This window comes from Sturnus vulgaris, chromosome 10 (genome assembly GCF_052056855.1).
Source record: "Sturnus vulgaris isolate bStuVul1 chromosome 10, bStuVul1.hap1, whole genome shotgun sequence".
Taxonomy (NCBI): domain Eukaryota; kingdom Metazoa; phylum Chordata; class Aves; order Passeriformes; family Sturnidae; genus Sturnus; species Sturnus vulgaris.
In genome coordinates, this window is record NC_142252.1 from 7,302,971 (window position 1) to 7,375,059 (window position 72,089).

At 39.3% G+C, this 72,089-nt stretch overlaps 1 long non-coding RNA gene across 1 annotated transcript; it reads left to right on the top strand.

Moving 5' to 3' along the window:
* Nucleotides 1–33,647: 33,647 nt before the first annotated feature.
* LOC148222624 (uncharacterized) lies at nt 33,648–58,128 on the top strand. Its single transcript, XR_015805608.1, has 3 exons — nt 33,648–33,796; nt 41,267–41,322; nt 55,957–58,128. It is a non-coding gene; the product is annotated as an uncharacterized LOC148222624 (long non-coding RNA).
* The last annotated feature ends 13,961 nt before the right edge of the window (nt 58,129–72,089 follow it).

Here is a 72,089-nt window from a genome sequence, read left to right on the forward strand (position 1 = left end):
GCACAGAGACTGATCTGGGAAAGGAGCCTGACCCAGGACAGAGGGAGAAGAGAAGGGGGTGGGAAGTGAATGAGTGACCCAAAGAGATTCCTTAATCCCCTCTGTTCCTGGCTTTCATAGCATTTCCTAGCATTCCATTTCATGTGATGAATGCAAGCACAAGGCCAAATGGTCTGAGTAACATGATCAGATTCTTAACAGGGAATTTCTTTGTGTCTGATGGTTTTCCAGGACTCACAGTGTAGATAGTGGGAGATCCAGGCACTGAGCAGAGGAGACCTAAATGCAGCACTACTAGGATTATTTATGAAGAGAAAAAGGAGGAATAGAAATAATTAAGCTTCTTTGAACCGTTTTTCCTCAAATGGCAACTTCTGCAGTCGACCCTATACTTCTGTTCATGCTGAAATGTCAGTTATTCAGTTTCATTTGATCCCAAAGGATCTTTCTGATTGATTATCTCGTATCCTAGAATGACACTTAATAATGCATTGCACTGTAATGTGATGTGTGTCAAATTTCTTAAAATATAAAATAGCATCAAATGATGTGTCATAAGTTTTGATGTGACTTTTCTTGGCCTGGTGTGACAAGAATATCCATTAAGCACTTAAATAAACAGCTTCTGGAAAAAGCTGTGTCCTTATGAGCAATTTGCTGAAGGTAATGAGCAGGTATATAAACTCTGCCAGCAATATGAATTGTTTTCTTCCCTGTTGATTTGCTGTGATCTTACCCACCGTGTTGTTCACACAAATAAATGCAATGTGACACTGGGAAATGTGATGGGCTTGTAAATGAAAGTCAAAAATCTGTAAATATCTGAAAATCACATGGAGATTCTTTTCCCCAGTTTTTTAGAGTCTTCTCTCAAACAGTTGCATTTCCTTCTGTTTGAGAATGGGCTGGCTGAGTAAATCTAGAAAAGGAGATGAGATTCTTCCTTCCCAGCAGACTGTAATTTTACTGGTCTGCTAATCAGAAAAATTTGTTTGTCAGTCTTAATTGGTAATTGATATTAGAGAGTGCTTAATGTCTACCATGGATGATGGATTGTGCCACATGCATTATTTTAATTGTGTGAGTGCCAATAAGCAGCTCTCTGCTGTCAGCTCTACCCCAGATATTGCAGAGGAATCTCTTCCAAAGCACTGAACAGTGTTTTGCCTCCACCACTGAATATCTTGACAAAGAAGGTACTGGAGATGGTGACCAGGGTTGTATGGGTTAGTTCTTAATAGCTGGAGTCTCTGGAAACCTGCCCAGCTTCAAGAGGTTGACAAAACCAGGGTTTCATACAGGTTGTGGTTGGTTTCAACCTGTTCCACCTCAGAAATGGAAGTGGAGGGTCAACTGGCTGAAATTTGCTGGCTAAAGTGTGTAACAGCTTGGCTATTCACAGATTTCAAGCTCTTGTCTTTCCTGTGATGGAGAAAACATCTAAACCAAGCTGGTTTGTGTAAGATGTGTTCTAAGAGATGCATTAGAAACCATGTCTTGCTCCTCCTACATCTGAGAAGTCTGAAGCTAAGAAATTATTTTGTGATACTGTAGCTTCCTTGCCATCTTTTAAGGAAATCCTGGTGTATATGGGCCTATTAGTGAAGAAACTCAGTTTAAATTGTCCATGTTTTAACTTCACCATCAAGTGGGTGGATGGCAGCCTGCCTTTACCTCGGGTACCATCCCACTGCAAGCAAAGGTGCAGCTCTTGCTGTGCAGCTCTTCATGCTGGTTGATAAGCACTCAGAGCCAGGCTCCCTCATCAGTCGTGTAAAAATCTCCAGCTGGCTCTTATAAAAGCTGTTTCCATCTCAAAGTCAAGATTCTTCATTCATACCTGGGTATCTAAACAATCTTGCTTTCAAGAGGATCTGAACATGTACTGCCCTCATTAAAACCAGTGGGAGCTCAGCACGTCTGAAAGTCACACAGCTTTATTATTTATGTACCTGGCTTGAGATTTAAATACCTAACTTGAGGGTTTGAAAATTGTAATAACTTTTCCTGAAACAGTGAGGTGTGCTGCAGAAAATTGTTCTCTTTTTCAGGAGTCCTGTTGCCTGCAGGTGAGAATTGGGATATTTGAACTAAAAACCTTTAGCTTCTCTAGTGATTGACATCTTAAAAAAATCTATCTTGTCTTCAGTGGAAGTTATGCAGAGGCTTAGCTTTAAGCCTGTGCTGAGGTGTTTTGTCAAACTGGAATGTAATACTGAATCCACGTCTTATATATAGGCAGATAGACCCCTAAAGCTTCATTTCTCTGGCCTGCTGAACATATTTTGGTACTTCCAGATGCAATTTCCTTGCCAGTGCATCTGATTTAGGGCTTATATTTTCTTCCCAAGAAGAAAAGGGCTTATATTTTGTTCCCAAGCCAACATATCCAGAAGCAGTATGATTTTGCTGGGGTTGTTGTGACTTCCTCTGTGTGTGAAGTTACCTTGAAAACCATTTAAGTTAAGATCCCTTCAATATTGCACATGCTTTGGGTAAAGACATTGAGAGACACAGCACCTTTCAGGTCCGTTTGGCTGGCAGGCAAATATGGGTTTTCTTGAATGTTTTTAGAAAGGTGTGTGGGTTGCAGTGCTCTTCGAGACTGAGAGATGCTTTGGAGTGAAAAAAACTCAGACTTCCAGTGAGGATGGTCTCCCAGCAGAGCTTGTTTTCTGTCAGCTTATTTTAAATCTCACTGTTCTCTTACAAATATATTTCAATGACTTTCGTGGGGGAAATTTTGAACCAGTAGGCAATTTGAATAACTTGCTTCAGCTGCCCTTTGCATGGTGCATTTTTTACAGTGTTTGGTCACTCTGCACCTTAGGTCTGCTCTCAGCTTTGTAAAAGTCAGGGAAACACTTCCCAGTTATCCATCATTAAGAGTTTACACTGAACAGTGAATGTATGTGAAAACCATAGGTTGAATGATTGTTGTTTAAGGAATTGAATTCTCAAATCCCTAATGTTAAAATATAGCAATTCTGTCAGAACAGGTTACCTGGACAGATACATGAAATATTCAAATCCCAGTGAACCAAGGAACTTAGGGAAAGACAAGATTTAAAATTTGTTTTATATGAGCTCAATTTGTACAAAGTCTCAGATCCTGCATACAAGAGGAGGGTGTGGCTGCTGCAGTGTGAGATTCAGTACAGATGCAATTCTGTGGAGCCTCCTGTGGAATTGCCTCCATTTGTTGTGTCCTTTGAGGGCACAGAAAAGCTTTCCTCCTGCTTCACATGGGGTATTGACTCTGACAAAGAATCAGAGTTTGTTTCAGGATATGTTTATCTCATATCTCTCTTTAGTCAGCCTCACCTAAGTATGGAAACAGTTTGGCATGATAATGTAAATATTGGATAAAGTAAATTATTCCACGGATCTTTGGACGTTTTTATCTGAAACACTCTGACTTGAACAGCTTTGTAGAGGCTCATAGCCTATTTCTACGAAAAGAAATGTGGTATTTGGAACCTTTTATGCTGAAAGGTGGGATGATACAGACCAGCCCAGTAGGTAGGGGGCTGCTGCAGGGCAGCGTGGCAGTGAAAGCCTTTGGAGACAAGGGGACTGCAGAAATTTTCTCAGGGCAGTCACTTTGAAGTGGCTCCTGAGCTCTCTGCAGTCTCATGTTTCTGTGGCACCGGTGCAGTGCAAGTGTTCACCAGGGCCTGGTGCACACAGGGGTGTCAGGCACAGCCAGGAAAATGAATGTCCTGCTGCAAAGTGGAGTGATTGAACCAGAGATAATGTGTCAAGCAGTACTGGGGCAAGCCTGGTGAGAAAACTGGGAGCCCAAGGCATCCATCAGAGCTGATCTTTGCTAATGATCAAAGGCAGACTTCCTTCCACTCCTGCTGCTTCATGCTTTGAGGGCTCAGGGCAGAAAGCCCTCAGAAACAATGTCTGGTCTCCCAAAACAAAAAGATTTTGTAGAAGAACAGAAACTGACAATTTAATTTGCATGAACTACACTCAGCAACACTCTAGAAGGGAGAGGTTCTTTTCTTAATTCTGTTTGGGTGTCATGAAAGAGACCCCAGGATATTCCTTGGGAAGCACTATCATAAAAATCTTGGAAAACGAGCATTAGGTTTTCCAGAAGCAAATAAAAGTGTACAAAGTAAACCTAAAAAACAAAACAAAACAAAAAAAACAAAAACAAAAACAAAAAAGGTGTAACAATTCTTTAATGTGTAGAAATAATTTAATGATAAATATATCTGCATATATGCAGCCCTGATGCACCCCTTAGTTTTTGCAGGTAGGTTCTGTGGCATACAGGACAATGAGATATGAATACTTTCCAAAGGTGCAAAATGTTCCTGTAAAGGTATCCTGTGCTAATGGTGTGAAGTGCCTCCCCTTCCTTCTCCAGGGCCTGCCTCTGAACCACAGAGCACTTCCTTTGGGAAATTTGTTTCAAATTCATGGGCTGAAAAAACGGTATTGGTGGGTTGTTACAGAAGTCTGAGGTTTAGCTTCAAACTAAAATTAGGTTTTAATACCTGGAAATGAACTTACCTAAGTGAGGAGAAATCTTATTAGAAAGAAAGAGCTGTCAGTACACTGATTAATTTGGCTCTTTTAAACTACAGTGTCCTGAGCCTCTCACAAGATAAATGATCCAGAAACACCCTCTTCTACTGAGAAAATAAATGTATGAATCAGCTGTTCTCGGGGTCTGACTGGGGCTCTCTGTGTCTTGTCCCATGATGTACCTTTCTAATTAAGCCTCAATTTCTCATCCTGCTTAAATGATGAATCAAGGCAAATGCAATCTGAGTTTATAATTGTTGTATATAACATATATGTTTCCTTGTTATAGCACACTGTGTACTAATTTTCCTGTAATGTTAGAAGCTAATATATAAATGCAGAATGTGGGTTTGGAGAGGGATCTTCATGTTCCTCTCTGTCAGACTGTTAATACCCACTGCCTACTCTAATTTAAAATATGAAATTTCTGATGTTTGAAAGATAAAGGCAATTAGGAAACTTTTCCACTTTATAAGGTGATGAGCAATAAGGATGTTTTTATTTCTGTTCTGTAGATACTGAGTATGATGTGGTACTTCATTATACTGAAGTGATCCTTTAACACATAAAGCAAACAAATAAGAACTGATGTAAAGACATGAAGGGGAGCCTAATATTTGTTAACTTGGAGGCTGCAGTTCTAAGAAATTACCCACTTAGATCCCAAATAATATACTTTGCTTAGATTTTTTTTAAAACAATATATATTAGTGTATTTTATATGTTGTTGCATATTCTAAAGTATTCTATAGCAACATTATTATTATGGGTGGTATGTTAAAGCATTGTTAAAGCATTCTTTTTTTGCATTATCAAAATGGTCAGTACAAAGCAGCCTAGACTGCACACATTTGAATTTCCAAAATAACCTTGATCTGGCCCCCAAAAATGACTCCACAGCCCTCTTTTAATGTGGGAGTTGCCTTCAAGATTGTGACTCATTAGATTTCAAAGACTTTCTGCTTTTATTGATATTAATGAAACAGCTTTTTTGGGTGTTTTTTTCCTTTTCCTTCCAGTCTCAATCATCTAACATTGTGCTTGCAGCTCTTCATTGGTAGAACAATCTTATTCTTTTCCAAATTTCAGTTGTGCGCTTTGCAAATTGCACAGGATATCATATTTTTCCTTTCAAAGCTATAAACTGTGGAATGAGGAGGCAAGCTGTTTTTCTAACTGCTTTTATCATCATTAAGATACATAGTCCCTCCCAGACAAAGCCATAAATATATTCAGTGCATATCAACACTCAGCCTAGGTTCACAGCACAATCACTGGTGCTCAGTTATCCAAGAGATGTGGGCTTAGAATAATCTCCATTTAAATTTTGTAATTTTGTTGCCAAAAGGATATGCATGATGAGGTAAGATTAATCTCAGAATATTTTTTATGATTGACTTCTAGTCCAGTTGTTAGAGAAGTGATAGTTGCTATTGTGAGAGACTTAGAACGGAGAGATTTTAAGAAAAAAAAATTAAAAATCTCTCTTGGTGCAAATTCACTCTGATGAAGAGATCAAAAGGTTTCTGCTTCTCTTTTGATTAGTGTGAAGGCTAAGGATTTAGGGTAGAAAGCTGATTTTTCACTCTGACACACTTCTTGACCTTTGGCATGTTTCTGAGCTGGAAGTCCCATCTAAAATGTGGAAACAGTAATATTTCTGCATGAAAAGTGTATGTCCTGGACATGTACTCAAGAGGCAGCTGAGGAAGGTAGAGGACTCCAAAAGCACCTTTCTTACATGATTGAGACACTGTTTACATAATGAAGAGGTCTGAAAACATCTCAGTATTAGAAGGTTAGGATGATACTATAAATGGCTGATTTAGCACCCTGGGTTATATATTCAATCTGATTCAAGAAAGTGACCAAATCCAGTTATCATTAATCTAATCATTAATCAATAATTTTTAATTTATCTAAGGTTAAAATGTTTTATCCCACCCAGCTTAGAATAATGCACCTATGTTAGCTTTTATGTCAGGTTCCTGCTTTGGGCAGATTTTTATGGACAGGTTACAGACCCAGTACTCCAAGGTTCACCATGGAAATGCTGACACACACTAAAGTGTTGCAGCAGTGGTGTAATAACCATGAATTCATATGAAGCACATATTTCCCTTAGATGCATCATAAAATCAAAAATCAAAAATACCACTCTGAAAGCTGGTATTTTAAATAGTTTTTAAAATAGCAAAAACTGCTGATTCGATTTTTGTCATCATCATAGCTGCTCTATTGATAGCCCTGCTTCATCTTTATTTTAGCAGCTGAAAGATTTGTCACCATATATTTAAGCAGTTCTCTCTGCAGATGCTTTACATACAGGATGCTTTTCCTTGTGAGTGGAAAAAAAAACCTAAGATCAAGACACAGTTCTTGGCCTGCACTTCTATGGGCTCTTGATGTACATTGGACTTGACCTTCCAACATGCAGCACAGGCAGCTTCATAAAATATTCAGTGAATATGTTCTGGGTTTCTTCATTAAATTAAGCAGAGCTTAAACTGGGTCTGGCATGATGAAAGTGCATTGAGTCTTCTTGAAAATCTTATTTTTAGTAAAGCTGGATAGTTGTATGAGGCCACGTGTAATGTCCCTCCCAAAACAGAGTATAGACACAAAATATTATAAAAAAAAAAGGCAAGGAGGAAAGGAAACTGGATTTTATTTTCTGCTTAGGTGTATGTATCAGATATTCTTAGTGGTTCACTTAAAACTCTCAGAAAAGAGAGTCATGATAAGGAGATAATTATTATATTGTCCCACTTTCTCAATATCATCAGTGATACTGTGGCTATTGTCTTCTTTCCTGCTTTCCCATGTGAGCTATAACCCTTTTCACATCCAAATAATTCTCTTACAGCACCATTTTATCCAGAATAGCTTGTCATGTAGATCAGGAGAACTATTTGCAGTTGTTTAATATGGTAGATTTCTCCCCAGGGCCACATATGCACAGAGACCTTGTGAAAAAACACTGAAACTTTTACAGATGGTACATCCTGGGGGAAAAGAGCTGAAAAAGCAAGTGAGCAAATGATCATGGTCAAATGATGCTGGACACACAGGCAGTGCTTGCTATGAGTAGGCTGAGGTGGCATATTAAGGTAAATGTAGAATTCTGAGATAGACATGAGATTTTTTCCACAGGAGCAGCTTTGCTATGAAGATTTAGTTAGCATCTGCTTTGTGAACAACTTGGGCCTATTTTTGCAAGCAACCAGCTGAGACTTTGTGTGTAGCAGTAACCAACCTTCCCTGGTTTTCCTAGCTCTTATTTGAGCAGAGTATCAGTTCAGGGATTATGGCTCTTCTGTGGACTCCAGCCCAAAGAATAACTGGATTTTCTTGGCATGTAATATTGCAACTGGCTGCATGTGTGCCTTTCTGATAGGAGGAAATTTGGGATATCAGGACAGTTGAATTTATGCTGCTGTAATAGAGAGATCTGTTACATTTAGGGACAATCTGCTGAGTTATCTAGGAAAATAGATGAAGCCCTTGGAGTCTAATTCTGGCTGGTTTTATGTGTTTACAAATTTCAAGAAAGTCAATGGAAACAAACTTAAGTGTGTGATCTATGTAAAATACCAGACTTTGAAAAGATAGGGTAAATGACTAGATAATATAGAAAAATACAAAAACTTTTGTGTTCCTGTGTAAGGGAGCACACATCATCTTCAATAGCCCTGTCCCTGAGACAACCAATTAATTCCTCTGTATGGGTAGGCAATGTGTTCAGACAGATTTAGATTAAGAATCCAAGCTATACCAAAATAAAGTGGTTAAAATGAAAATACCTGCAAGTGAAATCTTATAGATTTAATTTTAATCCATCCCCATCATATAATTCAGGAGTGCCAAGTTTTCTTTTGCAAGGTTTCTATGCCATTATTTGTGTCCTGAAATGTGTAACCTCGTGTGTGTAGATTCACAAATCCTTTTTTTACTTGCAAGACCTGACCTCATAAACTTGAATCAGATTCAGAATCTCCTGGCTCTTCCATCATGCAAATTCAAAGTAGTGTCTTTGACTCCTTTCAGGATGCATCATAAGTAGCCCCAAATCGTGTATTGCAGATCCACTTCTGCTTATATACAAAGCCTGTGAGATGGCCAAGTCCCTATCTAGGGGACTTGATTTTTGGTTTAGTGCAGTAAAAGTCGTGATCAGTAAGGCCTGGCCATGATTCAGGCTGTGGTGTGCTGGCTAGGATGGAGCTGCAGCTCTTGGCCCATTCTCACTTTTAGCCTCCATTAGGCAGTCATGCAGATTTTTCATTCATTTCCTTCCTTGAGAAACATCATCATGTAGGCTTTCAGTTCCTGGCAATACAGTGAGGAACTGAAGTGGGACGCTGTTAGAAAAATATCATATTAAATCATGTGGGCGTGTTCCACCTGTCTGTTTTCACAGCAGGGTCAGCTGTGCCTGCGTTGCTCACAGTCTCTGAGATGCCTGTGTGATCTGTTCCCGTGTTTTTGTCCAGCCTGAGGCTCCTCCACAGCTTTTTCTGCTGTAGACATTGCAAACTCGTGAAGATCTGTACATGATAATTGGAATCCTGTTCTCTGCATAGATCTCTTGCAGGCCAATCTTTCCCTGTGAATCATCTAGACATGATGGAATATAAATGTTGTCACATTTTTAATCCTGTGCTGCCTCTGTTCTGCAACCTGCTCAGTATAAGAACAAAATCTGGGCACAGTACTTCAGTTGTAGCCTCGCTAGGGCTGGAGATGAGAAAAGACTAGTTGACATACTATTTTCAGAATATATTCCTGTTTACACATCCCAGTATGACTGTGTCCATAATAAAGGTGATTAATATTTCACTTTCTTCTAAACTTTGCCCTTTACTGTATTTGTACTTTAGGTCTTCATCCTTCCCTTGTTCAAATGACTAGTCCTGCATAAGTGTGACAGCTTTACATCCATTCTCATTATAGAATTTTCTTAATTCCCAGGGTACCTGCACAGGATAAGGACACAATTTAGCCTTAATGAGCACTTGTAAATATTTTCTTATACATTTCCCTTAAGTGCAAAACAGTAAATCTTCAAAGTCCAACAGGCTGGCACATCATGACCAGGAATTCCCTGGGAGCTAATGCAACTGGTGTTGTGCCTGCTGTTCAGCCCTAGCAATTTATGCAAGAAAAGATTGGCAGCAAAAAATTAAGGGGTACATTCCTACACATTCTCTTCATATTTAAAAAGGCTGAAGTCATGGAGTGAAAGCTCCCCACTTAGACATAGCTGTAGTCCTTTGCAAATGTCATTTTAATAGCCCAATGCCAGTGAAGAACTGATGTACTGAAATGTGGGGCAAACCTGGAATGGTGGAATTAAGAGCTTTGAAAGACCCACATACCCAGAACAGATCTAAAGAGGAAAAGACTTTATGAAGTAATAAAAGGAACAACTTTTGGCAGGTTGTCCTCTATTGATGGCACTATTTTTTTAACTAAAAGGCACAGGATGGTTCACAGAAGCTATACAAACATAGAATTTTTGTATTCTTTATACTTTGCAATTTTAACATAAGAGTAGGTATGAAAAGTAATTTATTTCCACAGGTGACAACTGTACCTTTTCAACTCAGTCTACATCACTGTATCTTGTCTTCAGGACAATAGTTCAAAGATTATACAATTCCAGCTTCGTATGATAATTCATTTGGCTTTGGGCTACTTATTTTGTGTTCTTCCATCTTTGTGGTTTGAATATGGACCTAATTGAAAGTTAGTTTTACTTTATCTAGATGGCAAGTACATTTGTAAGCAATGGAAATGACATAGTAACTCACATTAACAGGACTACATAATTTCCTGATAACTCCAATTATCTTCTGTCATCCCTGTAATGTAATTAAAATGTTTAATTGTTTTCTCTAGATAAGAAAAGGTTATAAAAGCTATAACAATTTGTGTGGACTTAATGACCAGCTGGCATTAATAGCCTAAAGCCCCCAGTTATCAAGCCTTTATAGCAATCATTGATTTCACAGAATTGCCCTGTGTCTGGAGCATTCACATATTCTCCTGGACTTTAGTCATATTAGACCCTGCAATCAATTGATCCCACAGATAACACTGATGCAATTTATTTTAGTCTGGCCTTAGGCTACCAGTGTAGATCTGCAATGTGAATCAGGTTATTATGTCATGTCAGTGAGTGTGATAATCTCATATGATGGGATGGGAGTGGGAATTGCATGGCTGTGGTGTGTTAATGTTGACAGAGGTATATTTAATGGGAAACAGTCCAAAGATCAACCAAAGGAAGATAATTGGGAAGCTGGTGATTTTTCTGTCTAGGAGTTATTCCATTGGCAGGAGGCAATATGTTGCTGCATCTCTGACACTTGGAAAGAGAGGGGGGAAAAAGTGAAGAAAACCCAGTTTGTTTATATTAAGAATATGGAAAAGTCATAAGAGAGAATTAATATACTACTCCTGTTTATGAAAGTTCACTTCTGTTTAAGGGCTTTTGCTCCTTGTCTTTTTAGACTCTTAAAACATGTTCTAATCTGAGGGTGGGGGTCAGCACTGCCTGCAAAGGTGTTTGCCTCTGGTTTCCATCACAAGGGACACAGACAGTTACTGAAAAACTAATGTTAACTTTTATTTGTGTTGACTTGAAATTTTAATGCTCAATTCCTTCCTCAGACTGAATTTTCATATCCATCTCCTTAGGATACAAATGTAAATTCTGAGCCAAGATCTGAAGTGGACTAGTTACTGAAAACCAGTTTATATTGTTGTGTAAATTACAAATTTGTGTTTCACGTAGCGTCATGGATGTCTATTGCCTTTTCAATGCTCAGTTTGTATTGGGCATCACAGAAGAGAATTAAAATTTGGGCTATGAATGGTCACATACTAAAGTACAAAATTGGCAAATATTTTGTCTTACCCTCTTTGTTCAGGTGGTTTTCTGGTTACATTCCTGTTTAGCCTTGGTGCTTATTTGCCTGCATTACCATTGGTAGTGCTTCCCACTTTTAGCTGTCTTTTATGGTTTGTGGTTGTCTATGGATAAAAATCCACTGATCATCCCATCCTAAAAGCATCCAGTCCCAACAGACCAGACAGATAATAACTGTAGTAAAAGCCAGGCTGTTTTATGGAGCAGGTTAGCAGCATTTTATGCCATGATTAAAAAATAAAAGTGCGTGTGAGCAATTAAATGCTATTTAGTAGGAATCTCTGGGTTACACGTATAGGCAAAAGTAATTTACTGCAAAGTTTTTTCTCTGCTTTGGCTTTCTTTAGTAAGGTTGGCTAATATGTGGGAAGAATACAATTACTTAGAAAAAATGGTGGGATTTTTACTGTAATTTCTTTAGGAGTCTATTTTAAATCCTGTGAGACTCTTACAATGCAAGCATTAAGTTCCCATGATTTAATGTGCTGTTCAGGCATTTTGATGTATCTCTCTTCTGGTAGATATATTGTCATTGTATAAATGTGGTCTTCCATCCTGTAATTAGATTCATGCTGGTGAACCCTTCTGCCTGCTTGGAGCTGGGGTTAATTCCTGGAGCAGTTTCCAGGCCTGGCAGATCTCGGGTTCTGCTCGAGCCATGGCATCAATGAGGTGCTTGGTAGAGGTGCTGACTTGTGATGACATTGATTGAAGTAAGCCATGAAAAATAACATTTGTTCTGGGGCCTCATGCTGATGTTTCTCTACCAGCTTCTCATTGCCTCACAGTAATTCATAATTTTAAGGATGTCACCTACAATATTGAGTTCTATTTGTATGTGTCACGCTTACAGAAGGCCTACAGATGGAGAATCTGTGAAATCTTCTCTCTCTTATTTTTGAGTTCTCTACAATTGCACCAGCGTGTCTGTTTAATTGAGATCCAGAGAGTGGCAGCTTATTAAAGTGGATGAAATTCCTGAACAGACAGGTGCTGGCAGAGATCCAGGTCAGTGCACTCCAGGTCTATTGTATTAAGCTGTCCCTACAAAGAATTAACTCTCTTTTCAAAATTGGGAAGTGTTAGACATGTGCATATTCCTCTAACCTGGATATGTTTTGCTCTGTCCATGAAGAAACAGAGATTTTTCTTTGAGCATTGTAAATGTATTACCTCAGCTTCTATATGACAGTCTAGGTGCCAGATGATTTCATGATTAATTATCAATACATGGAAACATAAGCAATTTGAACTACATCATTTAAAAAAATGTTCTGGCTGGAAGTAACAAACTGTAGAACTATGAGAAGTGTTGTATTTTAAGACAAACACAGGCTATATATTTCTCTCAACATGTCTAGTTGATGGCTTTGAGCTACAGATGAAAAGAAAGAAAGGATGGGAGCAAATTCCCTCCCCTAGGCTGCCTTGCCTGCCTGTGGCAATCCTAGCAGCCTGTCAGAGGAGAGCAGCTTGCAGATTTTCAGCTCCAAAGGGTCTCTGTCTGGTGTCACTGGTGCCTTCTGATGGCTGGTGTCCCCAGCCTGGAAGAGAAGGTTTATCCTCTCCTCCATTGCCTGCCAGAAAGAAGTAAGGATGGCTGATTTCCAAAACAGGAACTCCTATGGAGGTTAGAGCTCCAAAACTGTCATCTACAGTAGGAAAGATTAGGAGTATTCTGAAATGAAGGAAAGAGTTCTTTTTTTGACAATTTCTTAACCACTGAGTGATGAATCTATCAGAATCAGAAGCTGCTTCCAGAGGAAATTTTGACCTTTCTGGTTCTGTGTAGTCTCATGAAGGAAAAGCAGGACCCAGCAGTGGTTCAGCCTTACCTGCAGACCCAGATGCTCTCTTGCTCCTCAGTGCCAGTTTGATGGGCCAGTGGCAGTGCTGGTCCCACCAGCCCATCTGATCTGCTGCATCCCTTCCTTCCCTGCATGACAGTGAGAAGCTCTCCTGATAGCCCTGGTGACATTCCAGCTATCAGCATCTGCCCCATGCCTGTGGTGCTTGAGAGAGCAACTCTGCAGTGACAGCACTGAAATCTTTCAGAACCTTCCAGAAAAATCCCTTCAGGAACACACAGTAATAGGGTGCAGAACAGCTCTGGGGAAGAGAAAGAGAAGAAACCATTTCTAAAGCAGACATAGGAATGAAACACGGCAAAACCAGCACATTACAGGGATCCTACAGACATTACATGGCTTGGATAAAATAGTGCTGAAAATGGAGTAGACAACCAGTGGTTTAGGAGCTTGTGATTCACAGACAAGCAATGAAGTGGAATCTGTGAGTATCAGCAGTGGGAAATGTCGCCTCTGTTGATAATATTTAGAAAATATATAAAGTAGTTCCATCCTCATCCTGCCCTCAGGAAAACCACATATATAAATTTAATTTAATGTCAGACTTTCAAAGATTAGGAATGAAGACTTGTGGGGTTTTTGTGCAAATCAAAACCATGCAGAGCTCTCAGGTATCTCCTGATCTCTGTGTGTGTACAAGACTAGATTCTTGACTATGAACTTTACTTTGTTGAGTACACTTTTTAATCTTATTAGCTAATGGAATTTCTGTTTCTTTCATCATCAGTTCATATTTAAAAGGTTAAGTTTCATTAATTTGCTTACAACACAAACCAATTGCCTTTGTGAAACTTCCAAACAAACACATTTCTAACCCATGCTTGCCTTGCTGAGATAATGAAAGTAAATTAACCTGTGGAATGATCACTCATAATACCTGCAAGGTATGCAAGTATCCACTGCTATCCTGTGCTCCTCACCTGGCTCCATGCACATCACTCAAATGGATTTTAACAGCAGCAATAATGGCAGTGTGGCCCTATGCAAAGACCTTGTTAAGGACTGAGCCCTGTGGTGCTGTTGAGAGATGCTCCATAAACACATACAAGAAATCAGTCTGTATCCCAAAGCTTTTGGAGCTGAACAGCTAATTGGGCAAAAATGGGCGTAAGGTGTGCAAGAAGCAAATCAAACCATGTGCTTGATTTGTGTTTGGATACTGAAAATATTACATATTTTATCCATTTACTAAACTAAGCTCTTTGGCAGTCACTCAGAATATTTCTTGTTTTCCTGGTGTATTTTAGAAGTACAGAAAAAAAAAATATACATTATATTGGCTCTGTTTGTGGAAGTATTTATGTAATAGTGTTACGTTGTTCTGTCATTTATCTATTATCAGATTAATATTACTTGTTGAATTGTACTCACCCATAAATATTTTCCTTCCCTTTCAAGGACAGTATATACTATATATAGTGTGTATATATATATATATATACTATATATATATAGTATATACTTGATTGTGTCTAGAGTTAGGTATTGTGGAATATGTGAGGAGACAGGAATAGTGGACATTACAATTTTTATGTGTGCCATCTTATCTTTGCTGCTTTCAGTAGGGAGGGCAGTTATCACGAGAACATGAACATGAGTTGTTTAGTGAGGAGTTGTCAAAAAAAGAGGGCAGGAAACATTTTTAAACAACTGGAAACAAGACTTGGGAATTGCTTCAAAAGTCAGTTTGTGGATCTTCAAAGTCCATTCAAGGCTGAAGCGGAGAACAATTTCTTTAGGCTGGGGAAGATGAGGTAAACAGCAGCAGTGTCTGCTGTCCTTCAGCACTGTGCCAGGCTGGTACAGAGCTTTCCCTTTTGGCTGGGGTCCTTATTCTGAAGGCCCATGCTATCCCCAGTCAGTCTTTTCTCAGAAGATGGAGAAAGCTATTGCTATCTTTCCTGATTCTAGTTCTAGTTTTCTTTTGGGAGGTAAAGGCTTGCTTGGAAGGTTGTGTGACTGACTTTTTTGCCAAACTTTTGTACATATGTAATGTGCAAGGTTGACCGTGGTATTTGCAGTGGTAGTGTTCAAAAAGTCTCTTCATTCATACTGAAATTACATTTTTTAGTGATGATATGCTCTTGAGTTTCAAATGAGATTGTGGATAAATGCTTCTTAACCACAAAGAAAAATCATTCTTTACTGGCTCCAGGTGAATTATTGCTTTTGTAAACATTGGCTTTCTCTTATCAGATCCCTTTGGAGTCAAGAGGTGTGGGGAAGGAGAGAGCACTAGAAGGTGATGTCCTGAGGACATGAAGGATTGCTGTCAGGCACTGTTTGGATCTGGAGGGTAGATTTCCAGGGAGGAGAGCAGCAGGAGCAAGATAGGGAAGTGGATTGTTGATATTATGGAGCATGGTGATGGAAGAGAGTGCACGGCTTGAATCATAAAATAAAACATTTCCTGGGATGCCAGGTTTCTAAAGTGTGTTTTCTTTCCACAGTGCACTAATATTCACCTATAAATCATTTAAAAATATGCCTATCTGTCTAAATAAACCTGTGATCTGATAAAAAGGTCTTGACTTTGCTTCAATAACAATGCCAACATCATCCTCATTTTCCACAGAACTCTCTTCTTTATGCAATTTTCTCATATGAGTGGGAAAAGCTCCCAGTTCTTGTCAATAATGACACTGCTCTGCCCTTAAAGTCTCTCTTGACAATAGACATTTTCTAGAGCATATGTGAAATGAAGCAGTGTGACACTGTCTGGGCAGGTGAGCTGCTGTGATTACCACTCCTGCTCTTTCTTCCACCTAACTTGTCTGTATCATCCCCCTTCATCTGTGGTAACTTCCCCGTGGTTTATCTTTTGGGAAAAGTATATCTATATTCAGCTGTCAGCCCAAGATCACTCTAAATGTCACTTGTTTGCTTTTATGTCCTTGGCCTTGATGGATGTGTCTGAATTCCTCTGAAGGCACGCTGTGAGGTGTTTATCTCATTTTGTGGTAGCATTATCTGCTTTAGGTGCAGCACAAGTGGGTGTCCTGGGGCAAGAGGGAGGGAGCCAGGGCATGAGGGGGACAGGGGGAGGAAAGAAGTGCTCTTCTGTGTGTTTGTCTGAGAGTGAGGCTGTGGAGCCATTGCAGTCTGTCACAGAGACCTCCATCACAACCTGGCTGCTGCAGCTCTCTGCTTGCTTCTGGTGCTCAGTCCTAATCACAGACAGCAGAACCGAGCCTCAAGACCGAGCCTTTGGGAAGTTGACCCATCCCTAGTTTTTCCAATGTTCATTATAATGTCTTTTCTTTTTTTTTTTTTTTTTTCATCTTACCTGACTATTTGCTTCAAAAATAATTCTGCTGCTCCTGGCTTCATTAATATGCATCCAGTGCAATGTAAATGGCTCTCGAGGCCTCCCCTTGGTAGATGATTTAATGTGGCAGTTATGAAAGCTGCTCAGCCTGTGCTCCATTAGCATAATAATGAAGCTTCTGCAGCAGAGTTATCATCCTCAGAGGAAATAGCCTGAGTGGTCACAGCTCCTTTAACAAGTACCACTTTAGGATAAAAAGCAAAGGGCTCTGTTTGAAAGGCTAGATTGGAATATGCAAAATGGGAGGGAGTTGTTGGTTGTCTTTGCCATGCAGGGAGATGGGAGAAAGCAGCTCATGCCCAGCTGTGCCAGGCAGGGCTCCCCTCCTGGCAAGGGTTACCTGGCAGAACAGGACACGTCCTCTGTGGTTCAAAAGTCAGGAGAATACATGAACCAGTCTCTCTTTTAAATCTTTGCCTCCTGTGCTTTGCCTCTGAGACTGGAACAAGGACTGGCTTCTTTCCCCATACTGGGAATTAAAAAAATCCAGAGTGCTGTGGTTCAAGGCTGCATGTTTGGATTTTCTTTTTGTGGTTTGCTAATAGGTTAGGGATGTATTACAAGATGGAATACAAAGCTTTGAGTAGCTGAAAGAAGCCTTTCTCTGTGACTGAAGGGAAAAGATGACTTTCAGGTAAAACTAATAAAAAATCCTAAGTAGCACTCCTCCAATATTAAGAAACTATATTCTGAATAGGAAACAGCTGAAAATGCAGAGTTGAAGTTTTAGGGGGTTGCCAGACTTAGAAAGAATGAGGGCAGTTTTCTCTGCCCTTTTTATGGAGTGAAGTGGATAGAGGGAAATGGCATTCCTTGTGAAGGGAGTGTCCCCATGTTTCCTGGGTGCCAAGGATTCAGTGAAGAGTGCTGAAGCACTGCTTGGCTGGATTTCCCTGAGGCTGCTACCCCTATGGCAAGAATTGTTTAACAACTGCAGCTTACAACTGAGTTTATTGAGCTGTTAATTTAATTTATTTTTAATATGGCAAACCAAGCCAACAGCCTTCAGAGGTGATTTTACATCCTCTGCAGCCATCCTACTGTACAGCTCATAAGTTCCAGGGATCAGACAGTGACTCAGGATTCCCAGCTTGATCCATCTTTGCCCTGTCAGGGCCCGGCATGTGATGGATCCAAATTTAATGGATATATTCCTGAATTCACGAGCAGGTGGGAACTGGGGCTCAGCCCTGAGCTCAGTGGGGCTCCTGAACCAACATGCAGAGGGTGTGCAGATGGAGTCAGTCCCACAGCAGAAGTTCAAGGAAGCCAGATCAAAATGCTCTCATCCTTCTTTCCTGTTGGATGCAAAAAGTTTCCTATTCCCAGCTTTTGGAAAATATAAAGTTGTCTGAAATAGTCCTTTCTCAGTGGTCCTTAATCTTTAATAGTTCTTTGAAGGCATCTGATAAGTCGTTTTCCTCTTGCATGAAGATTTTTGATTTGCTATGCAAGGAAGGATGAGGCAGAATGGCACCAGAGATAGGGTTGTTCCACATACCAGCCTTAGAATTTGTCTTTGCAATTGACATCTGCAGAGGTTAAATTTTTCTGAATAATTCCTTTCTGGTAATTTTCAAGGATTCTTTTCAGTGAAGGGAAACATGTTTTGCAGTATAATGTAATTAATGGATATAATAGAGGTTAATAAAATATTACAGTAACTCTAGTTTACAAAGTAAATGCTTTGAAAACATTGAAAACCCCCAGAATATACTAGAGTATTCCTCATATAGCTCAGTGGCAGGTAGGTAGAAACTGGTAAGAAAGGAAAATAACTCAGTCAACAATCCTGCTTGATTCCAAATGTTTTCAATTGTAAACATTACTTCACATGATATATCTGTGTGCTCCTGTATGCTGGTAAAAATTTTGCCTTATTTCCAAGCCTGAAATTGCTCTTCAAATCAAAGCTTTGTATTGCTGACTGCCTGAAGGATTGAGAGAATCCAGCCCTGCTCCTATTGAAGTGGGAATTTAGTCCCTGTCCTTCAAGAGTTCCCTGGAATAATAATTTCTGTGGATGTGTTCTGTTGTCACTGGAAGTGTGCAGGAAAGGTGATGGCAGAGGGAGGGACTTTGAAAGTCCTTAGGATTTATCTCTGCATTCCATAAATATCTGTTAAATGCTTACTTTGATTACTAATGACAAACCCAGCTGAAGGGTGTGTCCATACATTGTTTGCACACATTCTCCTGTTACCTGCTTCATCCCAAAGCCTCACATCTCTTACCTTGTGGCTCTTCATGGTATTGCCCTGAGCGCATTTTCTGGGGGTTATGGATTCTATTTTTAATTTGCTGACACCACTCTTACAGTGATTATGTTAATTACATGCACTTTGGTGACCTCTTTTGCCTTTCTTCTTTTACTTGCAAAGGTCCATTGGGAACACTTAGGCACATCATTTCTTTCTTTTTCCCCCTTGTTCTTTGCTACTTTTTGTTGCTGTTTTTGTTTGTTTTGTTTTTTTGGGTTTTTTTTCTGTTGAAACAGGAGTAAAGTAAATTTTGACAGCTTAGGGTGTGATCTGTCCTATTTTTGTTTTCCAGGGAATTAGGTTTCCTGGTTTGATGGTACTGGCTGGCAATTCTGACCTTGGGATGCAGATGGTTCAATCCTTGTACAATTCCACAGGAGTTAGTTTTAGTATGCATAAGTATGCATCAGCTGAGAATCAGACGTGGCCTTTTCCTGGGCTTTAAGGTTGACTGCCTTTTGTTATTATGCACCTTCACAGGAAGAGAGAAGGAGAAGATGCAGCGAGCCTGACCTAATCCATTCTTCCACATGGGGAGCAAGGACAGGGAGAAAAATGTTCTTAAATTCTTCCCTTTTGCCCACCAAGGATTCAGGCAGTTGTCAGCAGTGACCTTTTGCCAATCCTGTTGTCCATTCACTTTATTAATTACAGCACATTCAAAAACAATTAGGCAAATTAATGGAATAAAAAACCTTTGAGGCTATCAAAGACAGTTGGCACTTAACCAAGAAATTGCCTAGCTGTAACTTCAGGAGCTTGTGGAGTGTCCTGGGAAAACACTGTCCAATTCTCCTGCCCTTCCCTGCTTCCACGCCTGAGACTTTTGCAGATGGACAGTCACAGGGACATGTGTGGCCATGGCTGCCCGTGGCATGAGTGCAAATGAATGAAGAATCCTGCTTCTTGGAGTGGCTGTTTCTCTTGAGAGTGGCTCAGGATGCACTGCAAGAGGCTCTCTGAATCCCTGCAGTGCCAGACTTTTCCAGGAGGTACACAGCATGCCCCAGCAAATGGGGTTTTGCTGGTATGGCTCACACCAGTTCATGAGAAAGGGTAAAGAACCCAACCTCAGTGAGTGGGCATCACTCCCTACTCAGTGTGGCTATAGTAGAAAAGTTCAAAATGAGCCATTCCCTGTGCTCTCACCATCTGCTTGCTGCTGTTACCAGTTTGTACAATGTTTACTTTGGAGCTGCTTCTGTCTTTACTTAGGATTTGTGAATCACTCCTGTAAGATGGGTGGCTATCTACAAACAGCAGGATAGAAAACCTCCAGTAATAATGGTGCCAATGTTATATTTGCCAGGGAGAAATGTGCAATGAAACATCTTTTTGTTAACTGTCTGAGCTGGGCTCTGTTCTGTGGAATGTCTTTGTCATGAGTGCTGTGAGCTGGTGTCACTACCTTCTGCTGGCTTTTTAACTTTGGAAAATGCTTTCTTATCCTCTTATTCTACACTCCTCTTATCTGCACACAGTCCAGACATTTATGGCTTACTGTTGTTCTTAGCAATATTAGTGAAAAACTTTTTGCAGCATCTTGAAATGAAAAGCTCTTATGCATTAGGTGAAATGGGCACACAGTGCTCCTTGCAAAGTGAACCTCTCAAGTGATAAGGCCTGTCATTTCAGATTGAAGAGAAAATAGCAGGAATCATGAAAGGAATTTGATGGTTTCTATTCCTCCTCCTAAATTAGAGAGTAGGATGGCCTTCTATAAAGAGTGCTTGAAGTTCTTATTGTCTTAGAGCTGAAGAAACTGGAGTAAATAATCCTGTCATAGGGACTTTTGTTGTTTTTGGTGAAGGATGGAATGTCCTGAGAGCCTATTCAGCAGCCATATATCTTTAACAATTAGCATGTTCAAGAAGGTGATATCTTTCCTCTGATCTCATTGATTTACTCTAAGTGAAGGCTAAGACAACGTGTCTCATGTGTCACCATGTACACAAACTGTGCCATCACTAAGCTGTTACCTTCCAAGCCATGGGATTCTGGCACAACTTGCAGTGAAGTCACCTGCAGAAAAGGCTTCCCTGGCTTGAAGTGCATTTCCAGGAAAAAAGACAGGTGGCATTGATGTCAGTATCTGGAGCAGTCATTCGTGCAGGAGGGACAGACATATCACTGACTGTGGGCTTGCTTGTCTAAGTTTATTACTGATCTTTAATCTTATTCCAGGTTCAAGGGGAAAAAAAGAAAGATCTAAATTCATGTTACCCACCCGAGGGACTTTAACTTAGCTATGTCTATTGTTTTTCAGGCATGTTCCACCTTCTAATAAATAGTTTTGCAACTTTGTTTCTTCAGGCCCAGCCAGGAGCAGAGAAGTATTTTACATATTTTTTTTTTCTTTTAATACTAGACTCAAGCTGAAAAGACCTTGCAATGCTGCCTACTTTTAGTAATGCTTCATTTTTATTGAAAGGAAGTACTGTGTGGACAGATGGGTGTTTGTTTACATTGTTTAACATTGCTATGCAACTGGTTTATGTGCTCACAGGTTATCAAACATGAATTTCTCTTCTTGTTCCTTGCAATAACAAAAGTGATTTTGGACACTCCAGAAATCAAGTGCTACCAGCCTCACTGTATTCTGCTGTGCTTTTCAAGGCTGAATACCTTGCTTCTAATGCAAAGATAAAGAGGACTGTGAATATTAAAAAGTAGCATTACTAGCTAGAGTTAAACATTCAGGATGAGACATTAAGTTAAACCACATGTGAAATGCAGCTGTTTTTACTGAGGCTTTCATCAGTCTGCTGGGAAGATTGGTGGGTTTTAATATGTGGTCTCAAGCAGAGCCAATAGAAATGTGTGGAAAATGTGTGTGAAATCAGTGTGTGCCCATGGGGGGTCTGTGGTGTTGCGTGTAGCATTTTATTTGTGTTAATATAAATAATGGTGGTAATACCTATCTGATCACAAATGCTTTTATTTCCCAGGCATACATAGAAAGAACTGATCAGATAAATAGATCTGGTAAATCACAGTAACCTGCATCTACATAATAAATCATGTCCTTGTTTTTTCCCAGTTTATCAGAACAAGTAGGAAGAGGAAACCATGAACTAAAAATCCTCTGCAGAAAAGTATCAGACACCTGAGACATGCTGGTCACAAAACCACTGAATACTGATACTTTTGACTCAAACTCTTAATGCCACTTAACATTTAGGTGCTAAGGATGACTGTGGATCAAAGAGGTGCTGAATTCGCAGCTGCTAAAAGAGAAATTGCTGTGCCTGTGAGCAGGGATGAGCAGAGAGATGAAAGCTGATCTATTAACAGGGTATGTTGTATGAATTCATCCACAGGAAAGGTTAAGGGATGGAAAAATCTGCCTTTAGCCACAAGGAGAGCCAGACTTTGCTTGGCATGGGAGCTAAAGGTACTGGTGATGTTTAGTGGATTTTGCTCAGGTGTTTCTGTCAGGACAGTGGCTGGACATGGTACAGATGTCGTGGCCCTAATTAACTCCATGTGCAGCCAGGATTCTGGGGCCTTGCAGGAAAAGCCTTCATAAAGGTGTGCTAAACAAAAGCCTTCCTCTGCCTATGCCAGGAGGAGATGTGCTAAGCCTTTCCCAGCTGGAAATCACCCCTGTACCTTGGTGTACAATGATAAGCTACCAAATTTGGTAGCAACAGTAGAGCAGACCCTGACAGGAGGGGAAGACATCCAGATTCACTGAAGTTTTGCCCTTGTGTGTAGACATAATAGGATCTGGTAGACATAAAGGACAGCTTTAGGGCAGTTTTACACTTAATACAAAGACAGCTTGGGTAAAGGGAGAGAAATAGGAAACCAAGGGAGGTGGTGAAGCCTTATTAAGTGTGCATTTTTTCTAGCCTCTGATAAGTGATAAAAGTAATTCAGACTTTATCAGCTCTCTATAATTTTCAGAAGTGTGAAAGGAAGTAAAAGTAGCAAAGAGGCAAAGGTTGGTTTTGTAATGACAGTCTTAGAGAGACTAATTTTTTTTGAACACACTTATAACCAAAGAGCAAATGGAGAAGAGGTCAGGGAACAAAAGTCGCTTGACTCCACACAGGAAAGGTTGGAGGGAAGAACTAGAAGGTAAACACAGTTATGACTCCAGCAGGAGAAAGTGTGATTTATTGAAAAAGGCAGGGGAATTGCAGAGTGCATTCTTGGTTTATGCCAATACCAATTTTAGGGGAGCAAAACCCTGATGCACCATAAAATAAAAGAGGAGAAGAGAATGTGAAGTGCATCTCAATTTTTAGAGAAGCACTGCATTACAGTAGCAAATTATTATTCTATGTAATAGGAGTACCCACACATATATGTTTTGTGTGTGACCCTCGAAATTATAAAAACCCCAAATAAACAACCATCCACAAACTTATCCTGCTTCTGTTGGAGGGCAAGAATTCCCCTTTGGGTGCAGATGCTGTAATAGTTGTTATCACAGCAGGTCCAAGAGGGGAAAAGATTTCACTGATGATTTTCAAACACAGTCTAGAAGTGCAATTAGACCAGTGTTAGCACAAGCACATGCAATCACTTTGAAGAAGAGCAGTTTCACCTACTGAAGATCCTTAAATGTGCATTTGATATGTGAAACTTGCTCAGCCTGGCATGAAGGCTTGCCTAAGGGGATGTGCTGTAACACAGCAGCCAGAAGCTTGGAACTCATGTGAAATCTTCATGTTGGCAACTCTCAAAAGGGGTGCAAACAGACTGATGTCTGCTAACCTCAGAAAATCAGCAGCAACAGTGATGAACAGCATCAAACACAAGCTTTCCATTCCAACAAACATGCTGTGCAAAGACTTAACAAGAACTAAACAGTTTCCTGCAGGGGGCTTTCTAATTCCCATCAAAGTAATCTCCTGAAGGGTAATGGAAAATGAAGGAAGGTTTATTGCTAACTCTGATTTTTTTTTTTTCCTTCACTCAGTCATGCTTCTGGCAGAAAAATAAGATCAGTTCTAGCAGCTTTCTTTCTGAATCTCACTGCTGGTTGTAGCCCTCTTCCCTGATACCTGCAGCACTGGAGCACACAGGCCATCCCATTTTGTCTTCCTTTCTTTCTTTTTTGTTCTGTGTGGAGTAGTTGTCATTTGTTCATATGGGCCAACGGAAAAAAAAAGAAGTCCCAGTGTGATTACATGCAAACTCCTTTTTGGACAAAATCGCTCTCTTCAGTTCAAAGCTCTCTATGGAGATAATTAAACTGAACTAGAATTGTAAATGGAACTGGGTAAATAACTTGACAGAATTAATGCATTGGGTTGTTTTTGGCTTTTCACTTCTCTTACAAATTCTTCTGGGAATAGATTGATTATTTACCTCAGATGTTTAAACGTGTCTCTTCCAAATCTTCAAGGAGATGTAATGCATTCATCATAAATTCAGTGGACAAATTTTCGGGTTTTCATTGTACTCTTGAAAACATTGTGTATTTATATTTTTCATATGCACAAACTTGGTTGCTTCTATTCACGTTTCCACTGTTTTCAGCAAATCTGAGCAGGTATAGAGGGATGAGGGTTCATCTCCTCCCAGGTAACAAGGGATAGGACTCAGGTTGTGCCAGGGGAGGTTTACATTGGATATTGGGGAAAACTTTCTTCACAGGAGGGGTTGTCAGGCAGTGGAACAAGCTGCCCAGGACTGTGGCCAAGCTGCCATTCCTGAAGGTGTTTAAACGATGTGTGGATGTGGCACTTGTGGTTTAGTGCTGGCAGTGCTGGGGGCATGGTTGGGCTCTGATCTTAGAGGTCTTGTCCACCTGAAGCCATTCTGTGAAAAACGTTCTTATCTTTTGGGACATCCAGGCCCTGACACTGTGAACTGACTGTGAAGTGAAATCCCTTGGCTGCAATTATACAGGAAGTATCATAGGGCATGGAACAAGTCACAGGACAGTAAGAAGTCTCAAGAAGAGGTTTAGAGTCATTTTGGGGACAGTTCTTACTGAAATTTCCTAATTTTCCATTGTCTGTGAATTAATATAATAATGGTCAATCATAAGGTATTTTTATATATCTAAATGTTTTGGCTGTTTGAAAAATTAAACCTATTCTTCCCAGTGCTAGCAAGAGATCTGCTGTGGTGCTCCTAAAATGATAAATTGATAAAAGTCTTAATAGGAGAAAGTCAACAGGAAAAAAACAAAATGAATTAACTTGCCAAGACATGGCTAAGATCATTGAGTTTATATATGTTTCATTAAACTGAGACTTGACAGCTTTATGAGGAAACAGTGGGGTTTGCAGTGTATGAAGAACCTGTAATACTGCCAAGGCTGATCAGGTCCTGTGCCATACAGCCTATTTAATAGACAAATATTTGTACAGTGAAAATGTCATTTTAAATGACTGGTTTAATAATCCTTTAAGCTTTAAATGATCTGCAAACATTGCAAATTCTACCCTATTGTTTAAGATCTAGTGGAACATTAGATGATCAAAGGAAATTTTTAAAAAATGGGTTCCTAAATTAGGGCTTTTGTGATGTCTTCTGCTGCTTCTTTTTCTCACCATGTTTCTACAATGTTTGTTGGGGGACAAAGCTGGAATTGACTTGACATCTGTTGTCTCTGCTGCTGATCCAATTTGTTTCCTACATGCACATTCAGTTTGTAAGTTGCTAACTCGGATCCACATTTGTGCTTAGGCTGTGTATAAATATCTTCATGCACAAATTTGACTGACTGAAAAAAGAGTAATAGCAATGGGTAAAATCAAGGCTATTTTTCAGAGTTTTTTATTTTGTCATTGCCACCTGCAATGTGAAGAACACTATAAGCTCCGATTTGTGCAGTGACAAGTTAGTGAGTCCATCAGGACTTGTCTGTAAGTTGATCAGCTATTTGTGATGATCAGAATGATGCAAGGATGATTCTTGCAATGTGTATATCCCACTGCAACCTCTTAACCTGGGTGATTTAGTGTGAAGAACCCTGGCTATGAATAGCAAATGCATCAGGCTATTCACTGAAGAGTTGGACTTGATAGTTCTTGTGTGTGCCTTCCAACTGAGAATATTCTGTGATCTGACTATAGCAATTAGAAGAGGTTAACAAGGAAATCTTGTTCATTTGACTGCATTTCTAAAAGCTGAAATCAGTTTCAGATTCCCTCCTGTTCTAGCTGCTGTATAAAGCACAGCTTCAATTTTCCTTAACAGAACTGGGACTGAGACCTTTCATTTCATTCTTCTCCTTTTTCCTCTTTACTTCTTCTATGATCCATGACCTTATCCTGCTTTTTGCCTTTCTTCTCCACAAAAATCAGTGGCCAGTTTGATCTTGGAAAGAAAGAGAGATCACAACACAAGGCGTAGTGCTTATTTGAGAATGCAGATCTGAAAAGGCTGACAGTGAGCTAGAGCAATAGAGGAGCAAAGCCAAAATATTCCAAGAAAGAAAAGGTTAAAGATGTGACAAACAGGAAAATCACACACACAGACACAGATGCACAAAAATAAATACAGCACATATTTTCCTCTCTCATACATGTATTTAACAGAGAAGTGTGCTAGTTGGAAAGCAAACCCATGGGGGATCCCAGGTCAGAACTACAATTTAATGGGAAAATTAAAATTAAATGCAGTAATACAAAATCATTGACAGAGTCAAAATCCAACCTGACACCCCATCAGTCAGTCAGGGTGTTGGCAGCAGTCCCATTAAATGGTGGCTGCATCCTCCTGCAGTGACAGATGTGGTTCTGGTGGAGCAGTGCTCCTGTAGAAGGTGCAGTTTTCCTCTGAAGGTCCAGTGGTTGTGTAAATGGGCCTGGTTTTCCTCTGGAATCCAGGGGGAAAAGGCTGCTCTGATGTTCCAAATCTCAGATTTTATCTGGGTAGGAAATGTTTGGCTCCTCCCCCTGTGTGGAGCATCTCCCAATGGGATGATGGAATTTTATCAGCCATGCTCTGGGACTCCATGGCCCATTAACAGATGATGTTTTCCTGGAGGAAGGATGGTTGTGGAAAAGATAAAGAACACTGCCCACCTGGTTTTAACAGATGGCCCATTAGCAGAACATATCTCCCCAGGGTTATGAGGGATGGGTCATGGTAGAGATAAAAAACAGTGTTCCACCTGGTTTCAATAGATGGTGATAGAATACATAGTTTTGGTTGCATCTTGTGTTGCAACCTAAGACAAGAAGTTAGAACATAACAGGCAATTTAGCAAATATCACAAATATAATGAGCATAAAATTGTTGCAGAAATAATAGCCAGGCTGCCCAGAATATGATTAAAAATAGTATACCAGTAGATGTATGTTTCCCTTAGACTGTGTATTAAAAAAAAAAAAGCTAAATTTTAAAAATTCTCAAAATGAAATTTGCATATGACAAAGCAATATTTGGAAGCGTGACTGGTCAGATTCAGGGACAGGTGCCTTCCATAGCATTTTAACTCTAATTGCAGCACAGCAATGTGTCAGGACTGGGCAAAGAATTAACTGGGGTGAGAAGCAGGAAGGAAAGAAAAAGTCCTGAAAATTGCATTAATGGAAACAGCAGGCAGGTGGCAATAACCAAATAGCTTTAATTGTCCAAGGAGCTCATGGGAATCAATTTGCTGTGATTATTACCCACATGGTGTAAGGAAGAAATAGCAAATTAAATAGAATGGTAGTAAACTATGCCATAGGATTCCCCTAGCAAGCTTACAGCAGATTTGTCCTCAAGGACATGCTGTTTTAGGTAATTTTCTCCTGGAGAAAACAGTGTAGATGCCAGTCAGACAGTGAAACACAGTTATTATTAGTGCACACATGCAGCCTAACTTGGTAAACCAGATGTGTTTCACTTTTTTGTAGGCTGCAAAACTGACATACCCACAGGATATAGGATTGATTTCTCCCTTAGAACTACCTTGACATTATTTAGTAGCTTGTGCTGAAACAGAATGTTGCTATTAACTTCACTTCTTGTCTATACAAAGCCACACTGAGAAACCACCCTGAGCACCTATCTCAGACTTAGTTTACTTTACAGATCAATAGCTTTTGAATGGCAGAAAATTGTTGGCATTAGAAAAAAAAACTCTCTAAAACGTACCTGAGACCTACGAGGATTTTAAGAGAAGGCTCATTCAGAGCACCAGTATCCACCAACTAATTTTATTCACAGAGGACTTTTGCAATGCACATTCAAGCTTTTGGCTTGGCCAGTTACGTGAGAGGGATTTACCTGACTGCACATAGCATTGGACATGCCTCAAACCCTCTCATTTGGGCACAGATCTTCCATGCCAGCAGTCCTGGCCCATACTGAGGTGTTTGAAATGGCACTGGAGTCCCCTAATTAGGCAGCTGAATGCTGTCTCAGCCTCGTGCACCCATGTGCTCATGGCTGTGTAAAGGGATGCCCTTTGGTAAAGGAGGGGCTGGCATTCCAAAGATGAACTATTTGCTGGGGACATGAGAGACTCTGGGGTTTGAATTCTTGGTCTGAATCAGGCAGCCTGGATTTGGACTGGAATCTTCCACATCCTCAGGAAGTGCCTTAATCATTAGGCCTTCAGCTAATCACAGACGCTGAGTTAATTTGTGCCAGACCTTAATTATTTGAAAGCAATGCATTTCTGCAGAGAAGCTTTGATTTTTAAAGAAATGACATTTCTAAAGTAAAAAATCATTTTCAATGAAAGAATTCTAACTAATTAGGACATTGATTGGTATGGGTCTCTCAGACAGGATATTCCTTCTTCTTTCAAAGGGTATCATTCAGGAAACAAGGATAGAGTTTTGTCTTTGAAAGAAAAGAATATTGATGACTGGATCTCTGCTACTCAAGAGGGAAAGTTATTTTAAAATAGTTCAGGATGGCTGAGATGTCCACCTAGAAATTCCCATGCTGCATGATCAGGCTAATTCCACAAGTGAGCTTTGGGTGTTTAGCTGTGTCAGATGCCAGGTGTGCTGATTCCAAATCACTGCTTGTTTGCTGCTTTCTCTCCCTGCACTTCCCCACATTTTCCACAGGGTAATAACTGGATGTATTCTAGTGAAGCATCTGTACAACAGCCTTCAGTAGAGGACTCAAATGATGATGCAAAATCTGCACAGTCAATTTAAAACCAATCCTACTTTATATCTGCGAAGCATTAATTGGGATTTGTACAATACACATATTATTTAGTTTGTCTGACAAGGTCTAGCAGATAAACTAAAAAGCATACCTTTAACTAAACTCTAATCTTTAAAGTAATGGGATCAATTCAAAGATCTGGCTCAGCATATAGATTTTGAAAACTTCCTTTAAAGCCTGTACTCAGAGCATATTTAGACATTTTAAATGTGTTATAGTTTTGATTTATGGCACAATTAACTTGTAAAAGTGCACAGTAGTTCAGAAAATAAATTTCATATACCAAATATCTCAAGTCATTAATGTAACTCTCATCCCCTTCCCCCTTTTTATAGAAAACCAAAACAAAATGAAAGAAACACTTTCCTTTCTCTGTTTCAATACCCTTTAAAATCATTACAAGCTAAACAAGTCCAGTGATGAGAATTCTCTTAGAAAACCTTTACATTAATTTCCTGCACTACACAAACAATTCTTCATTACAGCTACCACCTCTGGGAATGCTATAGCATTCCTTAATAAGCAATAGTGTGGGATTTACAGAAAATACAGTGAAGAATTTAGAAAGGAAGTGCTTGAATCATATGTAAATTCACTTGTGTATACCTCATCAATTGTACAAACAATGACAGGTTCCTACTTACAAGCAGCAGGTGATATCTTACTGTATGCTAATAATAATTAAGGCACAAATAGCCTTTTCTGTGTTTGTGTGTAGAAATTTCTTGTGTTGTGATAGCAAAATTACGATTTGGAATTGAATTAAATTCTTTGTGTTTTCACAATTACTTCTTCTGAAAAGAGTACAGAATTTAGGGGATCATTATTAAAATTCAATGAATGAGCACTGTGAGCAGATCTGTTTGTGTACATGTGTCTGATATCCAGATTATCACAATAGCCAAAAATGATTTTCAATGATAAAAGTTCCTTGTAAAATCCTTTAAAAATGTTTTAAGCATAATGTTGTCATGGCTGGTAAGGGAACAACATTTGAGAAATTAGTTAATTTCTTTAAAACTGCTCATATTTTCAAAAACAAGCTTAAACAGCCTTAAACAAAAGTAAACTGCAGTTGATGCCAGCAATGAGTATTTTGTGCTGTACAGTATTTATTTAAAATCATTGGCAGCACTCTATTTTTAAATCTATATTTGAACGTCATGATTCTGTTCAGGGAAAGGAAAATTTAACTATGTAGCATTTAGCAATCAATTATGAAGTGTCTCATGTAATAAATATAGCATGTAATGGTGCTGTTTATGCTGGTAAAACATTTATGCTTTATATATGTGTATATAAAATCATAACAGTAATCATGTCAATATAAATCAAAAGTAAAGCAATGCTATGCGTGAGGGACAGATGCAATTCAGACAAGGAGCTTTTGATAATGTAGAATGGAAAACATGAGCTGAGATAATTAGAGATGTCCATTCTTAGGAAATAATAAGAAATACATCTCATATTAAGCCCAGTGACAGCTGAGCAGCGTGGCACATAAATCAAACTCTGTGTGTGACATGATGGGGTGAATGTCCAACCTCAGCCCTCTAATCCTGGCAGACTGGACACCAGCTCTAGGTTTGTTTAGTGCCTAATTAAAGAAACCAACTGGCTGCTCTGTGCCATTGGACACAGTGTCAGTCAATGTGGGGCTGTGAGGGTGCCTGAGAGAATTCAGTGCTGAGAACTTGGGTGTTGAGTGTTAAATTAATTCGTTATTTTTCACAAATGTAATTTTGCTCATAAATGGTAAGGAGAAAAATGGAAATGCCAAGTCCTGACAAGACTGCAGAATAAATTTTCATCTTTACATCTTTATTTGCTTCTTTCAGTAAAACTTAGCTGGGAATGCTTGGAAGAAAATTAGACATAGCTAACTTTTAATTACTGTGTTTATATACTAACAAAAAGCCTTCTCCTGTGGTTTGTTCATCACATTCATATCTCAGATGGCTCTTGAAGAATCAAACATTCTCATAAAAAAGTGCTGCTTGTAGCTGGGACTTCGATGTGGAGCATCTTTGATTTGAATAAAATCACATTTAGGAATTGTTTGTCTCATTATGACTGGAATGTGGATATTTATCCTAAGAAGAGGCATGACAGAAGGAAGACGTGTTTGGATTCAGAAATACAGCCCTCTAGTGAGATGGAAAGGTGTGCTCTACTGTGTGAGCCTGAGGTATGTGTTTCTGCAAACCCACAAGCCTAAAATGTGTCACCTAAAAAATATTACACTCTGGGTGCAGGAAGTCTGGCAAGCAGTGCCTGAAGTAAATTGAGACTCTTAATTCTTCCCAGTACATACAGATAATAATAATTTTCATTCTGTAAAAGGCATGGTTGTCTACAGCTCTAGGACCTAAGCCTGATATTATTGATATCTGGTGTAACTTAGAAAAATATTCTACTCAGAAATCCATTCTGGAGGGAAGAATGTAAATATTGAACACTGGTTTCACACCCATGCTCACATCTTTGGAGGTTTTTTAATAATAAAAGTGCTTACAAGATTTTTATTTCATAGGAAATAACATGTTTTCATTTATAATTTCAATAAATTAAAAATAATAATTACCTTTTCTTGTGATCATTTCCACTACAGTTTGCTGAGATAAATAGGGAGCTTTGACAGTGAGCATCCAGAGTGGCTCTAGTTTTATTTGAGACGGAGTCTTCCATAAGAACAGGAGCTCTGTAATTCTTAACTGTTATTTGTAATTCATGTTGAAATAAAGAAAGGAAATAAACATAGAAATTATGATGCAAATCTTTTTTTCCCAGAAATTTTAGCAGGCTTTTGGAATAATATTGGCACACTTAGAAATTCAGATTCTGTATGTCATGCATACATACAAATCCTACATTTGTTCTCGTTTTTGTAAAGGGCTGAAGATTGATCATGAGGAAATGCTTGACTAATTGGGAAAACTTCCAAAATATCTTGAAATTAGCTCAGCCTAACAATCTGAATTGGTTCAGAAAAAAGGAAAAAATCAACCTTAATATCTAGATGAGACAAATATTTAATTACAATAATAATAATAATAGGTAGAAGCATAAAAATTGCTTAAAGAATTTTGAAATGTTGTTATATCTTACTTTGATGGTTATATTTTTCTCATTTTTGCTAGATGCAGCAGTGAGCAGCAGAAATGGATAGATTGTGCTTACTGTGTGGGCTGATGTTTGTTATGTCAGCTCTAATACATTTCCACAGAGCAATCTGAGATCTAGTATAATTTTAATATAAATGCATTATAGGAATTGAAGGGCACTTACAGATCTCAATTACTGCTGGGAACTGAGGGTAAAACCAGTCCAACTCTAAGTCCTTTGAAGCTGAAGTCAGACGAAAGAGATTTATAGCAAAACATTTTTATTTTGTTTGCAGTAATGCATGTTTGAATTCCACTTAGCTGTAGTAGTGGTTTAGAATTTGGAAACCAGTAGCTAGGTAGAGGAAAGAAACACAAATTATTGCCCAGGGATAAGAGAGCAGAAATAATTAATCTATTTGATATTTTCTTTGGCAACAGTAAAGGACACAACCCTTTAATAAAGAAAATTTTATTCTAAGAAACAAAGTTTTATTCTGTTGCACGTAGAAAAACTGCTGAGCTGAGAGCTGTCTGCTTGTGTTGCCAGTGTTCTGCTGTATACTGAGCATAAAAGGTAGTAAAAATATTTTTCTAAGGTTTTTCTTTTTTAGTATGTCTTTCTAATAATTGAAAATTTTATAGATTTTTTTACTATTATTAAATTCCAAAACTACTTATGAGAAAGAATTGAACAAAAGTACTTTACCGAAAATGTAAAAGCTTTCCCAAGTTTCTAGTGACAAAATGACAACTGAAGATGAAATAATGAAGGGGAAATGCAGGTTACAGATTTGTCAATGCTCTTTTCAGTGTTGTTACTGGCAAAAAAATTTACATTCCATTGCTCCATCTAATAGACTATTTGACAAATACCTTAATATTTTATGGGAGCACTTATGTGTCTGTAAAGCAGTGCAAGGAAATCACCCGTGATCTTTTTCGATGCCAGTGCCCATCTCTGCCAGAGGAAGGGAGCAGGTGACTTGGCTGATGTGTACAACTGATAGTGCAATTAACAGTAACCACTTTATTGTGCTGTAAAAGCCATGTATATCCTTTCAGGATATGCTCCCCAAGGTTTTAAAACCTGTTCATATGAGAAACATGCATTTCCTGTAAGAATAGTTAAAATGTCACTTCTTTAAAATCCTAAAACCTTCAGTGTTGGAAACAAACACCCTGAAACCCATTGGGAAGCTGGCAGCATTTAATCACTAGAGGGAAAGGCTCCCATTTCTAGCTCTGCAGAGTGACATAATATTGATTTTTAAACCCAGTGCTCAATCTTTTGGGTTCAGCATTGGGGGCCAATGCAGCTTGGGGAGAGAAAGGCTGTAACAGAGAGGTTGGTGAGGAGGAGGAAACCTGTTAAAGTGGCAAAATAAATTTAAGCCTCTTGCTGCTCTTGGATGTTTGACATGTTCAAAATACTTCTGGCAGAAATGGATTATTAGGTAGGATGCAAAGTCAAAAGTGTCTGGCAAGTACAATTCAATGTCTGCCTCTGATTTTTATTTCAGGGGTAGAATTTCCATGTGTCTCTTTTCAGAGGACTGTGATTGTGCACTATCATCTGAGAGTATTTCTGCTGTGAGTTCCCCATGGACCGTGGGGGCAGGACAGTGCTCTGTCCTGGACTGGGCTGGATATCCTGCCAGCATCCCTGTGTAAGTTCTGGAAGCTGATGTGGCTGCTTTGTGTTGGGTTACTGTGGTGCTGCCCACAGACTCAGGGTAGGAAGAACGGCCTCAAAGTCAAGCATGAAACCTGTTCTGTGTTTCTGACTTTCTGCATTAATGTCCCTTATTTCTTATTTCTCCTTCCATGATTGTGCCAGTGTTCAGATGTCCTTTGATATTCACATTGCTGTGCTTTCAAAGCTTTGCTTCATTTCTCATTATCTCCTATGTAGACCAAGTCACTGAAATAGAATGTTGGATTAAAGTGTTTTTTTTTTTTTTAAATGAAATTATAAATATAGTGCCAAATGAAACAATGTATTTAATGTCTAATCAAACAAAACATTTGCTTCAGTATTACTTTTGTTATTCACTGTGGTGAAAATAGGCTCCAAAGAAAAACCCAAATAATGTTGGCAATATAGTATTTTAAAATTTTTAAAATTGTTTTTGGCTTATCCAACAAGCCCCAAAGTACTAATTATCCAGTCACCAGCCTTCTGTTTACTATCTGATGCCAGGGTTCAGTCCTTTTTTAAAAAGCTTAATTTAAAAGAAATGCAACAAAGAAGAACAAATAGACTGTCTCATACATGAAGGGTGGTTATGATTCTTTGACTTGCTTGGAGAAAAAAAAAGACAAATCTCTGCCACTAGCTCTGGCCTTGCAGCCTTTGTGAGTTATGGATCTTTCATAACCAGGGAAGAAACTTAACACTCACCCTTCATGGGTGAAACAGCCTATTCATATAGCAAACAATTATGAATGGATTTAAAGAGATGCCAAGATTATAGTCTGGAAATATCAATTATTATAATCTTGTTTAATTCTTTCCTTCCCTTCTGCTTGTACTTCATATGCAGGATCTAGCAGTGACAACTGGATGCTTAATATTGACTATTGTGCTGTTAACAGAAATAGCATTACCTTTAAAATACAACTAAAAAGAAACAAAACTTTCTGAATTCTTCCCTGAGATGAAGCAAACAATAGTTATTCATTTCAGCTGCATTTCAGCTCTGAATATGACCACAGCTCACAGGGCTGCAGTCTGTGCAAGGTGCCTTGGAGGAGGTTGTCTGTGGCTGGGAGGGAAATAAGATGTTTTATGGTATCTGAATTACCCTGGGCTTTACTGGCGCTGCAGTTTGTGCTTCTCTGTACTCCCTGCTCTGTTATTATATTTGTGGGAACTTGAGGACCGTGAGACAAAGATGTCACTGCAGCTGACCATAAAAACGTGACATCCCATCTGTCACGCCCTGTTGTGCCACTGACAGCATCCTCTTCAGGCTCCACTTTCCCCAGGAACTCCTTCTGAGGGGACAACTCTTCCTGGGCTGGATTCTTCCTGTGCAAATGAGGAGCAGAAATTGCAGCCTGGGCTCTCCTGAGTCAGCTCCAGGCCCTAAACTGAGCCCTGCTCACAGTCTCTGGAGAGAGATAAATACTCTGCTCTTTTTGCTGATTAGGATCCTAACTAAGATGACTCTATTAGCTGTCTACAGTCACTAGGAATGAACCTCCTCATGCAAAATTTGTCATCTTAAATTCAAATATAAAGAAGGATGGCTTGAAAGTAGAATTTTTAGCTGGGGATAATTAAAATTCAAATGGCACCTGCATGGAGTAGATTAGAGTCAACCTGTCATCTTTCTCAAGTGCTCACATAAGAGAACATCATTACTAGGGCACCAAGTAAAATAGCCTGAGGCTTCTTTAGGATACATTTTGCAGAAGTGCTGTGTAAGAATGAGAACAGATGGAAGCCAGGGGATGTGAGCTGCGTGAAGCATCAGTAACAATGTAATTGCTGCCTCCAGAGAAGGGAAAGCAAAGGACAACAGCCTGGGAATGGAAAGAAAATTTTCCAGGAGCTAAAATAGTGGCAAAGTTGTTTCTGTCAGGATGTGAAAAAGCATACCTGGAATAGTACCATCCCATTTCTGCACATTTACAGGTAATACATTCTGCAAATGACATTCTGCTCTACATTAGGAGTGAAAAAATACTTCTTTTTCCTGCTCCACTTCCTCTTCCTCACTCTGGGATTAAAAATGCTATGAGGAGGATCAGAAGAAGAAAGATGAGGAGCTGTTGCTTGACTCTTTAACCCTGTCTGAAAACCCCACGGTGCAGTATGACTAGTCTTGCAAAAAACCACAAATTGGTTTCTGGCAACAAAGGGTGGATAATAACCCTGCAAAAGTGAGTTCTCCCTAAATACCCAGTTGTACTAGCAGTGAAGTAAATCCATTTGTTTCAGTGGTGCAACGCTTCCACTACAGAAGAACATTTTGACTACAGAAGCTCTCTAGACCTGAGGTTTGTCTGATTCTCAGCAGGGAAGGAAGCCTAAAGGGCCTCTTTCAGCAACTGAAAGCTTTGAAAGAGCAGCTGGCAGGTCCATGAGCTTCTTGATGACTGTTTTGCTTGATATTTCAAGGGGTAACTTTTGTGTACTAGAAAGCTTTTGGCTTGCTTTATAATTTAGCCTTTTATAACCTGTTGAAACAATAGTATACATCTCCTCTGTGTCTTGTGTTTGCATATGTATACATATATTTGTATTTATATGAATCCATATGGGTACATTGGCAAGTATGCATAAATATATATACACACATCTGTATATGTTTTTATGTTGCATATTTGTCCTATCTATAGATACATCTATATCAACCTATTTAATTTTTCTTTTCAATTCTCTTCTCTGTTTTCTGCATGCTGGAGCAGACCACCTACATGTGTTTGAAATGGCTTTCAGTCAGTTGCCACTACAGCACGAGGTGGTAGAAGTGCACTCTTATTAATGGATTTAAACCACTGTCTTTGTTATGCTCCTGGGCCTAATTCTTGGCAACAGCAAATTGCTGAAACTCTGCTAAATTGTTCCATTGACTTTCCTGGAGCATTTTATGTGCTCTGAGGGTTGGCTCCGTGAGAGTCAGCATGGGCAGGCAGCTCGGACAGCTCCAGCCCCCAGGCTCAAACACAGACAGTGAATGTATTTCTGTCACCTCACTGGGTGGGGGATCCCAGAGCAGCACCCAGGACATGGAGAGACACAACAAGGACATGGAGGTACCATTCCACTTGGCCATGCTGGAGGTCACTGCTCTTCACACTGCTTTAGCAAGGGTCACTCCCAGCTGCAAGGGCACTGAGGGCATTTTATAATCCTCATCTCCAATCTTCTGCTTTTAACACATCCCTCCCAACAGGCTAAAAGGCTTGTGGCTGTAAGGATGGACTAGAACACACAAAAATCCACAGGGCATGTCTGGTCACTGAAACAGCAGAAAGGTTTTTCGGTCCTTTCATCTCCTTTTTCAGCCATTACTGAGTGAAGCTCTCAAAGCAGGTTCCATGCATGTACCTTTCCCCCATGCTACATGGAAATGCTGTCACAAAAATCAGGTGAGCCTCTTCCAGCCAACACTTCTGGGGGCAGTTCAGAAATAACATGGGAGTAGGATATACAGTTCAGTCACTATAGCAGAAAAATTCAGTGTTTGATTTTCTCCTGAAAAAAGATAAGGAATACAGGAGAACTGTCTTCCTGCAAATGACATAAAGCAAACGAAACTTCATTCTCTCCTGGGAATGATTGTAAGCTTGTTCGTACTTGGTGAGCTTCAACCAAAGGTGGCACTAGGGGATCACAAGTAAGTCTTTAAATACACCACTGATACTCATTCTCTTCCTGTCCTTTTGTTCTCAACTCCTTCTCCTCCAGATTTTTCAGGTGATATTTTCTAAAAATGGACAAGCCTTCTCACTGACACTGGCTGGAGATACAGAGGTAGGAATGGTGAGGAGGATGGAAAGCTGTTGGTAATCTCTCTTCTTTTAATACTGAAGGAAAATCTGCTTATTATCTGTGTATTACCTGTGCAGGATGGTGTTAATTCTGTAAAGAAATGTGGATTGAATTCCAGTTTTAAAAATCAATCAGGAATTAGATCTGTTCAGATATATTAATGTCTCCTTCTCTACCTCATATCTGACAAACTCTAAATTGCCCCAGTCCTCTTGTGCTCCAACTCGATGTGTATTGTTGAGATTTTGGAAAACGCTTCATTTTCACTTGCGGGCTTTGATAGCTGGCCATGCCTGCATCTTTGGAAAGTTCCTTCAAATCCTTTCTTCTTCTCTGTCTTTCAGCTGGGAGAGAACTCTGGAAACAAGGTATAGGCTGCTGCTGCTGCAAACCCTTGTAGGAGCTGCTAAACTTCTAATCTTCCTGTAAAATTAACCTGGCAATGGAATGTGATGCTGCAGTCTGCTTAAATAGAGTGTGTTTCCTGTGGGGTTGTAAGGAAGTCACTCCTGTTTCTGCTCCAGTTCCCTGTCTGAGCAATAACTCTTCTTCCTCCATGAGCTGCTGGGACAGTAAATCAATTCTCTCACATGCTGCGGGTCTGGGTGACACATACATTTCTAGATATTCCCCTGAGTCTGCCCCAAATCCTTGTGGGGTTGTCATCTTCTGCTGTTAGGCAGGGCCTGTTGCTGCCTGCCCAGTGAAGGATTTAAAGGAAAACAGGGCTGAGAAAAAGACCCAAACTGTTTCAGATCAGCTTTGCCTTGTGTTTCTCTAGGCATACCTGACCTTCTCAGGTCCCTAGGTTTTAATCCTGTTCCTGACATGGATCTGAATGAAGCCATCACCTTTAATTTTTACAACAGTTTCATACTTCAGGATAACACATCTGATATTTCAAAAGGACTACTGAAATCAATGGGTCTTGGATACTTTGGTGCTGTTGGGGGACTCAATGAAGAAATATTTATGTCATTTGATGAGTAAAGTTGATCCAGAATAACTTTGCCTCAGGCTTCCTAAAAGCAAAAGAGAGGGAATTTTATTTACCTATCTATAGGAAAGCTGGGACTAAAAATCATAGGTGAAGTATTACTAATTTTAATCCATATTAGATGTATGTTACAGACTAGCATCATATTAAAAAACGGACCAATTAGATTGAATCAAGAATCATGTCTTGTCTTATTAAACAGTACAAAATCACCTTCATATGTCACCCTCTTTCAGTACTGTCCCTCTCCTTTTGGTTTAATTTCTGTCCTTGAACGTAAGGTCACAGGTAAGGTGAGTGCTGCTTGCATCAGAGCACAGCAGCCTGCCTTGTACCATGTACCAGCAGGGAAGCGAGGACACAAATTCATTAATGGCTTGGTGTGTCATCTTGAACTTTGAGAAATACTTCTTTTGAGCTGCACTTCATTGTGCAACCGCACAAAAATGCATCATTCAATTTTTAAAAAGGGAAAGGCGTTCTCCAGCCTAATGTGGTGTCTGGTGCTTCCAGCCTCTACTCAGGACTCTGCTCATTACAGTCCCTGTTTCTGTGAAGAATTCATAGGCACAAAGGGTTAATAAATTGCAAATGAAATGATGACTGCATCTGTTAAAAAATACATCACGTTTCTCTGTCCACAGTAGGGTTTTAGAGCTGCTTGTGCATTGCCAAAACCTTCCAGAAACGCGGGCAGTGTGACCCCTCGGTGCGTGCAGTGTGAGCAGAGTTTCTGATAGACTGGGTATCACATTGTGGGGGAAAAAAGCCAGCCCTCCAAACCAGAGAGGAGAGGAGAGCATGGAAAATTTGGGTCCCCTGCGCTCCCCGCACAGCTCTTTATTTGTTTAAAGAATTTGTGCGGTATGTGTGAACTATCCAAGTGAAGCCCTGCCTCCTGCCGTGTGCTAATGACACAGTTTAAATCACTCCCATGTGCTGCTCTCTGCTCTGCTTACCCCACCGCAGTAAACACACGCTGCTAATGCCAGGAGCCTGACAGAGGCTCAGAAAAGCCAAGTGTGTATTAAAACCCGAACTTGAGTCTTAGTGCTGGGTGTAACTCCCATCATTTTGTCTTTGCTGTCTCAGAGACAGCAGAGACTGAATGTCACAAGTGCTTCTTGGTGCATTTTGGTAAAGTTTCAGATGATTGTGGGTTTTTCTGGAGGAAATAGTGTTCAGAAAAAGTGAAGAGATCGTTTTCTGGTCTAAATGGTCAGATGCAGGGCCTCCTTGTGGGTGGAGAACAGTGCTGTGACCTCCCCTCTGCCAGGAGAAAGCTTCTGGCAGATAGAGAAACTCTAAAAGTCTCTGAGAGTGAAGGGATCAGGACAGTTGTCACATATCCCATATCTATATCCCATTTGGGTGGATATTGGAGACAGAAATCTCAATCTTATTTTCTTCAAAAAATTGATGAAACAGGGTAACATTTTCTGACGGTACACATGGGTCTGCAGTTGACCAGGAGATAAACTAAATGGCTTTGTGCTTGTCACTGCAAACTTTTCTGAAAGTATATCCATCCCTCACATGTTTTTAGTCCATCAGTTATTTAAAGAGCACCTATGTACCTCTGGAATACCTTTCTCCTCTTTTTGTCCTATTCTGTTTTTTTGTTTTATATGGTGGTATTAGACAGACTTTTTCAGTTCCCTTTCAAGACTGCTGTCAATGCACCAAGATCTTCTGATCCAAAGCCCTCTGAAGTCAATCAGCTGAAACTTTCTGAGAGCTCAGTGGTCTTCGGGTAAGGCCCCAAGGTATCAAAGGACAGAGCTTGAGAAGTGCTTGGATTTTAAGATGAAGTTGTCCTTACAAAGAAGCCTTTAGGGAACATGCTTCTTCAGGAGTAAACCTTCACTGATATAAGACAGGTTCAGTGTTGGTAATAGTACAGGGATTTTTTTGTATAATGTCCATTCCTTTTATATTCTGATTAATACCCCCACTGTGTTAGTTGTGATAGAAGCAGAGTTAATTCTTCTTGTCCAGCACCTTTCTCCCCTGTTAATATTTACTTCTTAATGGATATCATGAGAGGTACTGCTTGCTTGCTTTTGGTGAACATATCACATTATATTTTCTGGAGTTAATTAATTTATCCTCAGAATTTGGAAGTTGGATTGAAGTGAGATAGACACAAATGCTATGGAAATCATCAAGGATATTAAAATTATGATTTAGTTAGGAAACAAATGCAGTTTTACACAAATAAGGTCTCCTGCATGCCAGTTACTAAATACAGTAATCCTCTGTGTGCTGTTGTCCTTATATGAAGGAAGGATGGGAAATAGTATTTTTAAAATACAATATTTGTGATTAAAGTTAAAAGTAATTTTTCCCTCCCATTTTTTGACTCCAATTAACTGTTTATTTGTGGTCTGTTAGGGCTGAAGCAGGCATAGGACAGACATTAGCATTACTTAAGCCTGGATTAGAATGAAGGCAAAGCCTCAAATTTCATGGTTGTTTACAATGATGATTTTGTTTGTTTGTTTGCCTTCTGATTATGGCTTTAAGAAGCATGCATTCCAATAGGTACTGAGATGAATGTAAATGTTCATTTTTATTGATATTTCAAGGCAATTTTGTGACCCTAAAGTTCAGCTGTTTGTATTTTCTTCTTTACAGAAATTACATCTGAACGGCCATGACAAATTATTCTAGTTTATATTCACCTTTCTGAAGTAAGTAAGAATAAGCCTGTTTTTTTTTTCTGGTGTTTGCATATACAACTTGCTGTCTTGTTTAGTCAACTGAAAATCACATTCCTTAAAACTGTTTAATTACTTGAAATGCCCTAGAGTGCAGTCTGGTAAAATGCTGATTGTCCTTGGGGTCAGTGGCATTCTCTAGAGTGACCATGTCCCCAACAATCACACTCTAGGTACGGGGTCAGGATTAAAAAAAATTTTTCTTGCTCAGTTCAATATATATCAACCTACCATCCTAATAAAGTGGGGAAGTGGGGAGATACCCAGCCACTTGTCACCTCCTCCTAGAAGGTTCAGTCTCCATGACAAAACTGGGAACCCAGACTCATCTTGAGCATTTCCTTTCCAAGAGAGCAACAGGCAGAGTCGTTGTGGAGATGTTTGGAAAAGGTGACTGAAATGTGAAGCTGCAGGTATCTCAGTTAGTCAAGAAATGTCTGGATATTCGTATTTAAAGGAAATTATGAATCCGTTAATCTGATTTAAACACTTTAGTGTTGCCTTGGAACAGAGATGCAGATATTGTCACATTCCTTTTGCAAGCAGGACCCAAGGTCTTGTGGATCTGCTGATGTTACAAGGTAAAGGGTGAGGCACATTAGCTCCTTTGTGAGCAAGAGCAAGCTTTGGAACTGTAGCATGAAAAAAATGCGGTTTAGGTATGGTAAAGACATTTTCATTTGAAAGCCAGTCATAGTTCAGGAAAAAACTCATGCTGAACCTGAAATTTTGCCTGCTTTATGTGTCGCTCCATAAAGTTTATGTGAGCATGGAGGCTGAGCCTGTCTAAAATGATTTATTAAATGGAAGTTGAGAGCAGTGAAGAAGATTAGAAAGAGCAGAATTCATGAGAACAATCAAACCTAGAGCTGTTGAGTTTGGCTGTTTCGTTTAGGAACAATACAGTGCTAATCTCAGGTATCCCTAAAATGCGTGCAGGAGCAGAAATACTGTGCTAGCTTCTACTTGCTCTTGCTTACACCTGGATGCTAATATTAAGTATATTATTAAAAAGTTAAACAAGGCTTAAGCCAAGCCCTGAGCTGGCAAGAAATACTATTGTGATGTATGAATCAGTCATAGTTATTATGTAAGGAAGAGAACTTGCTTCAAAGGCCAAAGGGCACTTTCTCCTTTTGTTTTTTTCACTTCTTTCTTAAAGGCAGGGCTCTGGAGGGAGGTTTAGAGGGTGTGAAATAGAGCTGCTCTGTTGTGCTGCGTGCTACAGTGTGTTAAATGTAAGTTTGCCATCCTTTTGTTCTGTCTTCTTGGGAAGCTAATAGAAGAGTCCAGAGTAACCAGCTGCATGTCTTGTCCAGGTCCTGGTCTAATAATTCTGCAAACCCGTGAGAGTTTATTAATTCCCCATTATGATTTGGGTTTCCTTTCTGACCAGGCTGCTTGTGCAGCACCCCCAGCCTCCTGGTGCAGATGTGGTTTATAATATTTCTGCACTGTGAGTGCTGTAACAGCAGCAGTGCTAGAAAAAGCCCATTCCGAGTGTGCTGTGGCCTTAGCATGGATAAATGCACTCGGGTGGAGATGATAAAAAACAGGAGAAAATAGGGAAAGTATTAATCCTTTCCCAAAGGACGTTTGTGTGTTTTCAGTGTTCTAGGTTAAGGAAGACAGTAAACACAGAGTATCTGAACAGGACTCAGTGAGAGGCTGTAAAGCAGCATATTCCCTGAAATGAGATACAAAATCCCTAAGGATAAAATGCCAGCTTCCTCCTCATGGATTGAACAGCCGAAGTTTTTGCAGTGTCCAAAAATGAAGGGTACTCTTGACATGCAAGGCATAAAGTCCATACTTGGGTTAGCCTGTCCTACCCTGAGCCCAGTTGAAATGGATCTGTAGGAAAGGACGTGATTGAGGAGGGTTGAGTGATCCATCTCCCTGCTCCAGGAGCAGCCAGCATGGACACTGAGGGACAGTGCACCAATTTCTGTCTGTCTTATGTCATTTTACTTTGCAGAGTAATCTGTACCACGAGCAGTAAAGCTAAAAATGGGGTTGCATAAATGTTTCTCATTTACCTAGAACTGTGTGCTATTTCTCAGAATCCTTTGGAAGCAGGTGGCTGCTGTACCCCCAGGACAGGGCTGGCAGACTTGGAACCAGCTCCCAGTTTGTTATAAAGGCCATCTTGGCTGCTGTCAGTATTGCTTCAGCTGGGACTTTCTGGAGCCTGCTTCTATAAATATACAACAATTCAGTTGTGTAATTGCCATTACCAATGTGAATTCAATTTGTCTATATTTTTATACCATAGCATTAGGTCTCAGAATCTTGCACTGGTATGGATTCTTTTAATAAATACTGATCTCTCCAGATCTTGAGAGGCAGAAATGAAGTCATCAGAAGCAGATGGGGCATGGAATAAAGTGAAAAATATAAGTAATTTTTAGCAAGCTTGTTTTGCTTTTAATCCAGTGTTGTTTATGCTGAATAATTCCCTCTAATCACCTGAACCACATTAAAAATAGAGTTCTGATTCCAAGATCTTTTGATTCAGACTATTTATTTGTTGAAAGTATCAGTGTTTTAACTGAAAAAATACTGCCACTTGTGTTGGAATAAGATCTGATATAAAAATCTACCTCTGAAATGTAAGAATCACTGAAAGAATTGGAAACGTAGCATAATCTTGCTCAATCCTTCTCTCAGCAAGACAATCTGGTTAGATATGGTCCAGAAGGATTTTGTGGTGGTCACTTGGAGCTAGATGGACACTGCTGCCTTATTTTGCTGATCAGTGATTGGAATCCCAATATCAAAGCATTTAAAGCACAGACTTTAAAGCTTCCCACTCACATGATGCAAAGTGTTCTGCAATGTACCTTGGGCCACAGGGCTGCCTTAAGTACTGTCATTAATAGTTGTTAGTAGCTCTTATAAGGCATCTCTTACATTTCCTTTAATTCATACAGAGTTGTTGTTGCCTGTCCTGTTGACAGCTTTGCATGTGTGCTTCCTTGGCAGGGACAGCACAGGAAATACTGTTCTTGCACTTTACTATGCACAAAGGAATAACTCCGTGGCACGTCTTCAAATGTGTGCACAAAGAGAGGATCTGTAAGAAAAAAGGCAGCATGCATCTGCACAGTGCTGTATTCCATGGATTCTGCTGCAGGCAAATTCCCTGTGAAACACATTCACTGGTACAAATGCACGTGAGGAAGGGGAACAGAAGGGAAGTGCAAGGCTCAGACCTGTTATTATGTGTGAGCTGTTCAGAGTAATCAATGAGGGATATTCTGGACTCCAGGGCTTGCAGTGTGTCAGCTCTGCAGATGTCTTGGGCACTGTGTGAGGAAATGAGTCTTCCCCACTGTATTTCTTATCACCACCTTGCCAGGCTGCTTGGATGTTTCAGCATTAGCCTGTGAGTAAGCTCTTCTAGACAAAAGTACCTGAAATAACAGAGAATTCTACCCTAGAGTTCTGTACGAGGCTTACTCCTCTTCTGATGGATTTGTGTGGCAGCCTGACCTAATTTTGTAAGTACAAATCCAGACTTGTATTCAGTACAGCTAATCCCCATTTCTTCTTTTCAGATGGACTTTGCAAAGTTTATAACTATCCTCAGATCTGTGCAGGATCATGTCCTTAGTTACTGCTCCATGTTGATACTGGCATTGTTTCAAATATAATGAATACCTGAATAAACAACCCTGAAAAATATACGTGTAGATATATATATGTTCAAGATTAGATTTATTAGTTTGGCCTTCGGCCAGTTGCCTAAGTACAACTGCTGTCTTAAAAAAAGATCAATCTCTGATAGTCAGGAGCTTTAGGCAAAATTTTTCCTTTTAGATCTTGGACCAGCCATAGTTCTTTGGGTCATCTTATTCACTTGATTGAATAACTACTGATTTTAACAGGAAGGCTTTTTAGAATTGGGATATTAAATAGACTTAAGTGGCACATTTTGTGCAGTGGAGAAAAAAAAAGTTCTTCAGACTGAGAGGGTAGAAGGGTAATTCACCCCAAATTGAAGCTTCAGGATTGAGAATGAGTTAAAAGTAATGCCTTCCATTAGCTAGGAATTGATTATTTTTCTTTCCCACAGCCCCTTCCATAACAGTGAGCCAGATCTCCTGGTTTTGGCTTTGGTTTTTCGCTGTCCTGAGGCTTTTCATGGTTTTCAGCTGAGTGCTGCAGCAGAGCTCAGCAGAAGTGTGAGCCCATGTGAAACTGCCTTGGTTTGACTGCACTGTGTGATGCACTGAGAGCACATTAGAATGCTTTCTTTCCCTAATTGACCTTAGATGGGGAAGGAAATAATATGATGCTGCTTCTCTGTCCTTTTCAGAATCTGAGAAAGCTTCTTCCATGCATCATTATCCCACAGTGCTGCTTCCAGCACCTCTCAGATGTAGCACGTTATGTTTTTTTGGAGCTGATGCTGATCACCATGATCTGTGCAGCTCAGCCTCATTGCTGCTATAATTAAGCCCTTCTGTTATAAACTAAGTAGTCTGAAAACAATTTTCTTCATTTACTGCACCTGCCAAGGAAGAGCTCCTGCAGCCTTTAATGATGCAGGTAATCCTATTACTGCCAACACAAATACTCCATTACAGAAAGGCTGCAGACCCACAACTAGAACTTGCTGAAGCATTTCCCAGGAAGCTTTTGTCCATGTTCCTCCACATAAAGATTTGAATATTTTGTAGGAAAACATTGTCCAATTGTAGACAGTCTCTGGAGCAGGAGAGTGATTAGTGCTCAGAATGGCCAGTAGCACAGGTTGAGACATTCTCACAGGAATGTGAAGATGCAGCTTCAGGTTTTTACTTAGAAAAAGAAACCCTATCTAGGCCAAATATTGTAAACACTGGGATATTTCCAATTCTGACAAAGTCTGTTCACCTTTCCACTTCCCAAGCCCCCAACATTTTGCTTTCATTTTACCACAAAGCAAAGCATCAAGGTCTTTTTATAGAAGGAATTCTGGTTCTCAGTAAGATCAGACTATATCTTTGTTCTGATCTCAGTACAATATTTCCCAGGTGACAAGATGTTGGTAGGTGCTTAAAATGCCACAGTGATGGGGACTTCTTTTTGCAGAACCTAAAAAAATCACATCAGGTTTGTTATATACTCACAAAGTCTGAATCCTGGTCATGGTGAGAAAGCAAATGGAGAGTCTAATTTTCATTCCTACACTTTAATTCTATGTTCATTTGTATCTGTTAGGACTGCTCCTACTGGAGCTGATTTGAATTCTAAACAGTGTTAGATATTTATTTTTGTAAAGCTGTGCCATTCATCTTTAATATAATCATCTAATTTACTCTATTAATGCCAGCTGCTCCATTTGGCACAGGTCACCTGGAGTGTTTGGAACACTCTGCTAATTTTTCCTTGAACTAATTCTAAAAATCCATAGAAGTCAGAGCACTCCCCCTCCACAGAGAGGGAATGTTTATTTTTGTCCATATTCCTAAACACCTTCTTAGTTTGGCAGAATAAAATATCCTCTGGGAGGCAGACTTCCATTTTGCAGGGAATTATTTATTTATTTGGTTAGTTTTTTCCAGAACTGTCCTTAGCATTCCCGGGTGACCCCAGGGAGCAGCCACTTGTATTTTTCAGAGCAAAGAGCTGCTGCCTTGAAGAGGATGCTTTTGAATTCTTTGGTGCCTGCTACTTCTCCTCTCTCCTGTATTTGAAATCTTCTAGGATGGGTAAGAGTGTGAAATGTTTCATGTTTCCATTCCCTGGCAAACTTGGCTGAACACCACTTCACCCCACCCCTGGTCTCACAGAAAGCAAGTGCAAGATTTGGAATTGCGTAGAGCTTTGTACAAGTTAGGGCTAGTCCACTCTGAGACAGCAGAAAAAACAAAAATGAACAAGAGTGATGGCCTCAGCAAATACAACAGCTGAAACACGATGTGGAACTGCTGTGATTTTTCTTGAGCTGTGATTTTATGTGTTTTTCAAGCTACAGATAACAGCACAGGTCCTGTCCCTCCAACCCAAACTTCAACTACACTTCTTAGTCCACAGAAGAGGGCATGGTTTTATCTGCCTTCCAAAATATTCAACTAGAAAACTAAACTAAAAGTAAATGTAATTTTAAAAAATTAAAATGTAAATTGTAACAGGCAACTGTACTTTGAATAATGAAAGAGCTTTTCCCTAGCTCAGGAACTTCTAGGACATAGATTAGGGGCAGGCCTCTGGCATCCCTATTCTGCTTTCCATTCTGCTGTAAAGCAGAGATCCTGATCACAGAAAAAACTATTTTCCTCCTGTATAACTGTAATGAATTTATTAAAAACACACAATGGTGTGAGACAGTTTTGACTAGGCACATTACCAAAGGTGATAACATAATTAAGCCATGGCTTGTCGGAGGTTGAGACAGTAGCTAAAGGGAAAATAGTTTCATTTCTCCATCTGGACCATAGAGTGAATTTGAAATCCTGCTGCTGCTTCTGCTGCATGGCAATGACTGTCCTGGAGAATGCAGTGCTCTGTAGGTGTGAGTGCTCAGCAGTGCTCCAGCAGCATCCTCTGAGGGGTCTCAGGAGAGCTCTCCCAAGCAGCCCAGCAGATCTTATTGAGCATTTTCTAAATGATCTAACTTCCCCAAAAGGTTGAACGGGGAGTTCATGGTCTGTAAAGATCCTGTTTGATCAGCAGTGGTTCGTGAGTTCAGGTTCAATCCCCACAGAGATTAACTCAAAACCAGTTTGTACTTCTAGGAAAATTTAGCAGCTCTTGTACTCTGAATTAGTAGTCAACTAATGTTGCTACTTTGAATGTAGTATTTCATTTCTTAATAGATTAAAAATCTTTGCTATTCAGTTGTGGACATTAACAGCTGTCTTATCTCTAGTGCTTTTCTGTGAGCAGATCCCTAGCCGTAGGTTCATGCTAATTAGAAAAGGGTATTGAGTGTATGTGTATTAGTTTCAACTTTGTATTTAACCTCCCCAGATTTCTTAATGTTTTCAAAAAAGGCTTTATTTTAGCCTAACCTCTTGAAACTACTTATCCTAATATTTATCCTCGTGTTGTATTGCAGACAATCCCATTCCGTTAGCAAGTAATTAATGTGAGGCCGTGTCACCAAACCCTGAGGCCCATCACTGGTGCAACTGAGTGTTAATTTAAAGCATGTTATACTCCTCAAATTATCTCTTTTGAAGAGTCTCTCTGCCACAGTTTTGTACTGCTTTGTTTTCAAAGTAATCATCTAGAGTCCAGATTTCCTTTGGGAGGGAAAAACAAACAAACAAAAATGAAAAGCCAAAATAAAGAGTTGGAGCCAAACCCTTTCAAATTAATGAGTTAAAGATTTCAGACTTTTGTATTGTTACCCGATGTTGAAGCATTAAGTTGCCTCCCATAGTTTCCTTTCCTCCTTTGTTAGTTAAAACCTCTTTTTTCTTTTTTATGATCAGTTTTTACAAGTCTGATTTTTTCATCTTCATCAGAAATTGTATGTTAAAGTTATTAAGCCAGCAAGGGCTGAATAGATTTTTGGGCTTTTTCACCTCCCAGCCCTGTATCAAAAAAGGCACTGAACGTGAGATCATGGCCTTTTTAGGCAAGCGTGATCTTTTTTCCAGTTCTAACAAATTTCAGACACATTTGAACAGCAAAGATCACGTTTCTGTGCTGTAGGTAGATGGCTCCAGCATTATTCACATGATTCTTTGTATATGTCTGAAGCAGCCCTTTAACAAGAGCAGTGAGCCAGCTCTGAAATACAATAGCACTCAGGGCCACCCTTTTATGTTTGTTTACTCACTTTTATGAGCCTTCCTCAGTTATTTGATTCACAGGGCTGAAGCATGCCAGAAGACAGCTCAAGAAATTCATTGGGGTTTTTTTTGGAGAGGCCTGCTCTGCTGACCTCTGTACCAGGATTCCGGAGCTTTCTTATGGAACTTGAAATGTGTGTTTTTTTACCACACGGCTGGTTAACAACGTATCTGATCTGCTGTCTGTAGCAGTCTATCTCTTGATTTTTATACACCTCCACTGGCATGGAGTCTCCACTGCTGAAGGTCTGTTCCAGAGCAAGATAAATCTGTAAACAACAGCGACATTGAAGAAATTTTATTTATCACGTCAAGATTTTGCCAGTGAATGTCACATGAGGGCCAGTGGGTATCAAACCTAATTCTGCTGCTCATAGAAAAAAGATTTAACAGGAGATAAATTAACCATTGGACCATTTTTTCTGTTACTTCCTTTCATCATGGTTGTAATTTTGAAGAGCTAAATATAAATAAAAGTTGTAAACCATACTAACAGCTGTAATCTTATTGCAGCAATTACCTATATTTTCTCACTTTCATTATGGAAAATAGGTCCAGCCTGATCTAACTGAAATAACCCTAGATTTGAGCCCACTTGTACAGAGCTTTAGTTAGAAATTGATATGCAAATCACTCTCCTCTGTGACCATGTGCCCAGTAAACTGAGGGTTGACTCAGTCTTTTGAGTATTTAAAAACTAAGCCAAAAGGTCTAGACCTTTGTGTCTAGAACCTTCCTTCTTTTTATGTGTGCACAGTTGCATGAATAAAAGGATTGAATCATCCAGGTGCTACTGTACTAGAAGTAATTAATACTTAGAGGAAAAGTATGGTTTTTCCTCCCATAAATTGATTTAATTTTCATATCCTGATTGCCTGGAGCGGCTCACTTCAGCAACCTTGCAGAATTTGCCGTGGTTTTGATTTATTGTACAGCATCCTTCTGCACTTTTAATCCTTACAGCTTTCACACATATGGAATTAGTTACAGATTTAATGCCCCATTGATATCAGTGCAAATATTTAATTTCTGACATCTGTAAAAGAAAGGAGATCAGAGTTTCCTTTATTTTCCTGCTGCTAATTCTCATTTAGATATATTTTCTACTGCAAAGGTAAATCTTTTGAGCTTGAAATATGACTGACATCTGAAATGTAACTGTTGATAAATATGTGTTTTGTAAACATAGTGAACGTCTCTACGAGTCAGGGATAAAAGTTTTACTCTTGTTTGCAAGGCCCTAAAATGTGCAAAATGTCCTGTGTATCGAATGATGAGTTACTTACTGCTAACTTTCTTTTTCTTATTTTCCTATTTTGTTAAAATATGGCTATGAGCAGGACATATTTTCCTAGCATATCCAGTCCTGCTGTACTAATGATTAATTGTTTATCTGCTACTTATGGTGGCATTTTCTAGGCTATATCTGTAGGAGATACACTTTATATGATTTCATATATACATACATATTTCCAAGTATATGAAATAATTTTAAAGGAAAGAGATGACAGGTTTGGAAAGCCAGCCCCTGTGGAGTTTTATGTATCAAGATTTCTGAGGAACTGAACAAGAGGAGATGGCTTTCCTTATTAGGAGGAGCCATGTAGAAAATCACAGTTTTTATTCATCATCATATTGAACAAGTCAGAGAATTGGATTTTTGCTCCATATCTGTATGTCTTTTGGGCATTTTTGTAAAGAACTTAGTGGGTAGTTCCTGTCAATTTTTTTACTTGAAAAATCTTTTTTATTAAGGAGACCAGATTGAGTGTTTGATCCATAGCTATATCAATGAAATTTCATGAGAAAAGTATTTCAAACATTTTTTTGAAGATTTTGGGTTACTCTTACTTTTTAAAATATAATAGTATTTTTAATAGCATGTGACTTCATAAACAAAGCAAATTTTATTTTATAGGGTTTTGTTTTGGTTTGGTTTTTTTAACTGCTCTCTTCTGAAATGAAAATCAGTTTTTGCCTAAATATTTACTGTCCAGAGAAAATGGTCCTGGCTCCTCTACATTTAATTTGGAGTGGTATAGACAGGTAAGAATTTTCTAATAAACAGTGTGGATATTCAAAGTAGCTTCTATAGAGCCAGCTGCTAAAATGTAGCCAACCAATTGAGGGCCTGCACTGTGTTCTTGGGGGGAACACTCACAGATTTTGGTTAATATTATTATTGACATATTTGAAATAAGTAGTTATGGATTCTGAGGCATGTAATATAAAGGAGATAATTATTAAGGTAAACACTTTGTGTTAGTAGAATAATAATTGCTGTGGAAATTAGGGCTGACAGCTACTTCTTTGTCAGTGAGGTTCAGAGAAATTTTATTTAGGCAGACACCAAAGCAGACATGGACAGAAGAGTCCCACTAAGCCTCCATCCTTGTCAAATAGAGTCGAGCACTGAAGCTGTGTTAATATATGCAAATTTATTCTGCCTATATTCATTTAAATATTTCAGAAAACAACATCACTTCTGCATTTATTTCTCTCTAAAATTTGCTTTAATCAAGAAGATTATCTACCACTTTCACTATTAAAACATTAAAATGGGGCTGCCCACAATATTATTTATTATGCTTTCACCCTTGGCTTGTATCTCTGAATTTCAAGGAGGAAAGCAATCCTCATTGTCCTAACGGTTCTAATTTAGTTCCTGGGTCAGATTTGTCAAAGTTAAGTAAGTTTATGGTGGGATTCTGAAGGATATAAAAATAAGCAGTTCCTCTTAATGTACAAGGCCATTTATTCACACAGATGTGCAGTGATCCTAGATGACATGGAGGTTTGGATGAAATACCCTCAAAGCTGCTAGTAGTTATTGTCCAAAGTCAGTATGGAGCATAGATGGTTCTATCAAAGAAATTGAAAAAGACTAATTTGATGCCTATCTTTGGCATGTGAAAAGGGGGAAAATTCATGGGAATTTTAGTGTGTTCAGCTTAATGGCAACTTCTTGAAACACACCAAGACTAATAACCAAACAGAATGTTATGTCAAAATCAGATTAGATTTGAGATTGCCAAATCCTTTCTGCAGGTATCACGCCTTGCATATAAGAAGAAAAAAGATGTAATTTGTCCTGTAATCAGTGAATTCTGGTCTCTTGTGATGCTCTCTGAAAAAAGCCAGAGAACCAGAGTCCTGACAGATATGGAATCAAAGCAAAATTGGCTAAATAATTATTTTCTTTATGACAATTGTTGGTGCTTAATTGTCACAGTACTAATGACGTTTTCATCATATTCTGTATTATTTTCTGGATCAATTTTTAAAATTTTTTTTTCATTGAAAATGGAATGAGAGCATTGAATTATGAAATTGGTAGATTAGTTGATACTTTGGGAAAAAGCACTCCAGTACTCCAAGGTGTACTTTGAAGATCCTCCTAAATTTTGAAGTGATCTGAATAAAAATGAGACAACTACGGGAAGGCAGTGACAGAAATGTAGCTCTGTTAAGTAAGGTAAGGACTGAAATGGCCTATAGAAATCTCTGTACTTCCACGTCCCTGGGTACTCATATTCAGTCTGACTGACACACTGAGAGATGAGATCTTTGGAGTAATCTGGAAATGGCTGAAATGTCCTGTTTGCTCCTGGTGTGGGAAGGAGCAGTGAGCAATGAGCAGGCCTTCTTTGCCAGACTAGTTCTGTGCATCCTTGTGGAGAATGGCACATGCTTTTAAATAAGGGCAGAAAAAATTCTGCTTAAATGCTAAAAAAATGCTATCTGTTTTGTACAATGCAGTTTTGCACTGAGCTCCAGATTTTTTTGGTTCCTGTTAGGAATATAGGATATTCTCCCTTGTTAATTCCATAGCCCACAGGCAGTAAAATTAGAAGTGTCCAACAAGCAAGAAAACATACTGTAATTAAAAGCTGTTACCTCGCCCTTCCCTCTGCGGATCTCAGTAAGAAAAATGTTAAGAATAAAGTCTTGAGCAAAAGTAATTTTTTATGAGATTTTCCATCTCTAAAGGTACAAAAATCTTAATTTCCCATTGACAGTCATAGCAGAAGCAGCTGGTCTTAATTGAAGAAAATCTCTCCTGATATTTTCTTCTAGAAGTCAGACAAAACCAAATGCTGAATCTGCACACCTCTGAAACTTCATAAGTCTAGAGCTGGATCAGGCTGTGAACTTTGCATCTGGTCCATATCAGTATAAGAAACCAAGCAAAAAGAAAGAAAAATCAAAGAAGTTTTAGAAGTAATGTGTATATTAAACCTCATTTCATTCATACTCTTTGAAGGTTATGCATTCCTCTCTGTTCCAGGAGCCTAAGATTGTGCAGCTTGCTCTCTGGGAGAGCACTCTAAAGCTGCAGGCTTTGGGGCAGGTGGTTTGGGAACAAGGACAGGCAAATGTCTGGGGATCATATCCTTCAAGGAGCTGTCCTGATGGACAGTTTTGAGGACCTCTGTATGATTTGATGGGTTTTCATTCTCTTGGCATGCTGCTGGTGCCCGTGGCTGTGTTGGTGTCTGTGGGTCAGGTTCCTGGCAGTCAAGTGGCAGCAGAGTCTGGTCAGTGTGTCCTAAACCCACACATGACTAAGGTGAGCTGGATTTCCATAGGCTGAACGTGATCCAACTTTACTCTGCCTGTTCTTAGTGCACACCAAGCATGGAAGAACCCAGCTGGGGAGAAATGTAGGCTGTAAGAAGGGTGGAGCAGGGAGACAGGCTATAATAAACCCCTTACTAACATTTCTGCAAGTCCTTGCTTGTAGATGCAGTAAAATTGAAGAGCTCATCCATATATGAGCAATTAGAAGCAAAACCAACATAAACATTCCTGCACAGCTAATCAATAAACTCGTATGTCTTCATTAGCAAGGTAGCATTTTGTGTTATTGATATTAAAGATCTACTTTCTGTGTTGGGTTTCACTGCAATTGTTATTGATGAATAAAACCCCTGTGGGCTGAAATTCTTGTCTTTTAAAAACTAGAATCTTGATTGGATGGCTTTATTTTCCTTGCATTGTTTCTCACCACATCTCCTATTAAGCCAAAAGTATTGAGAATGTATTATTTCCCAAGTCTCAGTTATGACTCACACTGGACAGTAGCAGAATGCTGAAACTCCATTGGTGTATGTGCATCACTTAGGGCTATTTTAAGAATGAATTTTGATTTGTGTCATTCCTACTTTAAATATGACTTGTTCAATAACATGTTCAGTAGTAATTAGATAATTTAATGTCTACTGACAGGTCTTTTGTGAGTGAGACCCAATTTTAGCTCTGCATACCAAGGAGCTTGCCAAGGAAAAGTAACCCTTTTACTTAGTAAGGAAGGATAATGGGTAACTTCTGGAATTAAGTGAAAAATTGAATCCAGCTTCCTGTGTGCACTTTAGGTCCCACACTGGGATTACAGAACTAGCTCTGAACTGCTTGGCTGCTGACAATAAAGATTTTATGTGTGTCACGTTGAATTTTCAAAAAAGTTCTCGAATCAAAAAGGTCAGTTTTACATTGAGTCCGGCTGCTTGTTTAGGAATTTAAGTGCTTTGCACTGGCTTGTCTTCTCTGTACTCCTCAAATTTAAGTAGTTTTTTGGAGAAAAAAATGATAATATTCCAGTTTAAGGAAAGGGGGAAAAGAAAATAAGGTCATATGCAAACAGAATTTAAAAGTGCTAGCCTAGTTTCCATCATTAAGAATTTATCCACTGAAGAGCTCTTATTGGCCAAGTGCTTGCTTACCAATGATTTCACTATAAGAGGAATTTTATAAACACAGGAATAATTTCATTTCCTTGTATTACTATGTATTATTATCTATTCATATATCTATGTATATTTGAGTAATGCAGAGTCAGTATCTTTAGCAATGAAGGTGCTTCTGCCCTTGGAATGAGACAGCAAATAAAAATAAATATGCTTTTTCTTGCATTCACCATTTTAAATATTTATAGGCTGTCTTCTGTGGTACATAACCTATTGCATTATAGGTCATCGTTTTCTGTGGAGTGCTTCATTCTGAGAACTGCCTGGCTGTGCCATGTAATCACTGGGAGCAGACACGTGGGACCCCTGCAAAAAGGAAATGCCATCATTTCTAATCTGTGCTCATAAATGGATCATGCAACTCTTAAGACCTGTGTGAATATCCACTTCAAAAAGTTTTAAAAGTCTGTATTAAAAGCTTCTTCATTTTAACACGGCATTCTCCCACAGAGATTTTCTGCAATGGTTCATTAATCAAGAAAAGCTTCATTAATCAAGATATAGTCTGAATTTTTGAAAACATATTTAAATTAAATACTCAGTCCTGACAGAATGTATTTGCTGATGTATTTAGCTAGAACTGTGTGAAACTCTCAGTCAAGAAATCAACTGATTTTCATTCAGCCTTCTAACAGGATGTCTTTAACTTTGATTTTTAGGTTCCTTTTGGTGTGAGGCAGATTTACAATCTTTCTATTTGTAAATTATTTTTTTATATATATAAAACTTCCGTGTGTGCTGATTGGAGAATATTTTTCTTTGAAATTCTGCTGTCTGAATTCCACAAGAAAAATAACCAGGAAGCCCTGTGATGTGATATTGTAACCAGACTCTCACTTAACTACTCATTTGTCTTTTAACTTGGTCGTGGGAACAGTAATTTACTAACCTAATTCAATGCATTTGTTGCCGTTAGAGATCAATGCTGCTCCAAGCAAAGTCAATAACAAAACTTTATTGATTTTCCTGGGACCAGATCAGCCCCTTTACACATGAGTGAGACCTTATAGCATCATAATTTTTCTGTACAAATGCTGAAATATTAACCCATGTTTTTTGTCCTTGCACAGATCCTGATACATTGTGTAAAAGGGAGTTTAGAGGGCAGCTGACTTCTCCAAAGAGCTGTGGCAGATGAAACATCCAGCGAGGATTTCCAACCCACTGAACCACAGAACATAGCAGGGCTCCACTCTGAACATGAAGAGATAGGTTGTCAATATGTTACTAATATGATTGATAATTATTCCTTTCTACTACTTAAATGACTATTTTTTCTTTCCCAGGCGTAGGTAAGAGCCCAAGTTCTGGGAAGAAATCAAATATGTTATAAACCAAGTATTTTTGGGAGGCAGTGGAATTTAAGATGAGAAGCATCACCCTTTTTGCCAAGAAGTAGGAATTAATGTACTGTGTGTGTTGTTGGATGCACTGTACATCCAGAATCTTGTTGGACTCCGTGTGATAAAGAAATGAGGGTTTGTTTAAGGCGTCAGTGCCATGATCTTCTGATATTCAGCTCTAGATCAGTGGTAAGATTTGACAATAACAAAGACTGTTCTAAACCCCATCACTTATGTCTGTAAAAGCATTGGGGAGCTCTTAATCTGTAAGCTTTAGACTTAGAGGTCATAGACTTTAGAAGGTCATAGGCAGAGATGCACAGGAGTCAGTAAGGAAACTGCTGGAGGATGCTAGCAGAAATTCAAAAAGATGAAGGTGTATGGTAGATAGCTTAAGTTAACAGAAGATACCTAAATTGTTATCCCAACATTCAGTACCAAAGAGGAAAAGGACTACCAGTAAAACATATTTTAAAATGGCTTCTCCCCACTGAGATTGCTGTGAGAGGAAAATCTGAATGTGGTAATTAAAAACTTTAAACAAAGAATATGCAAAATACAGAGAAATGTAAGTTTGGGAACTGAGTCAATAGGAATGTAGACAAAATGAGATTTGTCTGCAGCCTTGCATCCTTTCTCTGAGCTGCCTCAGCAGCCCCAGGGTGATTGGGAAATGATTCCTAAGCCATTCTGAGGCTTCAGATCAGGGTCTTACAGAATGAACAGCAAAACACAACCTCTGCATCTACAAACAACCCTAGGTTTGGTAAGCTATAATCACTATAGCCCCCAAAGGTCTCCTATGTTGTTTCAGTTTAATTAGGCTATTAAAAGAAAACAAACCTGCTCTTGATGTTTATGAATATGCAGTGTTCTGTGTTTTTTGTGTGAAGCAAGTTCATATCTTCACCCTGTCTCCATTTTTTTTTGTTTGTGTGTGTGCAGGTAAACTGTTTGAAATTATCCTTTGTTTTATAGAAATTAGTTGAGCCCAGTAAAATATTTCTCTCAAATACCATTCTAAATACAAAGGCCTTACTGATATACAGCTGAATATTTAGAGAACTAATTTATTAAGAGCAGAACCAGTAATTTTTTATTGGAGAATCCTACGGCTTTATCACATTGTTCTATATTAAAGTAATGATGCATCAAGCTCCCCATTAGTTAGTGAGGAAGAAACCCTCAGGGCAATTGAAATGAAACAACTTAATGTACAGAGTACCTGGCAAAAAAATTACAAGGCTAGACTAGAAGAATGTGGCTACGCTGGAGGTCTGTAACCACAGTCTCCCTGAGCCTGGAGCCCTGGCACACCACAGCAGCTCTTAGGGACACTTCTTGGGAAAAAGAGATTTGTAAACTGATATTTGAAAATGGCTGCACAGGACAGCTTTGTCAATGTATTTCAGCACGGAATATCGAAAAGAATTGTGAAACTCTCAACCTTTGATGTGCAAACTCCCTGTTTCACAATAATTAAATAATGAAGTTGTTTAATAAGGAGGTTGGTAGGGAATAAATAAGTTTTAAAATGTCAGGACGTATTCTGGAAATATTTCTGTACATTTAAACTTGTAGATTTAAAAAAACTAGTTATGTATCTGGATATCAAAGTTTGTTCAACAAACATTTTTGTAAAGATCTTTAATAGGTCTTGGGGTTGGTTTCTATTTGCTCCCCTAAAAATGGAGGCAGGTCTTCACAAGCCAGATTTTGACTCTATATATATAAATTTTTGTTGTTGTTGTTGTAAATAAATATATTGCTTTATGTGTGAATCAGAGAACAAGTTACAATGGAATGATATAATTTCTGTTTCTCGGGCTTTATGCCTAAATCATAATTAGCAAACGTGTCTGCCAATTATGCATTATAATAAATGGAATATTACTGCAATTTACTTGTGAAATTTCAAATATGTTGGATTTTTAAAGAGAAAATTTGTGCTGCTAATTGATTGTATGAGTTATTTTACTTGTGCCAGCAGGCAAGGGAGAGAAATCGTATATGTTATGAAGGAACGTAACACAAGAATACAGATATTTTCTACACTGAAATCATAGAGCAACACATAGAAAATATATAAAAAGAATGAAAGAAAAATAAGATTGAGTACCCTGATTCTATACATTGCATAGAGGTCAAAACTGGGCTCAAGTCTTCTCTGTGGGGTTCAGAAATGTGATACTTTGCATGAGGTGGCACTGCTGGTAATTTATCTTTTCATTAACATATAGATACCTAACAGGGTGTGTTGTTTGTGTCTCCCATACTCTGCTGGGTATCTCTGTGTTATCCTTCATTGCAATTAAAGTTATATTTGTACCGTTGGTGTTTCTAGAAAACTGTATAAGTTATTTATACACATATATATTATATAATATGTATATATATACGGTATAGAACGACTCTATACGTAGAACTAGTAGACATGCAAAAAACCTGCAGGTTCGATTATTTTTGCTTCCCTTATTGCTTTAACTTCTGAAGACAGAGAAGCTGACTGACTATTGCAAATTACTTAGGAGTGGTAGATTGAAGTGGCAATTAATCTTACACCCTTGACTGGAGCTCTCTCTCCTCCTCCTTTAGAGCAACTACCGTGTTTCTTTCAGTGTTGATTCACAGCATGAATATTCTCATCAAGAGATGTTCTGCTGCAATTTTGGAAACGCAACATTTCTGTGCTGATACATCAGTTATTTTAATGTTCCCTATTTAATGAAATTATTATCAATATTGCTTTCTTATGCTTCTGTCTGAGGCAACATTAGTGCCTCTATTAATGTACACGTTAATATTTGTGCCTGAAATATGCTGTTAGATGTTGCCTTAAGTAATTTACTTCTTAAATCCTAGGGCTTGAAGTCCAGGCAATTGTTTTGTCTTAACAGCAAGTTACAAACTTTTGTCAATAGTAGTAGAACCTGCCTGGGGTGATATTCTGCTTCATGAGGTCTGGGGTTTAAATTAAATATAACACTAAAGTCAGAAGGAGGAACAATGTGTAGGCTACAGTATGTTTTGATTCTACTGTTCTCTCAATGAGACCCTTTAATTCCAGTAATGAATTATATGGAGAAAAGTAGGGATCAGAAAGTCTCTAAATTCAGGTATTTGTATGGTTGCTTTTATTTCACCAGGATCTGTGGCTTAAATACCAGAACAGTAGCAGATGTCTTAGCATCTTTAAATTTTACAGCTTTGTTTATAATTTCACTCTGTTAAAGTTTTAATGCTTTGAAGTGCATCGTACAAGTGCACGTGGCATAACTACTGCTACAATCACTTCAAGGGGATTTGAGGAATTCTATTCTTAGCAATTTCCTACAGGCAGCTTTTCAAATTCACTTTATTGACTCCAAACTGTTTCAATTTCTACTTGTATAATTTTACAAGAAATATGACAAATGTAACTGTTTTGCCCATGTTTTATGTCCCTAATGAGGAGCAAAAGGTCAAGGACTTTGGGATGGAGGGGGGAAACCAATTACTCTTGCTACTTTGCTTTGGAATACTGCTTGCAACTCACTCATTTTCTACCAGCAGGATTACAGGACAGTTAATTTCCTTAGAAAGTTTATGAGGCTCAAAGGATTGGGGTTTGTATTTTTTTCCGATATTTTCTATTTTTGCTTGAAAGAGACTCAGAAATATTACCTCTGTATATATTCATGATATACATCATGAAACACAAAAACTTTTTAGACTATCTAGAACTTGAAGATTAGATTATTTTTTAAGGTCATTAGGTGCTCTAAGCTGCAGATGGATGTCTGACTGATTTTCAAAAGCATTTATATCTACCTCATCAGTAGAGCTGATATGCCTAGCCTATGAGGTATTTTGTAAAATCCTAATTGACTATCTGCTTCATAGGCACATTAATTAAAAATCTGTCATTAAGAGCTATGAAGGAAGGCAGCCACTGGAAAATAAAGAAAAGGTCAGAAGGAAAACCAGGTCAGTGTCATTAGCAAACTCGATAAATTCTTCTCACATCTGATTTTGCACAGCTGACTTGAGGGCTGGATGCTGAGGGAATCACAGGCTAGCTTGGGTTGGAAGGGAACTTTAAAGATTCTCTGCTCCACTCCCTGCCATGGGCAGACACCCCTGTCACTGGACTAGGCTGCTCGAAGGCCTGTGATGTAAGAAAAAAGGTGAATGAGAGATTTCTTTCCCCATAAAGTAACTGATTGAGTTTTCCCAGTGCAAGGAGCAGGGTCAGAGTGCAGGGACCTGCTTTTGGAACCATCAGCCTTGGCTGCTGTTCAAGTGAAGCTGGTCAGCTCTCACTGTGCCATCAGGGAGGCTGTGAAGGTCACTTGAGCTGTTTCAGTTTGTCACCAGGGGCTGTGAGGACAGGTAATTAATGTCTGTGCCCAAACAGTCTCATTGTTAAATATCCTAATTGCAGGAAGTCCTCGGACACACCCTGTGTGCTCCACAGTGCCAAGGGGGACACAGGGACAGGACTGCCCAGGACACAGCTGCTCCATGAGACCCCCTGCTCAGCACAGACCAGGCTTCAGTGGGGTCTCATCCCACAGGGAGGATTTGGGATCCACTGCTCCTCACCTGGTGTGCCATCCAGGTGGAAGTCTGCCTCCAGTGACCACTGCACTGCATCCATGGGCTTCTGTAGCCTGCTTATGCATGCCCTGATGGCCTCAGAGCCTAACTCAGAGAGTTTTAAAGATCATTTAGGATAAAACGTGGTGAAGGATTTTAGCCAGTAGTGAGCAGGCCTTTTACAAAATCTAACCTTCAGCTGGGGTCTGCTCCATGGGTCATGGTGGAGGAGAAGAGAGAGATTTGAGACACTTGGATCTTTCATCCCCAAATGGCTAAATACTGCAGGGATCTGTCTGAGGTCTGCAGCCCTGGAACATGTACAGCCTGAAAAGGGATATGCCTGATATGCCAGGTGGCCTTTAAAAACACACAGTTCCACCAGACTGGAACAGAGCTGCTTAATGCACTGCTAATTCTTCTCTTCCATTGCTGAGCTCTCTCCTTCTATCACGTGTCATCCAAAGTCCATGGCTTATCTGAAAACTGATACACTTAAATGTCAAAACCATCTGAGGATTTACATAGTCCCTCTGCCCTTTGGTTTCTTTCTTATTTTTTTTCTCTCACTTAGATGTCTCTGTGCCTAACTCAAGTATTACTCATAGTCCTAAGAATAGAAATTGGTGGTCCAGACTTTAATATGCCTGTTGCTTTAAATGCTCCCACTTTGAATATGTGACTGATATGAGTGTGTTCTAAATCTTATGTGTTCTGTACTCACCTAAATTTTTCTAACTTGGACAGAACCAAAAATAATTTAAAGCATTTGAAAACAGCAATCACTAGGTGAACGTGGCTATTTAAGTACCACACCAACCAATTCAGTCAAATAAGAGTGGTTTCTTTCTGAAATAGCCTAGTACTTTGGGTAGAAATTTTGTCTGCAGGGGAGACCATTACATGAGACACATGCTGTGGTAGAATTAAGCAAACTTTAAGCCATGATTCACTGGCAGAACAGAAAATTGTATTGTAGAAGATCTAGAATTTATACAAAAAGGAAGAGCTAAGCTCTGTCTGATTAAACACTGCACAGGTATCCCCCTGTGATGTGACTAAGCTCAGTCACCAATAAACTTAATTCCTATGATCCAAAACCTTTGCTGACTTACTCTGGTGTAAATGAGTAGAAATTCCAGAGGCAGTCTGGATGTATTTCAGTGTAATGGTGAGCACAAACCTCTGTGATGGCAACACAATAAGACAGGGTTTTGATTGCCACTTGACTTCAAATGCTGTTTTACTTGACCTTCAAACAGCCCCTGCCTGCCTGTGTTTGCATTGCTGCTCGTGAGGTGCATTATTTTAGTTTCTTACTTCATTGCAGAGACCAGGAGATAACTGAACCAATAAATGGTAACTGATTGCTTAAATGGAGTTTAACTAGCAGAGTCTCAGTAATGCAGTGGAGTGATAGAAATGTTTTGGTTTTTTTTTGTTTTATTGCTAGGGTGACAGATCAAAGTTTTCCTGTGAATGAGGATGGGGAGAGAGATGGATGGATTTTGGTTCTTTGCTTGGTCTTGATTTCATTGAATGGCTTAGGAGGATGCATTGTCTATTAGGCACAGACCACCATCAAACAAACAAAAAAAGACAAAATTCCTGGATGTTGTTTCTGAGAATTTTGGGTTTCTGGTTTTGATTTTTTTGAGGGTTTTCTTTAATATCTCTAAGAACATAATTCTGGTTTTGGTTTCTGCAGCCAAAGATTTGGAGTAGAGTTGCAGTGGGTTTTGTGCATATAGGATAAATTCTAGCTCTTCTTTGCAAAATATGCTTAATAAGGCCCTAAGAGGCAATGCTGTGAGACGAGATTGATGCTCTTCCCCTTTTAGCCACGGCTACAATCTCCACAGCAGCAATTGTCTACTTCAGACCCACTCCAGAAAGCCTTGTTTTGCCCTCCCTTTCCCTCTCTGTGCATTGGCAGAGGAGTCTCCTCTATTAACACTGTATATGGTTTGTCCTCACCTGAGGATATCAAGGAATTTGTGGCTTTCTGGTAAGGAAATGTGTATTTATACATATGCGTGGCTATGTATATAAACATACACATCCTAAATATTGTATTTTCAAAAGGTCTCACAAATACAGTGTTAAATGATGGCCATCATGTGTTACATTGGGCCTTTCTTGCTCTGTGGCACAAAGGTGTTCCCAGAAAGGAACTGGGGCTGGGGAAGGTTTGTTTGCCCTCTGATGAGCATGGCCAATTACTTTTGTTCTCTTTCCCAGCTGAAGCAGCCTGTAAGAACACGCTGAAGTGCCTGGAAAATTAACTTATAAAATATGAAGGAGTTCACTGTATTACTATCTCTCACAGCCTGCACTTGGCATTACAGTTTGGGTGTCTCATTCTAGTGACAGAGACAGTAAAGAGCAGACAACAGTCTCTAAATCTGTTGTGTGACACAATGAAAATGGGAAATGTTGCCTTATAAACTTGAGTTATTCTGGGTAGTCTTTGGATTGAGATTCCTCGATAGGATGACCCAGCACTCTCCTTTGTCTTAATTTGAACTGGCCACAGACGTGCAGTGTATGAGAATTCCCTGGGTAGCATCAGTAAGTGATGGATTCCCAGGACTCCTGGCACATGTTTTCAAGGGATTGGGTTTGATGATGAATGTCTTTGTTCGTTACCAAAACCCATGGTATCTCTTTTTTTTCATGAAAAGAAAAAAAATAAAATCTCTGGAACCTGGCTGTCTCTGGAAATGCTGTTCATCTCTCTATCGCTTTGAGAAACAATGCATCTTGCCAGAGTGATATGTCCAGGCAACGAATCAAATATTTATTATTTTTTAACCCCTCTCCTTGCAGATAAGAATGTAACTGATTTTTCAATCAAGTGAGAGTGAAGAATCAAGGCATGGACAGCATGACATTGATTTGATCTAATGACCACTGGAGACCCTCTTTATTTGGATGTTTGGTTTCAGGTTTTCTAACACTGTTCTCCCAGCTCTTTTCTGGTGCAGAAACAGCAGTCCCATTCAAATATTTTCTCATTTGAGTGTGTAGGCAGCACATGTACTACCTCCTATAATTCTAAAGCTACTGCTTGCATTTATGTCTGTTGGAAAATGAGTATGTGAAGCTTAGGAATCAGATAAGTTCCCAAATGGCTCCTCTTTATGTTCCCCTTATTAAATAGCTTTTCTCCATTTCTTAAATTAAGTGTTGGACAGTAGATCAAGCTGGCCTTGCTGCTGTAATTGTCATCTTAAAAGAACAGGTTTTTTATGAGAGCTGAATATGCATGCAGAGCTGCCTAGTGTGTTTCATCAGCATTTTCACTTGCCTTTCCTAGAAATATTATGCCAATTTTTTTTCTAGTCTTTTGTGGTTTTGCCTTGTACATATCTTAACAGCTCCAATGCTGTAAATTACAAGTTTAGCAGGTTAGTTGGGGGGAAGTAGAATCAGTTGAGGAGAAAACATGGGCATGGAAATGAAGAAAACCAATTTGAGTGGACACAGTGGGTGGCAAAACCTCAACAGGTGCTGGATGTGTTACCCCAGGGAACAGCTTTATGTCACAAGCAGTGCCATATAATGCATGTCTTTCTGCTTTGACAATCCCTGACTTCAGCCCAATGCTTAATAAAGCACCTAAACCTAGAGTCTACTCCCTGGTGTGTCTTGCTGCTTAATTATACAGTATCAGTTTGATATTTGATCATATTTTTCTGCAGGAACACTTTTTACAATAATTACTCAACATGAGCATGGAATTATTTTAGGGTAGTTTACATTCACAATTTCCTGAGTGACATCTCAGCAGAGGTAGAGTCACAGTGAATTGTCAATTCATTTAATAAGTTCAGTGAAAGGATGGAAGAATGCTTTCAAAGTGCAAATTTGAGCTTTTCTCTTTAATAAAAAATAAGAAAGAAATTTCAGGGGAAAAAAAAAAGAGTTACAGTCAGGATCTTTTTCTGACCCATTATTGTTAGACATGAAGAGTGCTAAAAAACAAAGCCCAGAGATCTGAGAAACAGGATATGTGACATTTATATTCTCTTTTTCTTGGTGCTGTGGTAGCTGTCACAAGGTCCAGAGAAGGCTGAGACTGTTCTGTGTTCTGTGGTAGAAAAGGATGTTCCCTGCAGATGGAAGAATCCCAATGCTTCCATTTTTAGGGCAGGGGTGCTGAGGACTGTGCTCTTTGCTCAGAGCCAGCACTCCTTTTGGCTGCTGCAGCTGCATTGTTTTCATTTCCTTCAATCTCTGTTTGCCAGAGTTGAAGCCAAATTTTAAACACTGCTGCTAGATTATAATCCCTCTTTTTTTTTTTTTTCAGGTTTCTGGGTTTTTGTTGTTGGGGTTTTTTTTAAAGTCAGGCAAGAGCACAAGGAGAGTGATTGTGTCAACTCCAAGGTCTGTGCAAGTGAGTCAAACTGCAGTGCTTGTTTCTCCCAGAAAAGCCATAGGACACGAGGAAATAGTAGCAAAAACCTCAATTAGAACAAAGAGTCCTTTTGCCTCTAAAAGCACCCCTAACTAATATGGATGTTTCAATTTTAATTTCTGTCCTCAGCAAAATGACTAACACCAAAAGTGTTTTCCCTCCACTTTTGAGGGCTTTTTGCATTTTAAATAGATGAGTAGGATTCCCCAATAAATATATTTCTTGGGATTTTGTAAATGTAAGTTTTTAAGCATGTTTTGCCTTACTGCAGCATTCAGTAATGAAAATATTGATCTTATTAACTGTGCTAATTAGAGCTGAACAAAATACCTCCAGCAACAGCTAGTGAATATGCAATGAAATAACAATTCTGAAATTGCTTTGCCAGTGTTTACAGGAGATGAATATTGTCAGGGATAAGTCTGCTGTCTGGAACATTGTGAGAGGAGAGAGGCGCAAATATTTGCACACTCTAAATTTTAAATTCATATTTTGGTATTAAAATGCCCCTTGTAAAATCAAATTTTATATATATATCTATATATATATCTATATATATATCTATATATATATCTATATATATATCTATATATATATCTATATATATATAATCTGCTTGATAGGAGAAGCAGAATTAAGCAGATTTGGCTATGCAAGTTCAAATGAGAGTAATCCTCTGTTGTCATAGTCTGTGAGTTCTGTATTTACAAACTGTCTGGAGAAGGAGGGGACCCTTGGATAGTTTGGAAATGTAAAGTGTTGACATTTGTGGAGAAATTACTTGCTCACTTCTGACAATGGCTCTTTGTACAACACCTGATATTAAATGTTAATCATGTATGGATCTTTCAGGAAATATGCTTTATTACATATTTTAAAAATGGGTTTAGTACACAGGAAAAGATGAGTCTATAAAATACTTTGTGAAAGGACTGAAGAAGATTCATTCTGTTGATAGTGTAAGATTCAAAGTGAATTTTGAAGTAGTAAGTCATGTTTGCTTTTGAGCACTGGTCTCCCAACACATTTGTCTTGCAGCAGGTGACAGAAATGCCAATGCAGAGATTCTGGGCCCGTTGCTTTTAAACATGACCAGCAATGTAAGAGATGAGGTTTCACTCTGAGCTGTTAAATATTGTTCTATTTTCTTCTTTTACACTATAACTCTTATTCTGGCACATGGTCCTGCAGCAGATCAAACAGTTGCCTCTGTTGTAATGATCCATTTCATTACTAAAGATCTGCAGCCATTCTAAACAGCATACACAGTACTCATATTAATAATTCATTAGTGTATCAGCTACTTATATGTAGGTCTAATTATTTAGTTAATGTTTCAAAGAGTTTTTCAAATGTAAGTATGTCCTAGGGAGTTTCATTGGTACTATGAATTGCTGAAGTTTTTCTGTTTTGCCTTTGTGGAAAAGAAAGGAGTTTGTTGAGTTTAGACACAGTCCTAACATATGGGGGCAGAATGAAAGATGTAGCAAATTTATGGTGCTGTGGTGGCCAAAAGCAGGCAGAGCTAAATCCAAAGTCTGGCAAGTGCTCTTTACAATGAGGCATTTTGCCATGTTTTTGTTGGAGAAGCACTGGCTGTTTTGTAACAAGAATTAAACTTCTTAATTAATAACATGAACTCTTGTGAAGTTTTTTTTTCAGGGTAAGAAATGAGCTAATTTTTTTTTTTTTTGTGTGTTTACTTCCTTGGCCCATCTTATACTGTGGATTTATGTTCCAGTATCTCTGTTCTCAGGGTTTCCAACCCTGGTTCTGCAACTCAGAAGTGGAATTCATTCATTATGGTTTCATTTTTGGGCATCAATCCCACAAAGTCTCCAGCATATGGGGATGTTGATGGGATGACTCACATGCATAAAATTATAACATAACTTGTGTTTAGCTAATGGCAGGATCAGAGCTTTAGTCACCAGTAGAAATGTATATTTGATTTCCTCCTGGACTTGGCATAACATATAGGGAAAGATATATTCCCAGTTGGAGACATGGAGAGAGAGTGGTGATCAGTGTTTGCCTGAACTGACAATCTTTCTTACAAAATGAGAGGCTTGAACTTCAGGAAGTTTCTTTTTCTTAGTATTAGTGGTTATTCTAAAAAGGAAAGCACAAAAAAATCACAATAAGGTAGAATGGCTGGCTAAGATACATCAAAAGCTTGCATTCCTCAGGTAATTGTCTCTCCCTTATGAGATTCCTCTGCATGTTTTGTGCTAATGAAAACAACAAAAGTCACTACGAGACTCAGCTGTAACGAGCTTCTGCTTCTGGCATTGGAAACAATAACAGTCCCAATAACTCTCAGTGCTGACCTCTGGATGCTCCAAATTCTGTATACTTGTATTTTTATGTTCATGCATGCTGTTTTCATTATTATAATGTTCCTAAGAGTATTTGCTGGATATGTTTGTTATGTGTGTAAAGCCCTGACCTATATCTGAATATATTTTGTAGCACCATGCCATGCTTTTATCAGTGCTTAGCTGCTCCATAGCTGTCCTGCATTTCCTCCCTGTTCTCATGCAATGGTCAGGTGAGCTTTGTGTAAAACAGAGTGAATTGCTGCAGTGTTCTTCTGCCATTCCTCAGCAGACTTTCTTGTCTCCTTAATAACCTGTGTCCTCTGTGGTTGTCTTAGCTGGGTGCTGAGTGTGGGTATTAACCAGCACAATTCAGAATCTTCAGACCCTGTATTAGCCCCCTCTGATTGTATTTTGTCAGTAAACTTTTAGAAGAGTTTTATTCCATCTCTTTTACATTTGTGTATTTTTTATGATCCTTCCCAAAGACTGCATTGACCTTTCTTTCAAGAACAAGCACATCATCATCTGCCGTCAGGGTTTGGAGCTTGAAAGAACTAGCAGAGGTGGGCAGCAGAAGAGGCAGCTCTTTCCAAGCTTCCAACCTCCTCTTGGAGAGAGCTTCAGGGAACATCTGATAACTGCATCATCTGGGAGCTCCTGGCTCACTGCTGATGGGGAGGTTTAGCTTCCAGAGGCTTTTGCTTCTGTCAGCTCTAACAGAGAACTTCTGCTGGCTGTCTCTGGGTTAGGAAGTGCTGCAGCCCTTGTCTCCAGCTGACAGCTGTGCAGGGGAAGCCATGCACTGCTCCCCAGGCTGTGCAGGAGCCCAGCTCCAGCCTGGAGCCAGCACAGAGGCACTGCCTGCAGCAGCACTTGGCACGGTGGCTGTGGAGTGGCCCAGAAATTCTGTTTCAAACCATCCAGTGGTAGTGCCAGTGTGCCAGCGTGAGCTGAGGGGACTTAGCACGTTAGAGGGCTCAGCCCAGGTGGGACCCCACTGAGAGGGTGCTGCCATCGAGAACTTGAGCTACAGGGGATGTCTGATTCCTCTCCCTGACTGAGACAAGTTACAATGAGCTTCCCGTTTGATATAAGGAAAAAGATTTATCACCATGAAGGTTATCAAACACTGGAACATGTAGCCAGAGGTGGAGATATTCAAGCCCTGGCTCAAGAAAGCCCTTCATAAACTGGCCTGGGTAGCTTTGAATGGTGGGTTGGGCTACAAAGGTACTTCCTAAGCTAAATTATGCTGTTGTACATAATGGGCAAGTGGCACAGAGCCTGTGAATTTTGGCTTTGGGATTGACTCAAATGAAAACCTAAAGAATGATGCCTATGTGGGATAAAAAGGAGCTTCAATTACTGATTTCATTAACTCAAAGTGATGCTTTATCCTTTCTTCTCCCACCACTTAAAGAGGCTTTTGAATTTCTCAGTTTAACACAGAAAATACAGGTGACCCTCTAATCACTTTTCATGAAATGACCCTGTCAGGTTTAAAGTGATATTGATTTAAAGTTGTAGAGAGATGGAGAAGATTGCAATCCATCTGATGTGGCAGCCTCAATAGACTCAGAGGGATATGATTATAATTATCATTGCCATTAAACACTAATTAGTAGTGTTAATTAGTTAAACACTAGACTAAGCCTGTCTTGTTCTGCTGTTCTGTTGTTTATTTATTTATTTAGGGGAACAAGGGAAGGTAAATTAATCAGGAAAATTTGATTTGGTCCCTCTCACAAAAAGAGGAGCTCTTCATCCTCTGACTGCTTGTCTCTGTGTATTTTATGAAACCCTAGAAGTGATCTTGTGGAATCACTGGAGAAGAGCAGTAGTTCAGCTATGCACAGTATCCTCCCAAGCAAGATCCTCGCTCTGCTACCCCAGCTCTGCTCTGCAACATAACAGTGGCTCTGTGCCTGTGCAAGCCAGTGGAGAGTTTGCCTTTGACAGTGGCAGCAGAAAATGGCCCCAGATGTCACAAATGTGCTCACCTGTCTCAGAAACAGAGCTAGTGACAGGTCTAGAATATGATTAAATCCTCTGACTGCTCTGCAGTGATTATTATGGGGATTTTTTCAGTGTGTCATGTCAAGAAGTATACTCAGTGACACAATCCTCCTGGCTCTAGAAGAGTGAGTTTATAGAAATATTGAATTTCCCCTTATGGAGATTTGTGCCTCGAAACAGTAGTTGGCAAGAGAGTGTAGTGAGTGACTCATGGTGCCCTGCTCTGCCAGAATTAGGGAAAACTGAAGTGGGTAAGGTTGCTCTGTAGCTATGAGAAAGTAATAGGAGCTGATTCTCTTGCTTTCAGAGCAACAATTTGGAGTCCAGAATTTTCAGAATCTCAGGCAAAATTCAGAGATTCTTGAACTGGTGTGGGAACCACTCCAAGTAATACCAGAATGGCACGAGGATGAGAACATGGAGAACTTTTCCTGTGAAAACACAATGCTAGACAAGGTTACCTGAGGGAGGAAGGGGTTTGCTGACATGCACGAAGTCCATGCTTGGAAGAGTTAATCACAACAGGCAGGGGAAGGTCTGTAAAGCCTCTACAAAATAAAGTCCTGTAGCTTTGGCTGTGAGCACCCTTACCCACTGACCTGTCCTTTTCCTTCTGAAAAGAGAGTGTCTTTGCTGGGTAAAGGGTTTAGACTGCTGCCTCTCTGAACCAGGAATATCTCCTGTCTTTTCTGGATATCTCTTCTCAAATACAGGCCACTGCCATGCAAACACTACTGACCAGAAGTGGAAAAGGAAATGATCATGTCTGAGATACAGCAGCAGCTGGGTGATTGTAGAAGAGGAAAAAATATGCACTAATAAGGGGAAAATTGTGTCTGTGTATAAAGTGTCAAATATGACTTAGGATATTATTTCCAAAAATTCTCTTTTAAAATCTATTTTGAGGTTTCTTTTCCATTTTTAATTACTTACATTTGTTATTAAATTTTATTTTTTTCTCATTTGTTCTCCAAGTAAATACTTTTTATCCACTCAAAGTTTTCTTTGTCTCTTTCCAGGTCACTTGATCCTGAAAAACGTACAGAATCCATCTTCATCCTGTTTTTAATTAAATTTTCCATTAGTTCGTGTAACTTTGCTTTTGGCTTTTCTTTTTTTTCTTTAAATTTATATGTATTTTACTGAGTTTCCAGACACGTAGGCACAACTTTTGAGTATATCAAATTTTATTTAACTTTAAAAAAGTAGAAGCTTTTTTTGCTATTGTAATCATATCTAATAACAAGTGTATAAATATCTAGCACTATATAGTAAAGGTTTTGTATAGCACTGAGTAATTAATAAACAGAACAGGTACATGATGAATCATTAAATGTACCTGGACAACTCCATACAGTAATAAGCTCTGAGCATCTTGCTTTTCAGTGAGGTGGAGAGACCCCAGGAGATCTATTAAAATTTCATGTATCTTTTTTCCAGAACGCAAGTGGGATCTTATCCAAACACTGGAGAGCTGAAATCTTGAGTACAAGCTTCCACTTCTTGTTCTGGACATGACTGAAGCTTTTTCTGAGGGACAATTCCCATTTCTGAAAAAGAAATCTCTGAACACCAACCTCACTATTTTTACAGAAACAACAAAATACACTTTATTTGAGTTTTGCAGATGGCATAAAAGCATGGGACAACAGCATCACAAAATAAACAGTAAGTGGAAATTAAATATAAAATATGCACTAGGAGTTTTTTACCCCTCTGAGAAAGCTTGACCTGCCTGTGACAGATCCTGTTCAGGGTGGGCTGTACATCACTGGCACTTGTTATGGGTGTGGGGTAAGAGGCCAAGAACAATGGAATGTGTGAGTACCACTTGGGCTGTGGCTCTGAAGGAGGATGTGATGAGATGAAGGTGGAGTATAAACTCTTTATTGAATGGTCCTGCTTTGATTGCTTTGTGTCATCGTCATTCCAAAATTCATAACCACCCCAGTTTTGGGGTGAATGGTGTTAATGTATTTTACAGTGTGATTGGTTTAACAGCATGTCCTGCAACACCATCTGGCTTGCAACAGCAGAAACTGAAACTGGAGAAGGGCATTTCATTTCCAGCAGTCCAAAGTGGTGATTTCCAAGACTTCCTGAGTTCCTGTGCCTTGATGCTGGAACATTTTGCTGATTTGACTGTTATGATTTGCAATAGCAAAATAGGTAAGTCTTGTAATGGCAAAATCATTGAGGGATAATTTTGTTTCTCACTGAAGCCTTTGACAAATGCCCTCTCGATGCTAGTGGGAACATTAGCGAGGAACAAAGGCCCGTCTGAGTATCCCCTGAAGCACAGAACTTTCAGCAATGAGCACTCAGCATCCTGACTGTGTCCCCACTGCCACCAGTGGTGGGAGGCATTGCTGTGCCCAGGAGCTCTGGCAGGCAGAGCTGGGGGCTCCGGAGCCAAGGCAGCCAGGGCTGTCTGTGCCGGCAGCTCAGGGCTCTGTGCTGCCCCCAGTCACAGCTGCAAAGCCGTTGTGGAGAGTTTTTATTTCTGAGGAAAGAACAGGGACTTT